A 64,832-nucleotide genomic window follows, 5' to 3' on the forward strand; every position below is an offset into this window, starting at 1 on the left:
CAGTACAACATATACCTTATATCACTGCATGGCTCCAATTTACTACCAATCATGTTGGCCTCTGTGTTATCACATTCCACTTAAATAATACAAGGGGATTGATTGTAACATTGTAATTAAAATGGAACCAAACTAGGGATTACCCTTACCCTTATTTTGAAATCATGTTGGCCTCTCATTACATGTATGTCATTTTGATATTGACATTTAATTAATTGAGCAGAAGCTTGCCAACATGATCAAGTGCAAGTTGCACTACATTATGAAATGAAGAGTGATAAACGGCCGGTAACACACTATGCAATACATTTTCTCACAATATTTATTATGAATTAAAATTTATTAAAAATATAAGATTACAGGTGAAACTCATTTAATAAAAAATAAAATTTTGTAATTTCTACTTAGTTTTAATCAACAATAGAAACACATTAAAAGTAGTGTAAAAAGCGTGTTACTAAATGAATATATTATAAGCGCCATCCAAATTAAAATTCGAATAATATACTCTATTAATCCAAAGCACTGATTTCTCTTTGGTTTCCCTACATCATTCCTTTAAATTATTTTATTTCCCACTTCTATTTTTTTTAATTTTATGAAATTTGGCATGCAAAGACCATGTGCCCAGGATTTATATAAAATCAAATCAAAGAAAACAAAAGCCTTGTTCTATATTTCTGCAAAAAAAAAAAAAAAAATCCTCACTAATAATCCGTGGAATGCTATTTGTCCAAAAACAAATCCGGTATAAAAATAGCAAAGGAGACAATTTTGTCAGCACACAAAAAGACAATTGCTCCATTTAGTTTTGAGTTTCCAAAGAACTATATTGTTATTACTAAAAGCTAAAATTACAAGTTGAGAATCAAATTTGAGCCAAAGATTTGACCACCTCATAGTTTTTGATATATATATATATATATATATATATATATATATATATATATATATATATATATATATATATATATAAAGTCTTGCAAAAGAAGATCAAAATAAAATCAATAGAATTTTCAGAATAAAGAAACAAATGAATGTAGTAAACTACCAAACATAACAGAATATTAATATTGATTTTCAACAAATATAATAATTCACACTATCTAAAATTGCATTGTAGTAATAATAATAATTATTGCATGTAAACCAAACAACCAACTACATTTTTTTTTATCGAGAGCACCATAACAATTATTATGAAAATTAAATGCATGTTATTATTCTAAAACCCCAAATACTTTGTTTCTTAATTCTAAAGCCTCTCATGCAAGCTTCAACTAATTAAAATTAAATTGGGCCCAAAAAAATAGGCCTAAAGTTTTTTTACAATATCACACTTAAAAATTATCTTGGATAAGACATTTTAAATAATTATTACATAAGGTTAATAATCTTTTATATATATATATAAAATTTATAATTGAACATAGTATATCATTATGATACGTTAGTGTGTATTCTGATCCCATTATGATAATAGGTCCCAATAAGGAAACATGATGATTTGGAGTGACTAGTGGGGAATCTTCTATGTTAAAAAAAACACCTGATCTTGTTTGTGATCCTGACAAGAGAAAGCAGAAGCAGGGAAGAAGAAATGAAGTTAAGTTAACTCACATTGATGCAGGCAAACGGTGTCGAGCTTCAACGGCATGAGGAGAATTACCCATTGACATTGTTCCTCTCATTTTAACTAACTATTCACCTACGGGGGCATGCAACCATCCGATGACCACCTGCATTGGTTTACTCAACTAATGAAAAAACCAAATTATAAATCTCAAAAACCATATTTTTCTGAATTGGTTTTCAATGTATGTAGATAAAAGAAGTGATGAAGAAGAGTTGATGGAATCATAAAAAGTGTCAAAAGTAGGAAATGACAAGGCCTACATATAGATGGTAAATTTACTCCAGCAGGCAAAAACACGACATATACTATATATTAATCGTGAGAAGGTCAAAACGCATAGGAGATATAAGGTATGAGTTACATGGTTAAAGAAGAAGGAAAGGAAAAAAAAGGTATGTAGCAGCCTTAAGGAACATAAGTATGTCTCTGATCACATGCATAGATAGAAAAATAAATAAAATGGAACAAATCCAAGCAAAAACCAAACTAGTGAAATGAGAATCAAATAGGTGCATTTAGAACAACAACATCATGAGAATGTTTTTTCTAAATCCTATGTATATCATCAGCATACCTCACGAGTAAAACTCATGTGTCAGAGGAATTATTACAATTAAAATCAGACACATCTCACAATTTGTTTTCAGAGACTCTGTCACAGATTCACCAGGTGCCGCTACTGTAGCTGAACCATCATTAGACTCCACCTAATTCAAAACCCACATGACAAAATCAACAAGCAGTTCCTCATGACATAAAATTCTGCATTCATACATCCCCAATTGAATCCAAATTATATACTTGCTTATTTCCATTATCACTTAACCCCCAACTCCAAAAACAAAAAACCGAGGGAGACCCATATTAATCCATAAGAAGACACGATAAAAGGTTGCAAAAAGATACAAAAAAAATCTCACCTGGGCACTAACAGAAAAGGAGCTTCTTTTATGGAACTAAAAAAAGGGAGTCATATTAGCATCGGGGTGCAGCAAAAACCAGCACAAGATAGCTAGCTACTCAGAAAAACACATGCGCAGTCCTTTGAAAAAACTCCTTGGAGATCATGAAATGCAATCAGTAGGAATCAGACACTTGGAAATGAAACCCAACATTTTTTTCTGCACATGAAACAAAGTGAAAGATAAAAAAAAAGAAATAAATGGAAAGTGTTATTATGTTAGCTGGTGATGAACCCGCTTAGTTGTGCGAAGTAGCTCTGGTGGGATCTAAAAAAAAAGTTATGACATTCTCACACATCAACAATATGTGGGAATAACTTTAAACAAACATGGAAATGTTACACTCCATGCGTATATTTTCCGGAATAGACTTTTAATCCGTGAAACAAATGTGGTTTAAGTAAACAAACTTACCATTACCATACACGTTAGTCTGTAATTAAATGTTAATGTAAAATCTTTACCGGTGCATATACTATTCAGCAGAGTATACATAAATTTGAAGCAATTATGTAGTAGGCAGAGTATAGAAACGAGTTGAATATCATTGAAATGAATTAGTCAAAGAGTTAGCTTTATCGAATATCGATTATTCCTCATGGTTTGCTTGTTTTGTGAAGGAAGGAGTTGAGCTACACAAAATGAAATGAGGCATGTGAATAAGTAAGTACCTGGGATGTTCGCATCCTAAAGTCCGCAACTTCCTACAAATTTCACGAGGTAAGAAATACGGTGTGACGAGGGTTCCCAAACAAATCATGGCTTCGTTCAAATTAGGCAAACCCTGAATTCTAACAAGGGTAACCTCTTTCTTTCTCAGGTCATACCAACACAGCCTCTTCCGGTCGTGTTTCAATAGAACCTTATTCCCATTGCTCGAGTATCCCAAGGGCCTCACGCACTTGAACGATCTCAACTCACGCGACTCCTCCAGCGTGAACAGCTTGCACCAGCTGTCACCACGGTTATACTTTCTCATCACCCAAACATCGATTTTTGAATTGTGAAAATTCACAGTCATGCAGAGTAGACATGGCAAGAAAATTCGTACCCGTGGGTACCCGCCCGAATCCGTCCCGACTTTAACGGGTAATACCCGAGTTGACCGGGTATGGGTACGGGTTCGGGTTTTCCCCGATAACCAAAAGTCGGATACGGGTACAGGTATGGGATTACTAGACCCGTCCCGACCCCGAACCCGAACCCGCCCCGTCACTTAAAATCTTTAGAATTTTTGCATAATTTAATCAAAAGGCATATAATTTTTATTACTAGTTAATTTTATTTTAAAATTTTTACATAATTTAATATTATTTTCTTAACTATTTATGTAGACACACGCGTTATAATAAATTTATTGATATATAAGTAGTTAAAAATAAATGTTTAACAATCAATTTATTTTTTTCTAAAATCAAATTTTTAATATTTTTATACAAAAAAAAAATATTTTTCTAAATGGTGTGTGGAATGGGGTTGGGGATACCCGATACCCGACGGGTACGGGGATGGGACAATAAACTCAAACCCGTCGGGTATCGGGTACGGGTATGGGGATATGTTGAGGAGTCGGGGTAAGGGATTGGGGAGACAATACCCGTACCCGACCCGCCCCATTGCCATGTCTAATGCAGAGGGAATCGCCTAATAGTGCCACGTCGATCTCGAACCCTCCGCTGATTCCTCCGGTGTCGAGAAGGGGGATCTCCGTGAAGATCTCGTGGGTTAGATCGAAGACGATGATGAGATCGGGTTGATTGGGTTTGAGTTTGCGTGTGACAACCCAGTGAGAATGGAAGAGTCAAGGTCGCCGTTATCGCAGAGGTCATTTTGCAGTGAGTGGAATGGGTCATTTTGCGGAGTTATCACGGAGTGGAAGAGTCAAGGTCGACGATGACGATGGCACAGGAGCTATCGCGGAGTTCATTTTGCGGTGAGTGGAATGGGTCGTCGTGATCAAAAAGCGGGGAGGAACATGAAGAGGCGAGTGGGGCGGCAATGAGAATGGAAGAATCAGGGTATAAAAAAAGTAAGATATAGGGTTTCTAAGTTGACCCAATTATAACGTGCCACGTCAATATAGAGGGTGAAAAACACATGTTTTCAAAAACGATTTTTTAAATCCGTTGTTGTAAAGCATTTTTTAAGCCGGTTTTAAGGTACCCGTCTTTAAAAAGTTACACTTATTTACGAAAATGCCACTGCTTTACTTACTACATCGATTTTCATATAACCGGTGTAAAATCAACGTTGTAAAAAGCACTTTTTCTAGCAGTGTTCCTTAAACTTTACTTACTACATCGGTTTTCATACAACCGGTGTAAAATCAACGTTGTAAAAGACACTTTTTCTAGCAGTGTTCCTTAAAAAGTAAGCAATTGATAAACTACCAGCTTAAAACTAGGAAATTAGTGTATGAACTTGAAGTATAGGGGGTAATCTATTGCTGAAGAATATTATTTATAAATCTCAATATACATAACTGAATCCAAGACAAATGATTATATTGAACTGCCAAGGTACCTCATAAGAATATTAGTATGATTTCTGTATCCCAGAGCTATGTTATGGCCCAAAAACAACATATTGAAGGAGCCACTCACAGTTGTCTCCTCAATCTCAATTTTGTGAGTAAAATATTGGAAATAAAATTAAATCAGACTCCGAGAAAGGAAAAAATGCATTAAAAAGTGTGTATATTAAATAAAAATAAAAAAGTGGACCAAAAGGGCAAAATTAATATGCATGATTTAAAAATTTAATATACATGATCAATAAAACACTTCATCAATATTTTGAATTTTATAAGTAAATTCTATATGATGTTTTCATTTACTACATAGTTAAGAAATGCAATTAATATTTTAAATTTTATAAAAAAAATATTCTGTAACTTATAAATATATTTCTCTAATTAAGTAAATTTTTGTCTCATTTATTCAGTAATTACTTATTTGGTAAAAAAAATAAAATAAACCCTCGTATTCCATAAAAATTTGAATGGAGAGACTATATCATAACTCATAAGATATATATAATTATTAACCCGTTAGTTGAAGTTGGTCTAATGATAAAAATTTGATTAGTTTACATCAAATCTTAAGTTTTAATTTTGTTATTGTCAAAAAAAGTTATTGTTATTATTATTATTTTGGGACCGTGAAGATTTGTGACGTTTATTATTGTGAATGAATTTCCTTTACAAAGTGCTGCACTTCGAAAAATACTTGATCCTAGGCATTTCTTGGTTTTGCGTAACTGCTTTTTGGATTGATTTGCTTCCTCTGCATATCTTTCTTAATGGACCATAAAGAAAGTTTTGGAATGCACACAATCCTCCCTTTTATCACATTAGTATTATTTTTATCCAACCTGCTTGCATACACCATTAGCAAATATACAAAACTGGGGTAAGTTTTTTAAAAAATTATAGATACGAGTAAGACTTCAAATAAAAAAAATCATATTTTAAAACACAACTTTAGAATTTTAATTTTTTATAAAAAAATATTGAAATCATGATTCAAAATACAACTTCAAATATTTATATTTTAAAAAAATTACTGAAATCGTCATCAAAACACGACTTCGGTATTTTAGAACAAAATTACGATTTTCAAAAGTTGTGTTTTAAAACACAATTTATCCAAACCCTTAATATTTTCAAAATCTATCCATTTTTCTGTTATTTTTTTAAAAAATTATCCCAATTTTATAAATTTGCCCCACTAACTATGTGTACCAAAATATAGTACTGTATGTCAATTTTTGCTTTAATTGCAGCAATAAATATCTTAATATATTTTTCATCTTTGATTCCCTAGCTTGATTACGCTTCTATAGGGGTATTAGAATAAGTAAAGGTTACTCATACAAATAGACTAGTTAATAAAATTTGTAGAATAGCAATAAAATAATAGATTTTTACTCACATGTTATTTTACCCAAAATATAAAAAGACAAATAATGTGATTAAGAAAAAGTAACACCCAAATCCCAACTAGAATCCACCATGTGGGGCCAGCAACAAAACTCGTACAGATTCCAGCACCAAGGCATTCAAATTAGATACTGGACAAAAAAATTTACTAAGAAATAGGGTGATTTCTGCTCCAAGTTCTAGCACTTTTCCTAATACAAACACTATCACCTTTCCTAGTTCAAATTCTAACACCTTTCCTAAAGGCTATAGGGGTATTAGAATTAGAATTAGAATAAGGGGGTTCAATATTATCTGGAACAATTTCAGGAGAGATTACAAAATCTATTTGTTCTAGTGCCGGGATGATAGGTTGTACTTTCTTCTATTGTAGTTTCCTTCGTGTATAAACATGTTCCACCATATTTGATAGTGGTTTTTCTCCCCTTGCCTGAGAACTATCTAATGATGCCATTCCATCTTAAGCAATTATTTCAACTGGAGCAATAGAATACAAATATGAATTAAGTACTGTCCACAATTTTTTTATAGGAACCTTACGTGGAAGGAATATGTTTCAAACTATCCACAAATTTTTTTATGTTTAATTTTTTATTGTAGAATCAAATATAAAAACACTGTACAATAATAATTAATGTTAAAATTTATGAAATTTATTAAAATAATTATTATTTTCATAAATTTAATCATAAAAATTTATGTACATAATTATTTTTCCTAGTGATAATTTTTTTTACATATATCATTGGAGTCAATCGTGTGATGGCTAAGGCAATGCCATTAAAATTTAAAATAACTTAGATAAATAATAAGCAATTGAAATTCTTAATTTATGAAAAAGAAAACTACACTAGCTTTATGGTTGAGCTGAGGACTGAAAAAGTTTCAATTCCATCAACCATAACGTTTGGTTTTAAAATTATATCTTATATTTACTACTATTAAGTTATGGTTACAACTAGAGTTTAACTTGCTTCAATGTGTTGGATTACTTTTTTTTTTCAATTTGCTGGACTGTAATACTTTATTATTATAAAATTTGAATAATTTTTTATTGGATATCAAAATGATAATTTGTTAGATCTTCTTGATGTAAGGTTTTGATGTGCCTCACACTTATATAAGTGGTGGCTTCATTGATGTAATAGTATGTCTCTTGTGTGTTTGTATGAACACACTCCATTGAATACTACCAAATCATTTCATTTCATGATTATATTTTCTTACTTCTTGACGTTTCTTAATGGAGATTTGTTGTTGGTAGTTTGTATCAATGGAGATTCCTGAGAACCGAAGGTGGATGTATCAGAGGTTGGATGCTAATAAACCTTGGGCAAATGAGTTTAGAGAAGGAGTGTTTGAGTTTGTACAGTTTGTTACTAGTCAGGACATGTTTCAAATGCAAGGAGAACAAACAAGGTGTCCTTGCAAGAAATGAAAATGTAATTTTTCAAGTTTGTGGATGATGTGATAAGGGATCTTTATGAGGAAGGGTTCATGCCAAATTATTATTGGTGGACAAACCACGGTGAAGAGTTACCACAATTTCCTTCAATAATGTTGCAAGGTTCATACTACGAAAGTGGTGGGCAAAGGAAAGAATTGAATCCTTATGAGCAAATGATCATGGATAATGCTGGACCATCAATTGGCCAATACATAGAACAAAAGGGTGTAATTGAGACAAAATACATGGAGGAAAATCCTAATCCTAAAGCTCAAAAGTTCTTTGATATGCTTGCAATTGCGTAAGCACCATTGTGGGAAGGATGCGAGCATCATTTAGAATTGTCAGCTTCTTTGGCCTGTCTTAGCTTGAAATCTGATTATAATATGTCATAAGGGTGTTTTAATCTTATAGTTCAACTTATGGGTGACACCATGCCAAAAAACAATAGTATGGTTAGTAATTTTTATTAAGCTAAGAGGTTAGTGCAAAAATTAGGTCTCAGTTGTTTGAAAATTGATTGTTTCCCGAATGGATGCATGTTGTGTTACAAAGCAAATTCAGATAAGAGTATAACTAATTACTTTTTTTTTGTAAAAGTGATCGGTACTTGACAGTTAATAGAAGAGGGATTGAAAAGAAGTTTCTTGTTAAAAAATGTGGTACTTTCCACTCATTCCAAGACTAAAAAGATTGTACTCTTTAATGGCCACTCCATCTCACATGAGATGGCATAGTGAGAATTAGAGGGACCCGAATGTCATGTGTCATCCATCTAATGGTGAAGCGTGGAAGCATTTTGATAGAATGCATCCAGAATTTAGTCAAGACCCCAGGAATGTCAGATTAGGATTATGTTTAGATGGGTTTAGTCCTTTTCGTCAATTTGGGAAGACTTACTCTTGTTGGCCGATTATCTTAACTCCTTATAATCTTCCTCCTGGCATGTGCATGAAGAGAGAATTTATGTTTTAAACTGTCTATATTCCAGGTCCATCAAATCCGAGGCACAAGATTGATGTGTACTTGTAACCACTCATAGATGACTTCTGCACCTTGTGGAATGATGGCATACCAACTTTTGATGTGTCATTCAAGCAGAATTTTTTGATGAAGGCTGCTTTGATGTGGACAATCAATGAATTCCCGGTGTCAGACCTTAAATTCATCCGGGTATGATGTTTTATCATTCACCTGTGATGTTTTGATCATTGCTAGTCGAATTATGGTGTTTGACACCTGTTACAAGAAAACAAAAAGATACAAGGGAAAGGGGGAAAATGGTCATTTTATGGATTTTTTTGGACCCAAGCTCACCCAGGCTAGCATTTGGCTCGCCTGAGCCATGAAATGCCTTTAGGGCTAAGCAACCAGCTCGCCTGGGTGAGCTAATTCCTTTAGCCATAAGTAACTGGCTCGCCTGGGCGAGCTGCCCCTGCCCCAAATGCCTTTTCCTATAAATAGCCATGCTGGGGGAGGGGTTGAGAAAATCTGTGGAGGAAGGAAAAACAAAGGAAGAAAAAAAAAACGAAGCCGAGGCGCTACCAAATCGCAACTGTGGATCATTCCCTACACCGTTTCTCTTACTAGCCTTGTACCTTATGCAACAGTCGATTAGTTTTTTTTTTCTTCTTTTCTTTTCTTAGGTTTTGAATATAATCCATGTGCCCTTATGGGTCCTCTCTGACATTATATATGTATTCATTTTCTCTCCTTCTTTGTTGGCAATTTCATTTTGTTTGTAAGGCTTAATTCTAGCTGATCACCAGTGCCGTGAAATCATTTTCTTTTCTTTTGTGAGGATAGAAATTAATGAACACAAATAAATGAAAGGGAAATCAATTCAAACCTAAACTTCTTCATCAAATATCACTTGAGATCGTTTCAAGGTCCAACGCCTTAACGATTCTCTCTGCTTTTCAAAATTTAAAACGTCGTTTTAAGGTCGAACGCCTTAACGACTCTTTGTTCGCAATTAAGATAAATCTTTAAAAAAAAACATAAAATCAATTCAACATGCAAAGATTCAGACTTAAAGAACTATGTATGTCTTATTTCCTTATTGCACCTAGGGATACGTAGGAGCAAGGGCAACACCTTTGTCGATTCAAAAAATAAATAATAATAAAAAATAAAAGAGGGAAAATAAATAATATTGAAGTCATGTTGTGCACACTCAATTAAAGGTTGCCGTCCCTTGTGACTGGCGTGTGTGGTGCTAATACCTTCCTTATGCGTAAACAACTCTCGAAACCTTATTTTCAAAATTTGCAGATCTCTTTTCGGTTTTTCTAACATTTTCCTTAAATAAAAGTTGGTGGTGACTTCCACTCATTTTCTTTTTTAGAAGACGCCTCTTTTATTTTCTTTTGCCGTCCCATCGTGAGGTAGGTTGCGACACCCGACTTATGGGATGTTGTTAGGTTGGACAACTACTAGCAGACTTGGTTGTCCCATATGTATGGAATGATCAAAGGCATTCACAACTTTAAATTTTCACATGGTCTGCTATTTTGATTGTCATCACCAATTTCTTCCACTTAATCATGCATATAGGAGGAATAAAAAGTCATTCAAGAAGGGTCGGGTTGAGACCTCACCCCCTCCTCCACGTTTTTCTAGTCTTGACGTTTGGAATAAAAGTTGCACATTTACCGCTCTGCCTTGAGTCGCAAGAAGAAAAATATTTTCCTGGTTATGGTGTTGAACATAATAGGAAGAAACAAAGTATATTTTAGTTGTTACCGTATTGGAAAACACAACTTTTGTGTCATAACATTGATGTCATGCACACAGAGAGAAATGTGTTTATGAATGTCTTTAACATTGTGATGGACATCAATGGCAAAAGTAAGGATACACACAATAATCGAATAGATTTAGCAGAAATATGTAAGCAGAAGGAGCTTGAGTTGGTAGATGTTGGTCATGGCAAGTTCTTTAAACCAAAGGAAGCTTATGCAATGACCAAATCCGAGAGACTCACTGTTCTTAAATGGGTCAAAGAACTAAAGTTACCAGATGACTATGCCTCCAATTTAGGTCGGTGTGTGGATCTTAACAAGGGAAAAATTCATGGAATGAACAGTCATAATTGTCATGTTTTCATGCAACGGTTGCTTCCAATTGCATTTGACTCACTACCAAAACCTATTTGGAAGCCACTTGTTGAACTTAGCCAATTTTTCAGAGAACTAACTTTGACAACATTAAATGTTGAACAACTAAGAGTTATGGAAAATAACATACCTAAGTTGTTGTGTAAGTTAGAACAAATATTCCCACCAAGCTTCTTCGATTCAATAGAGCATCTTCCAACTCATTTACCTTATGAGGCAAGACTTGGTGGTCCAGTCCAATATCGTTGGATGTATCCTTTCGAGGGGTATAAAATGAGTAATCATTTATACACCATTGTATTATATATATAGTCATTTTTTAAAAATACTTATTCATATTAATTTTAGGTTTTTACACTCCCTCAAAAATAAAGTCAAGAATTAGGCTAGAGTTGAGGGATCGATTTGTGAAGCGTACTAGTGGAGGAGACATCTACCTTTGCCTCGTTTTACTATCCTAATCAAATTGCGACGAGAAGCACTAGGATGCCTTGGAATGTTGATGCAAATGAAGGTTCTTCATCTTCTCCTCTTATATCAATTTTCAATTACCCAGGAAGAGCGAGTGGTAAATCCTTGTATTTGGCAATTCTACCATTTTTTATTGTTAGAGGGTGCATTGAAGAGGGGTGTTTCTTTTTCCTTCACAGTGGGTGTGTGTTGTACACGCGCATTACATTAACACATGCGCTACTCTGTGAGTGGGCATGCCTCAGGGACGTGCTACGTGGGTTGGTTGGATCACATCGTGGCACGGATTCTCAGGGTGTCATTTTGATAGAGGACTATCCAAAGAGCATAAGGACCTAGAACCACTTCATGAGTTGAAGGGTCCAATGACAAGGTCTAGAGCCAAGCTTCTACAAGAAGAGATGGCCAAGAGGAATCAAGGATGGACTACTCATCAAAGGAAAGGAATGAGTAAATCACAAGGAGCTGAATTGGAGCATGTTGAAGATTGTTGAACAACTCGCTTAGCAACACCAGCTCACTAAGCACATTTCCAGCAATTAGGCTTAGCACGAGTGTTTGGCTTAGCGCAATTCCAACCCGAGGAGAAATTGGGCTTAGCGCGAGATGTTTAGCTTATCGCAAGAATTGGGCTTAGCGCGAGATGTCTGGCTTAGCGCAATTCTAGCTCGAGGAGAATCGGGATTAGCATAAACCTTGAGCGTGAATTTACAAAAATTCTTAATTCTTGTTTATTTGTGTAATGGGCTTGAGCTTGATGTAAATATGCCTTATTAGTTGCTTAGTTATCTTCTTAAGCCTAGTTCTATAAATACTCAAAAGCTCTTAATTGTAGAAACTTTTTGACATAATTGAAATTAAGCTTGTGCTTAGAGAGAGCTTAGTCTCTTCTTTGGTTTTTGACTAAAAACCAAATTGATTCTTATCAAGGAAGCTATTCCTTTGTGAAGAATCCTTCTTTGGCCTATCAATTTTTCACGGATTGTGGCGTCGTTTTGTTCATCTTCTTCATCTTATCCATCTTTTATTGTTTTTCTGTTCTTGTGTTCTTTGAAGGTCAACAATGGTGTTCTTGAATTTGCATCCGAAATGATTTGAACCAAGCGTTCTGGCTTGGATTGCATCACATGGTATCAGAGCTTGAATCCGGAGAGTAGTTCGAATTATATCCATCAATTAGGTGTAGTTTTTAGCATTTTGGTTTTTCAATTTTTCCAAAAAATAAGAAGCTAATTTTCGTTTGATTCTTGTTTGTTTGTGTTTAATTGTATGATTCTTGTATGTTTTTGAGTTAATCTTGCACGTGCCTTCGATTTTCCTATCTTTTTGTTGATTTTGGAGTTGATTTGGTCATAATTTGAGTTTGGGTTGTTCTTCATGTTCTTCATGAAATTCATAGAACTATTGGAAAAATTGTGAGTTTGATCCAAAAAAAAATTATGTTGGTGAGTGTTGGGGCATTTGTGCAAATATAAAAAGAATTGGTGCTAAAAGAGAAAAATTCAAGGGCCAAAGTGCAAAAAGCAAAATATTTGAGATCAAAATGAAAATATAAAAAATCTGAGGACCCAGTGTTAAAAAAAAGTTAACAAAATTACAATCAAAATTTAATATCCCTCTCTCCTAGTGTGTGCTTATTGTTGCTTTTTAATACTTTCATTTGTTTTGCATAATTACGGTGGTTTATACTTAGCCAATTATTTTTTTTACAACATTGGAGAAGAAAATTTTGTAATTCTTATATCTTCTTATTTGTTTTTCTTTAGCATTCTTTTTTGAGCTTTTACTACTTGTCTTCTAAACTTCCAAGGTTTTGTCTTGGAGTTTTCTTTCTTCTTTGATCTCTTACGTCAAGTTTGGATTTGTTTTATCTTTTACTTTGGATACTCCATAAATTGAAATCTTTGGTTGATCTCAAGGGCTGAAGAAGAGTTAAAGAGTGGAAAAAGACAAGAGTGAACATTATAGAAAAGTCTTATAAGTGTGAAACACGAGTGTTGAAGATTGTAAACACTTAGTGAATGGCAAGATCCAATTTTTTTTTTTACTAACATTTTTCTTGTAGCAATGGTTTCTGAAAGTGATAGTGATCCACTTTCCCCTAGATCCACTAAGCTAATGGCTTCATTGGCTAAGCAAATGGATAAGTTGCAAAGAATTGTTGAGAAGAGGATGAGAGAGAGATTTGATGAGATACAAAGAAGCACTCAAGAGTTGAGTGGGATAATGGAGGATATAGAGATGAGGAGGCATCATAGGTCACCTTATTCTTCTCAAGGAAGTGATGATGGCTATGAAGAAGGTAGAAGGCATAGGCATAGGAGGAATATGGATGGAATGGATGATGTGAAGGTCAAAATTCCTAAGTTCCTAGGTATTTATGATCCGGAGGCTTACCTTGATTGGGAGATGAAAGTGGACCAAATTTTCAATTGCCACAATTTTAGTGAAGAAAAGAAAATGCAGTTGGCTAGCTTAAAATTTGAAGGATATGCATTTGTGTGGTGTAATCAAATCCAAGTGGATAGAGAGATATTGAGAAGACATAGAGTGGACACTTGGGTGGTCATAAAGAGAATCATGAGGGAGAGATTTGTCCCACCTCACTACTATGTAGGGGAAATGCATAACAAATTACAAAGGCTCTATCAAGGAAGTAAAAGTGTTGATGATTATTACAAGGAGATGGAGATTTCTTTGATAAGATCAAACATTGAAGAGACTAACGAGGCTACAATGGCTAGATTTATGAATGGCTTGAATAGGGACATTCAAGATGTTGTAGAGCTTCAAAGCTACAACAACATGGATGAACTTATACATAGGGCTGTGAAAGTGGAGCAAAATTTGAAGAGGAAACAAACCTACAAGAAGACTTGATACGCTTATTCATCTTGGAAGGATAAAGACACTTCCAAGAAGGAGGGTTCTTCTTCACAACATCTTGAAATGAAGTCTTCAAGAGGTAATCCTACTTCTTCTACTCAACCCCCTCCCAATAAAACTAGTTCCATTAAATGCTTTAAGTGTTTGGGAAAGGTTATATTGCATCCTAATGTCCTAACAAAAGGACCATGATTATGTTGGAGAATGGAGAGGTGGATAGTGAGTCATCTAAGAGTTCTCATAGTTCCTCTAGTGAAGGGGAGGATGATGGTTTTCTTCCATCAGAAGAGGGAGATCTTTTGATAGTAAGGAGACTCATGGGAAGCTTGTGCAAAGATTGAGATGATACACAAAAAGAAAACATTTTTCATTCTAGATGCTTGGTGAATGGAAAGGTTAGTTCTCTAATCATTGATGGTGGAAGTTGTGCCAATGTTGCAAGCACTAGATTAGTGGAGAAGCTTGGTTTAAAAACCACACCTCACCTTAAGCCTTATAAGTTGTAATGGTTGAGTGACAATGGTGAGTTGGTTGTGGATAAGCAAGTGTTACTTACATTCTCCATAGCAAAGTATGTTGATGATGTGAATTGTGATATGGTTCCCATGGAAGTTGGACATATGTTGCTTGGAAGACCTTGGCAATATGATAGAGGTGTTGTCCACAATGGGGTCACGAATCGATATTAGTTCTTGCATAAAGGTAAAAAGGTAGTTCTCTCACCTTTGTCTCCAAGTGAGGTGTGTGAGGATCAAATAAAAATGAGATTAAAAAGAGAAAGAGAAAAGAAAATCAAAGAAGGAAAAAGTCCTTTGAGAGAGAAAAGCAAAAAAGAAAAAGAAGGAAAAAAGAGTGACAAGAAAAAACAAAAGAAAAGAGAAAAAAAGAGTGAAAAACAATTGGTGTTAAAAGGGAGTTTGTTCATAAAACCTAAGGAGGTAAAAAGAGTGATGCTAGCTAGACAACCAATGTATTTACTCATTCCAAATTACATATGTTTGTCTTCTAGTGCCCTTGAGTTGCCTTAAGGTTTTGATACACTCTTAAAGGAGTTTGAGGATGTCTTCCCATAGGACATTCCCTATGGCTTGCCTCCTTTAAGAGGAATTGAGCATCAAATAGAGCTTCACTTCTTAATAGGGCAGCCTATAGGAGTAATCCGGAAGAGACAAAGGAGATCCAAAAAGCAATTTGAAGGGCTGATGCAAAGAGGATGGGTGAAAAAAAGCTTGAGCCCATGTGCAATGCCGGTCATCCTAGACCCCAAGAAAGATGGTACTTGAAGGATGTGCACGGATTGTAGACCCATCAACAACATCACTGTTAGGTATAGACATCTTATCCCTAGACTTGATGATATGTTGGATGAACTTCATGGTTCTTGTGTTTTCTCCAAAATAGATTTGAAAAGTGGTTACCATCAAATTAGAATGAGAGAACTTGATGAATAGAAAACTGCTTTCAAAACTAAGTTTGGACTTTATGAGTGGTTGGTCATGCCTTTTGGCTTAACCAATGCACCAAGCACTTTCATGCAACTCATGAACCATGTTTTAAGGCACTTTGTTGGCAAATTTGTGGTTGTTTACTTTGATGATATCTTGATTTATAGCTTAACTATGGATGACCACTTATACCATGTTAGGAGTGTCTTGGAAGTGCTTAGACATGAAAAGTTGTTTGCTAATAAGGATAAATGCACATTTTGCACTAATCACGTAGTGCTTCTAGGATTTGTTGTGAGTGCCAAGGGATTCCAAGTGGATGATGAGAAAATTAAAGCTATTAGAGATTGGCCCATACCAAAAAATGTGAGTGTTGTGAGGAGTTTCCATGGGTTGGCTAGTTTTTATAGGAGATTTGTCAAAGATTTTAGCACCGTAGCATCTCCATTGAATGATATTGTTAATAAAAATGTGGAATTTAAGTAGGAGAAAGTCCATGGTATTTGAACCCGGAGATTGGGTTTGGGTATATCTAAGGAAGGATAGGTTTCCTTCACAGAGGAAATCTAAACTCCAACCTAGGGGTGATCGACCTTTCAAGGTCCTTGAGAGGATTAATGACAATGCCTACAAGATTGACTTGCCAGGTGAGTATGGCGTGAGTTCTACTTTCAATGTCACTCATCTTTCTTCTTGTGATGTAGGTGTTTTGGATGCACATCCGCAGACGGATTCATCTTAAGAAAGAGGGGATGATAGGGGTTATCCTAAGAGCATAATATGAGGATGGATTCTTTTCAGGAAGAAAGGGATGATAGAGGGCTATCCAAAGAGCATAAGGATCTAGAAGCACTTCATGAGTTGAAGGGTCCAATGGCAAGGTCTAAAGTCAAGCTCCTATAATAATAGATGGCCAAGAGGATCAAGGATGGAGTACTCATCAAAGGCAAGCAATGAGAAAATCACAAGGAGCTGAATTGGAGCATGTTGAAGATTGTTGAATAACTCGCTTAGCCGCACCAGCTCGCTAAGCGCATTTTCAGCAATTGGACTTAGCACGAATGTCTAGCTTAGTGCAATTCCAACCGGAGGAGAAATTGGGCTTAGCATGAGATGTCTAGCTTAGCGTAATTCCAACTCGAGGAGAATTGGGCTTAGTGCGAGATGTCTGGCTTAGTGCAATTCTAGCCCGAGCAGAACTGGGCTTAGCGCGAAGTGTCTGGCTTAGCACAATTCCAGCCCGAGGAGAATTGGGCTTAGCGCGAAGTGTCTGGCTGAGCACAAACCTTCAGTGTGAATTTATGAAAATTCTTAATTCTTGTTTATTTGTGTAATGAGTTTGAGCTTGATGTAAATAGGCCCTATTAAAGGCTTAGTTATATTCTTAAGCCTAGTTCTATAAATACTCATAAAATCTAAGTTGTAGGAACTTTTTGACATAATTGAAATTAAGCTTGTGATTAGAGAGAGCTTAGCCTCTTCTTTGGTTTTTGACTGAAAACCAAATTGATTCTTATCAAGGAAGCTATTCCTTTGTGGTGAATCCTCCTTTGGCTTATTGATTCTCCGTGGACCGTGACATCGTTCTATTCATCTTCTTCATCTTATCCATCTTTTTCTATTTTTCTATTCTTGTGTTCTTTGAAGGTCAACAATGTTGTTCTTGAATTTGCATCCGGAATGATCCAAATCAAGGGTCCATGGCTTGGATTGCATTACATTTCAAGTCCCGCTAGTTATCGGAGAGTTGCATCTCCACTTAAATGAGGTGTGCATTAAGTTTTGGCCACCACCATTTTTGAGTTTTTGCTTCATCTTTTATAATCTCCCTGCATCTTGTTCGCGGCCCTTGTGATTTCCTCTTCTCCTTGGATTGTCTTCCTCACTTCAAGGTACATCCTCCTTCCACCATGTCTTTTGTTTCTGATTCTGCCATGGGTATGAGTGGAAGTGATTCTGGGGGTTTCTATTCAGTTACCCTTGGTGGAACAAGAGGTCATTCCAATCGATGATTCCTCAATAGAGGAAGCACGCCATAAGGCTTCTAACAATGGGTCTTCCTCTTTTGAGAGGTTGTTGGACCCACGCCATATTGATGAAGGTAGTTCTTAGGTCTGTTAGAGGGTTTCACCCTCTGTTGCTCCTTTGGAGGGGGAGCCCATCCCTATCATGAAAATCATTCCTTCTTCTCCTTCGACGGCTATAGGAAAGGGTGACAGTGGTATCGTTATGGTTTCGCCTCGGAGTAGGCGTAGCCGCAGTGTTGGGATGTCCTCACCTCCTCCCTTCGTTGCTAGCTACGAATGGGTAAGGGACGATGTCCTGAAATACCACTCCTCCATAACTTCTACTGCGAATGTCGCTGCTTTAGAGTGTTAACAGAAGTTGCCTAACCCAGAAGGCTCCTGCAACATAACTGTGCAGGCTTGCAAAAGTGATTATTTTCCCTTTTTAAGGGTGGCATTAGGTCCATCCTTCTTCTACACGTATCGTTGTCTTTTTGAAGTCTTGGGTCTGGTCTTTCCACTGAACTCCTTTCAATGCACCCTACTGGAGTGTTTAAATATGGCACCCTCCAAGCTTTATCCCAACAGTCGGGCGATGGTGAAGGTCTTCGAGGTCATGTGTCCATTTTTCAACATTTGGCCTAGCATGTCCGTGTTTCTTTATTTCTTTCAAATGAAGTTGACGGGGAAGATAGGTTGGATGTCCCTTAACAGTGTGTCCAAGAAGCTATTTGAGTTTGACTTGAACATTTTTCATTGATTTAAGGATCGTTTCTTCAAGGTTCTGGCAACTGATGTTATGATTGATGGGTTGCCACTAATGTTTAACTGGGATGAGGAACCTCGTTTCCCTTTTTGCTGGCAGTCAGATCCTTTGATAAGGATCTGCTGACCCTGGTGGAGAGGATTGACAAAACCATCTTGGAGCAATTGCTGGCTTCATTAGATGCTTGGGCCGTCTTGTCCCTTCCTTTAGCAAGCAACCCTCTCTTTGCCTTAGATAGTAAAATGTTTTTCCTTCTCTTTTTCGTGTTTGATGTGGTTTGCGGCTTGAATCAACCTTTTTTTCACTTTTGCTTGTTGTGGCAACCTACCCTTCGGTGGAAGGGCGATGTGTGACTCGCGGGTGCGTGTTCCAAGAAAGGAATGCGCGCGGAGTCGCCACCAACGTTTATTTGAGGAAAACGTCGGAAAAACCGGAAAAGACGTGATCTACGAACTTTTAAGTGAAAGGTTCGGGAGTTGTATTTACGTACGGGGAAGGTATTAGCACCCCACGCGTCCGTCACAAGAGACAACAGCCTTTAATCAAATGTGCAAACATGACTTCAATTTTTATATTCCCTTTTACGTCTTTATTTCTTTTTGTACTTTTTATATTTTTTTTATCTTTTTGCGGTCGATGAGGGTGTTTCCCTTGCTCCTACGTATTCCTTAATTACGATAAGGAAATCAGACCTACGTAGTTCTTTGTGAACAAAGCGTTTTGGTTAAGTTATTTTTTTATCCTTTTTTGCAAGATATGTTTTTATTGAATGAAAGGTCATTTAAGGCGTTGGACCATTAGACAATCTTTCGATTCTTTTGAAAAGTGAGAAAACATTAAGGCATTGGACCATTAATGATTTCTTTATTTTTGAAAGAGGTAACAAAGTTACATATTGATTTTAGGCCTTTTAGAAATCTACATTTAACCAATAAAAGCGGAAAAGACCATTTCAAGGCGTTGGACCTTTGAAAATGGCTTTTTTAGGCGATGACAAAAGTTTGATTTATGAGTTGATTTTAGCCTTAGTTTCACTATGGTTATAAGTCGATTCGATTAAGAAAGAAAAATCCCAAAGAGAAACGTCCGATTGATTTTTTTGTTTTATTTTACTAAAAGATATTTTTATATTATTATTTTACCCCTTTTTGGTTTCCAACGTGGTTACGGCATGACCGAACGGTGGGATTTCATTTTAACAGAAACTAACGGATATTGCAATTCAAATGATCGGTGGAAATTTATTTTATTTTTTAATTAGATGAGAAAATGACATAAGCAAATGACTAAAGCACGCCAAAAGGGGGTACGGAAAGTAAATGAAATGAAAATAAAAGCACGTAAAAACAAATGAGGACCACTAAGGGTACATAGAATGAATTGAAAAGTTCGATTTCGAGAACTTACCGGTTGAAGACCGCAGAACGAATGAAGAACGTCGAAGAACGGTTGAAAATCTTCGCGAAATCACCCACGGAAACGTTACAGAAGCGCCTCAGCTTGGATTTTCTTCGCGGAACCAATTTTTTTCACTAATTTCAAGTGATTCTCGAATTACTAGGAGGGCTAAACAATTTTCCTCTTCACTTCTCCCCCTATTTATAGGAAGATGGGGGAGATGCTTGCCACCCAGCTCGCCCTGGCGAGCTAGGTTGCTTCCCCCAGAAGCAACCGCCTTCTGGAGGAATTTTCTGGAAGGCCCAAGTGGGCCTGGTTGCTATTTGCACCCCCATTTTTACTAAATACACCCCCTTGGTCTTTTCTAGTGATTCTTTTTCCGTAACGTTACGAAACTTTACGAATTTCGTAACGATGCTTGTTTTCTTTCCGTAATGTTACGAAACCTTATGGACTACGTAATCAACCCCTTTTTGGTTTTCGGGATGTCACAGAACTTTATGGATTGCGCACTAACACTTCCTTTTAATTTCCGGCATGTCACGGAACTTCACGGATTGTGCTACAATGCTTTCTTTTGACTTCCGGCACGTCACGGAACTTCACGAATTGCCTAACGATGGGTGCCAAGTACTTCGAAGTAGTCAAACGAGGGTCGCATCCCAACAACGGATGGTCCCCGGACGAAATTAGGGTATGACACTTGTTTTGCAGATATAATGGACGATTTCGCATGGAGGCCCTTGGTGAAGTAGGTTGGACTTGCTGGTGATGACGTGCCTCATTTTGCTATCGAGCCTCCTATAGGAGAAGAGGGTCAACATGTTACTAGGGTTGGCCTTAATGATGGTGAAGTTGTTGAGGTCACTCCTAACGTGCCTCCTTTTGTCCTGTCTAAGAGGAATCATGATAACGGGGTTGGGGTGTCCTATCATAAGAAGTCAAGGGCCTTCTTAAGTCTCTGATCCCTTAAACAGGCGACAAGGTTGATGTCTAGGCCAACCTATCCTTCTATTCCTAGCACTCAGGGTCCACCTTCCGTTTCCTTAGCCGCCTAGGCTACTACTATTGTTGCTCCTGCTCCTCCGACACCTCCTTCCTTGCCTGCTCAGGAGGTATTTATCTCCCTATCTACTGTGGTTGCTGCACAAGTCCCTTTGGTCGCTCCTATCATGGCTCTTCCATCTATCATTGTTATGCCTTTGCTTTGTGCTAGTGTGGCGACTGCTATTACTTCGGTGGTCCCACATTCTTTTTCTTTAGCTTCACCAGTTCCAACTCCAGCTTTCTTGTTGTCAGTGTTGCCTTCCTCCTCTTCTTGCTCCAGTGTCTCCCTAGATCACATTTATACTTCTCGTGATAGTGATTCGATGTGAAGCATGGGATATAGAGCGGAGCGGAGAACTCCAACTAACTTTGTGTCTTCTTTTGACCAAAACCTCATTCGGTCAGTTGGGGTTCAGAACTCAATTGATTCTATGAAGGTCTTCCTTCAGAGGAGTTTTGTGATTCTGGAGGAGAATGGATAGAGGTATCAGGAAGCTTTAAGCAAGGTTGCCTCTTTGGAGACTGAGGTTTCAAAGTGGAGGGCCACTGCTCAGACAATGTGGAGAGTGAAGGATCCCAAGGTGGTCAATGCTACTATTGTCTTTGTTGAGGCACTTGGTCTAACCACTGGTTGTCATCCAGGGTCGGCAATGCTTTTGCTAAGTTGTTGCGCACTAGATTGGACAGTGACGAGATGTTTGGGCACTGTAAGGACTTGCCAAGAGAGAAAAATGACTTGGCTGACAAGGTGGAGATACTGTTGCAGAGAAGGAAGAGCTTGCTATTGAGTCTGCTAAAGTGATTTTCGACCTCCAGGCCCGATTGAAGGAGTCAGAGTCCAAGCTAGAGGAATCTGAGCTTAAGGCGTTGAAGGAGTAGGAGGTTAGTATAGAGCTTGAAGAGGAGTTGTTGACGTTCAAGAAGGAAGCTATGGAGCGGCACGAGAAGGGCTTTTATAAGGACGTTAGGAAGCTCGAGTTCTTCACCAAAGGTCTTGAGTTAGGTCTTTTTGACCCATTTAAGGACGTGAAGGACAATAAACTTCTTGATGAGGAATAAATAGCTGCCACAGAGGAGGACATCAGCGAGGAGCAAGATGATGGGGCTAATGTTTAGGCTACTCTTTCTTTCTTTGTTTTTTCCTTATTGGATTTTGGGTGGTAGTGGCTTTGTAACCTTGATAATATTTCTTCTTGTTATAATGAACCTGCTTTACTTTTCTATTGGAATTTTGCCTTGTCTTGCATGTTGTTGCACCTTGTTTATACAATGCTTTGTTGCTTGTAGTAGTAAGGATATGTTTCCTATCTTGATTAGAATAAGATCTTGGTGGCATAGGAAGCGAGACCTTGGTGGATTTGTATGAAATAGAGAATTAGATGACATAAGATCATCTTGGGTTTGATTTCAACTTGGTTAAAGGTCTTGCCAATCAACTTGGTGATGTTCCCTTTCACTTTGTAGAGCTTCTCACCTGAGGCCTATGAGGACTTATTTTAATTTCAACCTGGTTGAAGGCATTGCAGTCAATCTAGTGATGCTCCCTTTTCTCTTTGCAGGGCTACTTACTTGAGGGCAGAAGGCTCACCAAGGATAGACCTTGGGTTTTTCGAGCCTTGAAGATTTGTCAAGGCTTACCAAAGGAGGACCTTGGGTTTGTTGAGCTTTGGAGATTTGTTGAGGCTCACCAAGGAAGGACCTTGGGTTTGTCGAGCCTTGGAGATTTGTCGAGGCTCACCAAGGATGGACCTTGGGTTTGATATGCCTTTAGAGATTCGACCAGGGATGCGTTTGTCTTGGGTTTGACGAGACTCACCAAGGGAAGACCTTGGGTTTGATGAGCCTTTGAAGATTCAATCGAGGATAGTTCATCATGGGTTTGGCGAGACTCACCAAGGGAAGACCTTGGGTTTGACAAGCCTTGGTAGGGTTGACACAAGAAAGTTATAAAAACTAAATGGAGATAGAACTTTATTCAATTTGGTCACTTTAGTACAAATTCCATTGATTCCCCGGGTGTGCCTCGTTAAAACTCTCAAGCTAAAACCCTAATTTTTCTATTTTGGGACAAAAGACTTGAGTAAGAAAATGAGTATAACACCTGGTCTTGTTGTAGGTCAAGTAAAATAAAACTTTAGATGGGTAGCATTCCATGTTCTTGGAATTGCTTTGCCATCTAGTTCCTGTAGCCTATAGGCTCCATTGTCTAAGTTTGCCATGACCCTGAATAGGCTTTCCTAGTTAGGCTGAATCTTGGTATCGTATCTTTTTATTGCTTGAAGCTTAGTGGCCTCCTCCTTGATTCTGGCCATCTCTTAGACTTCGTCCTTTATCTCTTATTCCACCCTCATGTTTTCTTTGTTCTGCGGTTCTTGGAAAAATAACCTCATTGTTGATGGTTCCCCGACTTTGACGGGGATCATGATGTCTATGCCATATGTAAGGCAGAAAGTAGTTTCATTGGTTGTTGTCTAAGGTGAATAATGATAAGCCCAAAGTATGCTAGGGAGTTCCTCCTTCCATAAACCCCTAGACTTGTTAAGTCTTGTGCGCAGGATAACCTTGTTTGCTACCTCTGCCTGATTGTTAGTCTGGGGTGTTCAACAGAAGTCACGAGGTGCTTGACACCTAGCCTCATCAAGAATTCTTCATAAGCTTAAGCTTTGAATTGAGTGCCATTACCAGTGATGATGGCATAAGGGAGACCATATCTGTAGATGAGGTGTTTCCAGGTGAACTTTTCTACCTCCCTAACTGAGATTTCTTGTAATGGCCTTGCCTCGATCCACTTAGTGAAATAGTCGATGGTGACCAATAAGAACTTGACCATTCCTAGGGCTTTTGGCAATGGTTTCAATATGTCCATGCCCCATATGGCGATAGGCCAAGTGGAACTCAAGCTATGGTGGTTGTTGGGAGGGGTGCGTGGAACATCTGTGAATTCTTACCTCCTTGTAAAGTTGAGGGTGTCAGCCCTAAGTGTCAGCCAATAATATCCGATACACAACACTTTGGTTGCTAGGGAACGACCTCCGATATGGAGGCCACATATTCTTTCATGTAGTTATCGCATGACATAGTCTGCTTGTTGGTTGTTCAAGCATTTGAGTAAGGGTGTTGTCAACCTTACTTTCAATAGTTCATCGTCAAAGATGACATAGTAACTATCCTTCCTTTTTAGGTCCCGGGCTTCATTTTCATCTGGTGGTAACAACCTTTCGATTAAGAAGTTTTTATAGGGGGCCATCCAGTCTGACTCCTCCTCTTCTCCTTCCATGACCTCATTGGTGTCTATGGTTAGTGCTTGGATTGTCTCCTGGATGATGGTCTTGAGGTGTCTAGTCCTTTTCATGCTGACCAACTTGGAGAGCAAGTATGCTCTCGTGTTGCTTTCCCTTGGTATGTGATACATCTCGAAATAATCAAAATCATCAACAAGGGCTTTGACGGCAAGATAATACCTGAGTAGCACTGCCTCCTTGGCTTGATATTTGTTAGTGACCTATCCCTTGACAAGTTGTGAGTCACTGTAGCACCTGAGTTTCCTTGCTCCAACTTCTTTTGCGAGCTTTAGGCCTACTATAAGTGCTTCATATTCGACCTGGTTGTTTGACGCCTTGAAATTGAATTTGAGGGCCTGTTCCAAGGTAACATCAATGGGCCCTTCTAGGATAATTCCTGACCCATTTACTTTTTCATTGGATATGCCATCTAGGTACAAGTTCCACCAGTCTGGGGTAGGTCGGACGTCCCAGTAAATTCTGCTAGAAAGTCTGCCATGAACTAGGTTTTCACGGGGCTGTGGGGCTCATATTTGAGGTCAAACTCTAACAGTTCTACAGACCATGCTACCATCCTTCTTGCCAACTCAGGCTTTTGCAACACCTGCCTGATGGGGTGTTCCGTCTTTACTACAACTTGGTGACTTAGGAAATACAGACTGAGGTGTCGGGCCGAGGTTGAGTGCCAATGCTACCTTCTCTATCTGGTATCATTTCTCAGCATCATGAAGGATTCGACTAATGAATCAAATGGGAATTTGGTGTTTTCGCTCTTCCTAGACAAAGGCATAACTGATGGCCTCTTACGCAACTGAGAGGTAAAGGTGCAAGGGTACTCCTGACTTTGGTCGACTCAAGATCAGTGGTGTCGCGATAGTTTTCTTAAGAAGGCTTGCTCGCAAGCTTTGTCCCACAGGAACGGCTCGGTTTTCTGGAGTAGCTTGTAGAATGGCTTCGCCTTCTCCGTGAGCTAAGGGAGGAACCTGGACAGAGACGCCAGTCAACCGTTCAACTTTTGCACTTCCCCGACATTAGTAGGACTATGCATTTCTAGTATCGTTGTGCACTTGTCAGGTTTTGCTTCTATTTCGCGGTGGGTGATCATGAAGCCCAAAAACTTCCCACCACCAACCCCAAAGGTTCATTTTCAAGGTTGAGACGTATGTCATACTTGTGAATCTCTCTGAACACCTCTTCCAAGTCTACCACGTGTTAGGCCACGCTGTGAGACTTGACGACCAAGTCGTCCACGTAAACCTCAAAATCTCATCCTCTCTGTTGTTTGAAGACTCGGTCTATGAGCCTTTGGTACATGGCCCCTTCATTTTTCAATCCGAAGGGCATGACCCTGTAGCAAAAATTGACGTCTTCAGTGATGAAGGCTATTTTTTCCTGTCTGGAGGGTGCACCCTGATCTAGTTATACCCTGAATAGGTGTCCAGGAAGCTCAACAATTGGAACCTAGATGCACAATCGACCAGCTTATCAATGCTTGGCAAGGGATATGCGTCTTTAGGGCATGCTTTATTAAGGTCAGTGTAGTCAGTGCACATACGCCATTTCAACTGGTCTTTTTTACCAAGACAACATTGGCCAGCCAGGTCAAATATCTTACCTCTCTGATAAAGTAGGCTTTGAGTAACTTTTCAACCTCTTCTCTAACTGCCTTTTGTCAATCTTCTCCCATCTTTCTTTTCTTCTATGAGTCCGGTTTAGCCTAAAGGCATATGGCCAGTTTATGGCATATAATGCTAGGGTGGATACCAGTCATGTCAGATGGTTTCGATGCAAATAAGTCTGTGTTCTTTCACAGGACTTCTGCTATGTGTTTGTACTTGTGGCTGGTGAGGTCCCTGCTGAGCTGAGTGCACTGCCCAGATTCTGGTCTGTAGACAAAGGATCAAGCTGAATGTTTTGATGATGCCAAAGGATTACATGAATCACATGCTTCTCAAAGATTTATTCAAGAAAAAGATATTCAAGATGAATGATCAAGACAGTCTCTAGAGTCTTAGGAGGGTATATTAAATAGGAAGGGAATTCCAATTGAAGTCGCAAAAGGTTTGGCCAAGAAATCTAAGTTAAAAAGTTTTTTTTTCAACAGATTTACTCTCTGGTAATCGATTACCAGAGGATGTAATCGATTACCAGTGGCCAAAAATGATTTACAACAGCTATTAAATTTGAATTCAAAATTTGTACTGTGTAATCGATTACACATATATGGTAATCGATTACCAGCAGTTATTGAACGTTTTTAATTCAAATTTTAAAGCTTGTAATCGATTACACACATACTGTAATCGATTACCAGAGAAGTTTTTCAGAAAATATTCTCAACAGTCACATCTTTTTACTTGATTCTTGAATGGCTGTCAAAGGCCTATATATGTGTGACTTGGGACACGAATTTGCTAAGAGATTTTCAGAACAAAAAGGTCTTATCCTCTTAAAAAGCAAAATCGTTTTATCCTCTTACAAATTCCTTGGCTAAAACACTTGTGATTCAATAAGGAATTATTTGAGTGCTCAAATTGTTCAATCTATCTCTTTCAAGAGAGATTTCTTCTTTTCTTCTTCTTCATTCTGAAAAGGGATTAAGAGACCGAGGGTCTCTTGTTGTGAAAGAATTCTAAACACAAAGGAAGGGTTTTCCTTGTGTGTTTAGAACTTGTAAAAGGAATTTACAAGATAGTGGAACTCTCAAGCGGGTTGCTTGGGGACTGGACGTAGGCACAAGGGTGTGGCCGAACCAGTATAAATCTGAGTTTGCATTTTCTCTTCCCTTAAACTCCTTTATTTATTATTGTTTTATATTCATATTCAAATTGTTCTATTTGAATCAATATTCAAGAAAGTCATTATTAAGGGAAATTATAACTTGAATAGAAAGTGAGATAGAATTTTTAATTGGGGAAATAAGTTGTAATATCTTAATTCAACCCCCCCTTCTTAAGATATCTGAGGCCACTTATCCAACATGATCCAAGTTGTAACTTGACAAGTTCTTCGATTGGTATTTTGCCTTTGTTGGCAGTGTTGCCGTACAAATCTACATCAAATACATCATCTTGATCTCTCCTAGTTGCTTTGTAGACGACTAAGGTCCTTATTGAAGATTCTTCATCCATGTTCATGACTTGACTGCTACCACCAGATGTGGGATGAGGCTTGCCCGACTCTCTAGTGGAAGGATGAGGAGCCACCTTTAAGCTTTCATCATAGCATTGTCGGGCCTGCTTCTGGTCTGCCTTGACAGTTACGATTTCTCCCGTCAAGGTTGGAAATTTCATCTTAAGATGTGGTGTAGAGACGATGGCTCCAAGCTCGCTTAACATTTTCCAACTAATCAATGCAAAATAGAACGTATCTGCATCAACATTTAAAAACCTGACGGTGAAGCTCCTCGAGAGCCTGCCTTGATCGAAGGTGGTCATTAGGTCTACGCAACCTCTAGTTTCTACTCTTTCTCCTGCAATTCCGAGAAGTGGTCCATAGTGTGGTTGGACTGTATCTGGTGAGGCTTTGAGGGGTGTTGTGACCTTTAAGTTCTTTGAGTTCCTCGACTTTGTCTTTGAGGGCCCAATAGTTTTTAGTGTTGTGACCATGACTATGGTGGTATTGGTAGTGCTCGGTTCTGTATAACTCGCGTCTGGGAGGAGGTACTGGAGGTATTTGTATGGTATCTCTACATTGAAGGCTTCTTCGAGGATGGTGGCTCGATTTGTTGTCAAGGGTGTCTAACACTCATACCTTGGTCCCCTTGGAAGTGGCTGGCATTTGTCCGACTTCTGCCTTTTGTCTGACTTGTATGAGTCGATCCTAGTGCCCCCTCTCTTCTATTGGGTTTTTGTCCAGCCTGCCAAACTTCCTTTTTAAACCTCGACATTTCTTCCATTTGAATATAGCATTTGGCTCATTCGCACAACCTGTCCAAGCTATTAGGAAGAGTTTTACATAAGTTGTCTGTGAACTTGTCAGATCACAGGGCGAGCAGCATGGAGTGCAATGCCACTTCGGGATTTAGGTTATTGATTTGGAAAACAATTCGACCGAACCTGTCCATGAACTTACGGAGTGATTCATCATCCGCCTATCGCAGACTGGCTAGAGCAGCAGACGTAAGGCGATGTGACTGACTTATTGCATACTAGGAGCTGAAACGTTTGACAAGAGTGTCGAAGTTATCAACTGATTTCGGAGGGAGTGTACCATGTCAATGTTGCCCCCTTAAGGGACGTAGGGAAGACCTGACACAGGATTGCATCATCATTGGTGTAGAGATTAGCCTGGGTGAGGAACACGTCTAGCTATTCATCTGGGTCAATAATTTCGTCACTACGCTCTAGGTTGAGCAGTTTCCAACCTAAGGGCAAGTTGGCCTCCATAATTCAATCGACAAAAGGATGTCGACGATTTGTCTTTCCCTCATAGTGATGCGCACACGACGTATCTTGGTCATCCTGGGTGTTGATGGTCTGTTAGGGGTGCGATTCCTCCTGAGTACATTTGTGAATTATGTGGGTGGAGTGCTCGTCACCCAAGGGGGCATCTCACACTAGCCTCCAACTAGTCATGGTCAGCCTTCAGCTTTCTGAGTTCTTCCTCATGGCGTCACTCCATCAACATAATACATGTTTGGAGTTATTGGAGAGTGTCATTGTTTGTCATGGTTTTTGGGGGAGAATTAGAGCTCTCTAGGGATATCTCGCGTCTAAGGCCAGACCGCGTGCTAACCGTTGGTGAAAAGAGGCCGCGGGGGAAGTTTAACTGCGGCCCGACGGTGGGCACCAAATGTACTTACCAAAACCTGGAATTGACTGACGTCATAGGAGACGTAGCTTGGATGGGCTCCACGATTTCACACATCAAACTGTAGGTACTCTCTGTTAGGAGAACACGAGGGGGGACTTGCAAAACAAAGGACTCTGACGCTCAAGTAAGTACGTGAGTGAGTTGAGAATGGAATGAAAAGGGTGAGATAGAACCTGGTATGAATAGCATGGGATAAGAGCTTCTAGTCCTTAATTGTAGGAGCTTTTACAGTGGTGTAACAACTCTTGTAGATAATTCCTAGCTTTTACATAATAGCTAGTAGATAAATCATAGCTTATAGATAATTCGTCTCTTATAAATAATTAAGTACCTATATCTTGATAAAGGAATTGTAACATTATCATTAATATTCAAATGTTGAGGTATTTAGTGATAACCTGTCGGTCTAGTAGCCCAACTGCTAAGGGCGATGTGTCCATGCTCCTGTGACAGGGCTGACATGAAAGACTAACATGCATATTTAAGTGCCACACCACTGGCCATGTCAACTTTGTGGACCCCGGGCAGTACAACTTATAACATTAACTACTTATAAAAAGAAAATGGATCAAAGTCATTATGAGGCCTCATCACATCAAATTCAATGCAAATAAATAAATAGAAGAAAATGAATATAAAAAACTTTCTCTATACCACTTAATTCCAAGCTAGTACAAATTTCTTAGTGAGCAAAACTTTGACGTGCAGTAGTGTACAGAGAGGGCAAAACACATTGAAGAATGTAAATGATTGTTGAAAAAATATGTGAATACTGGTTCGAACACTAAATCAGATGAGCTGAGTCTTCGGTTTACCAATTTTATGACTGAGTTGATGATGTCATCACGGGTGAATGACATGACCGATCTGAAGACATTATGGTCTTAATTCAATTTTAATGTTACATCCATCCATATTCTTAACCTTCAACTTTAATATGTTATGTAATAATTATTGTCAAATTTTGTTCTTTGTCTTTTTGTATGCTAATTCAAGAATATAAGATGAGATAATATTCAAGAAAGTCATTTAATAAAATCATTTTTTTGTTTAAAGTAATTTAAGATATTATTTTACACATCTAACTTTTATCATTCTAAATGTAAAAAATATTATATATATATATATATATATATATATATATATATATACACACACACATACATACTTTTTATTTAATATATATTTTAGAAAGGCAAAAATAAAATTATAATATCTTTATATTAAAGTTATAATTAAATTTTTATAATTAATAATTAGTTAATATAGTGTATTAGTATATGAAGGCTTGTCTTATTAAATTCAACATTATTTTGCACACATTTATAATTTTATTTTTAAATACAAATTTATGACTACAAATTTACTAAAATAGACACTTAAAAAAGGCAGAAATTTGATTTTACAAATATGTCACCACTTTTATTTTATATAATATTGAGATTAAGATAACAATATGACCTCGACACTTGCTGCCTAGTTTTCTAAGTGAGAGTGTTATGTGTACATGCTTAGGCTATTTTTTGACGAATGGTACCACATTACATTTGAGAGTTGAGGCAGGTGCATGCATCATTCTGAGCATAATTAATTTGAATTGTGGGAAAGGTTGATGACTAGTTTGTTAAGTGTAAGTTGAACTGATGGATTATTGAGAATGCTTGTGATTATTGTTATTGTTTTCTTGCTAATAATTGTCATTTGGTGTTTGTTGATATTTTATAATAAACTCACCCTTGCAATTTTTTATCATGTAGTTGGTACCTGTGATGATCACGAACCTTCGTTCGTGGGAGCAGATGAGCAGCAGTAGGTGTCTTTGGAGGGAAGTTCTTTGTTGGAGATGCCAAACCGACGTGATAATGTTGGAGTTTATTTTGGGATAGAGTTGTGTTTAGTGATCAACTCTTCCTTATTTGGTTCCCTTATTCTTTTGATTGGGCATGTAAAGCCTAGGTTTAGATACGTGTAAAAACTAAATTATGTGAATGATGTATAATGGTTTAATATATATGTATTTATTCACATATTTGTGTGTTGTTTGGTAAATGTATATCACAAAAATTTACCACTATTTTCATAATCAAATTAATGGAGCTTTCACTTAAAATTGAAATGTTGCATTTTAAAGTTAGTGATATCATAGCGGCGAGGCGGGTCATTACAATAGTGGTATCAGAGTAGGTCGAACCCTTCGGCCAACGAGTTATGAGTCTACTATGTTTATCTGTGTTTTCTTTGTTGGATGTTTGAGTGCCTGATTGTTTCATGGTTGCTTGGGTTTGAAATTTAATCTCATTGTTGTTTTACATGGGTTATGGAGATTTGTTGTTGTTGTTGTTGTCAAAACATGTTTGTATTCCTGATGTCTATTATACCATGAGTTCCAATGCCTTGTTACGAGTTATCAGACTGGCCATCTGGATAATTTGTGAAGTGCAATAAGACATTATGGCAAGTGGACAGGAAGACAAAGGGTGGAGAATGAGCATTAATGTCTCGAGAGAGAACTATTGTAGAGGAGTGATTCCTCGAGGCATCAACTCTTAAGAGTAACTTAAGTAGGGACTTGAGATAAGTATGAAATTGTCTTATTCTCTTTCTTGTGTGTATTCCTTCCATGTTCTCACTTCCTGGTGTGCATAGGAAGTGATGGCTGGACGGAATGATCATTCGATAGCTGATGTTCTCCAAGCCTTAGCCCAGGCTATGGGAAATCAGAATAGAGGAGAAACTTAAACTTTATTTGTCTTCTTTGAATGATAACCTTGTGGTAGATACCCTGACTAGTGGTTTCGTGTTAACTTATGTGTGTTTGAATTGTCCTGTAAAGATTTATGGTAGAAAATTCTGGATTGATTTGATTTGATTACCTATAAGCCAAATTGATGTTACCTGCAAAACAAGCAACAATAACACAACAAGTATTAGTCTAGGCCGACACCTACCTCAAATGCAAAAGAGGACAAGGTAAGGAACTTTACCATCTAAGGCAACGAGAGGGTCGTCCGCTGAAAGAAGAGACAAAATGGCCTGCACATCCATTGAGGCCGACAGTTGCTCCAATATAGATTTGTCGACCTTCTCCCCAAGGGTCAACAAATCCTCATCAAAAGACTTGAAGCTGATGGGGTCAGATTGCCAGTAGAATGGGAAGCGAGGCTCTCCATCCTAGTTGAACATCAGTGGCAAGCCATTAGCTACGACGTTAGTGGCCAGGACCTTGACGAAACTGTCCTTGAAATGGAGAAATACGTTGAGTCAAACTCGAATAGCTTCTTGGACACGTTGTTCAAGGAAATCCAACCAATCTTTCTCATCAATTTCATTTGAGAAAGTACAAAAACACTAACACACTAGGTCAGATGTTGAAAAAAGGTCACAAAATCTCAAAGGCCCTCACCATGGCCCAACTATTAGGGTGGAGTTGAGAAGGGACTATGTTCAAGTGCTCAAGCATAGCACACTTGTACTTACCAAAATCCAGAGTTGTCCTATGTCAGGGTGGACATGGCTAAGGTAGGCTCCAAGATCTCGCACGTCAAACTAAGAGTGGCCTTTGTTAAAAGCACAAGAGAGGGGGGGGGGGCTTGCAAAACAAAAGGACTACAACGCTCAAGTAACTACGAGAGTTATGAGAGTATGAGTAAGTATGAAAAGAGTGAGATGAAACTTGATATTTATAGAGTAGAGTGGGAGCTGGGAGTTCAGGTTTGTAGGGGCTGTTACAGTGTCGTAACAGCCCTTAGAGATAGTTACCGGCTTATAGATAATAGCTAATAGATAACTGTGGCTTATAGATAATGTGTAGCTTAGAGATAATTGAACACCTTCCATGTTATAAGGGGATTGCAATATATTCAAATAATAAAGTGGTTAGAGATATCCTGTCAGTTGAGAGCCCGACTGCTAAGGGCATGAGCTCTATGCTCTTATGCTAAGGCTGATGTGTGTCTCAAAATTCCAGATAGCTTGCCACGTGTATCTTGTGGACCTTAGACGGTACAAAACTGGAATGCTTTCAAGGGGAGAACCAGACCTAGAACGTCAAAAAGACATTTGTACATGAAAAAAAAGAGTAGACTGCCCGACGCCACCTTTAGAAAAGGGAAATCATCACTCCCACAAGCCTGGACAACTAGCTTGCAGGAATCCTCCGGATTGACCAATTTCACTTGGCGCTACAAAGCGGTGACACTCACCGCAGAAGTAAGGAAGGGCCGATATTTCAGAACATCGTCCCTCACCTATTCAAAACCAGCAACGGTAGCAGGGATGATGACGACCTAGCACTATGGCTACACCGCGCACGAGGGGACGCTCTAACGCCCCCGCCACCACTCTTCCTTGCTCCCCCAAAAATATAAGAGGGAAGAATCATGGTGATCGGAACAAGTTCCTCGATCGGAGAAGTAGCGGAAGGTTGCGCCTTCCCACGGGGGTGAGAAGTGCCACTAGCACGGCACGAGACCGTCAACCACTCCAAGGAAGGTGACTCACTATCAGAAGCCCCATGACGAGCCTCCTCCTTCGAGGAACCATTGATGGAGATGACCTTTTGGTCCACCAAAGGTTGCTGAATCAAACTCCCAGAATCACTATCGCCTATACCTATGGCGAAGTTAGATATGAAAGAAGACAATGTCGAAGAGAATACCTTGAAAAGTGAAGAAGACAAATGAAGGAGAAGGTGAATCACAAATCACAAGCAGAGAACATAGAAATTTTGAGAGAGAGAAAGCAGAAATTCAAAAATGGTAACTAGCGGGAGACACGACTCTTCGGTAACTGGCGGAAGCTAAAATGATGCCCTAAAATTTTACACCATGACGCAACTCCACTCACCCACGTTCCACGTCTCCAGTATGTGCCCACTCCATGAGTGACATGTATGCAAGAGCAACGCGGTGCACTGCATTCGTCTACAACAAAAAGACAAACAAAACTTTTGTCTTCAATGCACTCTCCAACAATTAGGAAAAGGACAAAATCATCAGATACAGGGACATCCCTCACCTGACACACCTGATTTCGCCTGCAAAACCAAAAACATGTCCACCTCGGACAACTAGACAGAAGTAGCCCGAACAACACTTGTCTAGGTTGGGGGGCTCGACAAGCCTCACCGACCTGCAACTCTTGCATTTGTCAAGGTTACCACTCTCAACACAGAACAACTCTTGTCTATGCTTGGGGCTCGATATACTCGTGACCCTCATATTTGTTAAGGCCTCGACACATGGCAATCTCCCTAGAAATTGGGCAACCTCTCTCGCTCGCAAGGTAGCTTAGAGCTTGGGGGGCTTATGTACCATCCAAGGTCCACAAGATACATGTGGCAAGATATCTGACACTCCGAGACACACGTCAGCCCTGACACAGGAACACAGATTTCATACCCTTATCAATCAAGCTCTCAACTGATAGGTTATCTCTAATCACTTTATTATTTGAATATATTGCAATCCCCTTATCACGTGGTAGGTATTCAATTATCTCTAAGCTACACATTATCTATAAGTCACAATTATGTATTGGCTATTATCTACAAGCTGGTAATTATCTACAAGGGTTGTTATAACACAGTAACAACCTCTATAAACAAAGACCCACACTCTCACTCTACTCTATAAGTACCAGGTTTCATCTCACTCTTTCCATTCTTACTCATACTCTCCTAACTCACATACTTACTTAAGCATCAAAATCCTTTGTTTTGCATGTCTTCCTTTTTGTCCTCTTAACAAAGGTCACTCTCAGTCCGACGTGTGAGATCTTGGAGCCTACCTTAGTCACGTCCACCCTGACGTGAGTCAGCTCCAGATTTTGGTAAGTACATTTTGTGATTTGGAAAACTAAATTCTAATTGTGTTAAGAAAGTTTTAAGCATTGTAATTAAAAGTGGACTGATTATTGAGTCTGGGAAGAGATTGGACTTTTAGTATGCGTTAGTTTTCTGCTGGTTAAATTTGTAGCAGAGTTGGAGTTAGTTTTGACAGGTGGATGAGAGACTGAATTTCAGAAGATGAAGTTTTGAGAAAATAAGTGGAAATGTATATTCTATGGTCTTATTTATTGAAATTTACTATCTTTTTAAGAAACAAAATAAAATAGTTAAATATAAGAAATCTGTTTATTTTACCACCAGCCTCAAAAATACATTTGAAACGAATAAATCAATGACAATAGTAAACAGGTCCCAAATCAACTTTCTGCTCTATATATATATTGGGCAGAGTGTAGGTCTATGTCACAAATTGATAGCAACAATTGACATATTTAAGGTCGCCGATTGAACTTAGAAAAATCAGGGCGTCTACGTTGCAAATATGCAGTCTTCCCCTCTTTAGCTTCTTCAGTGCCATAGTATATCAGTGTTGCATTTCCACCAATTTCCTATAAATTAGGTTACAGAAATACAAATAAGTATCCATGCAGATGCACCAAGAAACGGGTATATAACATCACAAAACATTGGTACATTCAGTATAAAAAATTTTCCTGTTTAGAAATTATATATTATTTAGCACAGAATATTGATAGATGAAATGAAATCATGAATCATGATATACCTGAAGTCCCGAATGGCCATCATCCACTGCATTAAGAGCTGACTTGAGCACCCGAATAGCAGTTGGACTGTTCCTCAGTATCTCCCGACACCATTTTATCGTTTCTTTCTCCAAATTCTCAAGCTAGACCAAACCAAAACATAGAATTCACTGTAATTACGAGGTTGATGTTGGAGAATGTGTTTCTGCTATTTGCTTTAAGTCTATTTCTTAAGTGATTCGTTGAAAGTTTTTTAATTACTTTTCCAATTTGTATATAAATACTTAAATAGTGAAGAAAGATTTTATATTGTTTTCAACACAAGGAGAAATTGGAATTAGTGTCAAGAATTCTTCAGACGGAAAAGAACTTACTGGTACAACAGTGTTGACAAGACCCATTTTCTCTGCTTCAACGGCATCATAGAACCTTGTGAGAAACCACATTTCACGTGCTTTTTTTGGACCTACCTGTATATAAATAAGGCTGGTTTTTATCTTTGGATTGAAAATATCAGCAAACAAAATCCATCACCACCTAGAATAGCACAATAGTGGAGTGAATTATTAGAAAAATAAGCAGTATTTGTTTCTTACCAAACGAGACATGATAGAACTTCCAAAACCAGCATCAAAGCTTCCTACCTTCCATAGGTACAAAGACAGAAGGAATTACAAAAGAGGGAGAGTGAGAGCAATATAATTTTGATTAGTATGAGTTTTGTATGAAAAGGAAAAGGGTTCAAGAACCTTGGGACCAGTTTGGCCAAAGATAGCATTATCTGCTGCAATAGTTAGATCACAGACCATATGTAATACATGCCCTCCTCCAACAGCATAACCTGCTACCTGTTTTAACGTTAGAAAAATAGTTTGCATATAACAAGAATAGGAAAGAACAAAAAAAAAACCATGGTATCATTATTCATTAATTGGAATTTTGTGGCCTAGTCCTAGAGTAATAGATGTTGAAATAACGAGCAGGGGAGTTTATTAAATTTTCCAATTTTCCAAAAATTGAAATGCATGTTATATTACCCACGAGTAAAATTTACAGTAATACTATTTGTGGTGGGCATTATTTGTTTTGCATGCAAAAGTGTTAGGAAAATGAAAGGGAGAGGGTTATTGGTATTATTTTTACTTTTCTGCTGTGGATTTAATGAGTAATAAAGTTATAGTTTTGTAGTGTCCCTCGAGTTGTTTTGGTCCAATACTAATACTACTTTAAAAATCAAACAGAATGCACTTTTTTTAATCCTGCCATGTCCCTTATCTTTTAGCATATCAAATCGACCCTAAGAACAAAGGTTAAAAAGGTACAGCGGGTACCATTGCAATCACTGGTTTAGGGAGGCGGCGTATCTGCACCTGCAAAAGGAGAAGATAAGGAATAAAAAGTAGAGTAAGAAAGGGGCATGGTTTTTTCCAATAACAAGCATTAACAACTGTCTCATTACAAATCATAGAAACAACACAATCACTTGAGAACTTGAAGATTCACGGTCCATTGAGATGAATGCCTCAAAACCTTTAATTCAAGTAATGGGGATCACTTCTATAATTCTATTCACCAAATTAGAAAAATCTGAAATCAATTAATACCTGCAAGTCTAACACATTGAGGCTACTGAAACTTCCATTATCAGAATAGCCATTGTCAGTCCTCAAAGCCTGGTCACCACCACTACAAAATGCCTCGGTTCCCTGCAACATCGATATGGCATCAGCATCAATTCCACACTGGTTTACACAGAATGTGAACATTGCCATCAATTCCACACTGGTTTACACAGAATGTGAACATTGCATATTTGGATTCATGGGGTTCAGTTGTACCAAATTGACAACAGCATGGTCAAACATATTTTTTCAGAGGAACCGGAAGCAACATGATTAAGAAATATATTACACTGACCCATAATCGTTATATTATTTTGCAAAAGCCAAAACTGAATATTATTAAGAAACAAACTAAACATAAGGTATGTTTAGTCAGACACATAATGAAGTACAAAAGGAGTGCCTACTATACAGTAGCACATAAACCACAATTGAATCATCCCACCCTAACAATTGCACCCATAACACAAATCAACGAGCAGCTCTAAATCCACCCATGAAGCCAAAGAGATGTGAAACCTTACAAGCCAAATCAAAACATAAGGAAATAAAACATATATCTACAAAGCTTCAGTAGCTCTAAAATAATAGATTTTTCACTACTTTTAAGATCATCACCTTCTACTTATTGCAATCTGACACACTGTTATACTGCAGAGTACAGTTTCAGCCCTATCTCACCAAAGTGTCTTGAATATATGACCCTCCAACTGTTCGAGAATATACCCAACACAATATACATCAATCCCAATTACCTTTCCTACTTACACCAAGATCTTCCCATGCACCACCCCCAAACTTTTGAGATCATTAAACTTGCTACACACCAGAAATCACGCCAAAACAAAACACCCTCACAAATATCATCCATGTTCATTTTTGACATAATGTAACCCCCTCCTCCCTCCACCTGCTCCAAAATCCACTCTCCAAACTTTCCAACGAATAACAGCATAGGCCATATTTTATATATAATCACCCGTCCAATATGGCTAAACTGGACCAACCATATATCTGCATTTCAAAAAACCAGAGACCTGCTTATCACATATGCGTGTGAGGGATTAATCCCATAATGCAGCACGAGAACCCATTATCATTATACAAGTATTAACATCCCCTATTACCCAAAAGACACATTAGATTGTGAACATTACAAAAAAGAGAATCACGTTCATTCTCAAGAAACTTTAGGAAATGATAATGTAACTTTCTCTAAATATTTTAACAATTAATCAATTAAAAACACCTTGAATATGAGATTTAAAATGATTATTACAAAATTCAAACAATCTTCAATTAGATTCCATTAATTGAATGATCAGAGTAAGTATACTCCAGTTAAATTCATTTAAACTTACACTAATTCTAATAAAACACATAATAACATGCTGCCTAAAGTGGTATTCTTAAAGAATTTCCAAGAAATAATAATACTAATAAATAAATAAAAAAATTGGCATAACTTGTGAAGAAACCTGGTGCCTTGTGATAGAGAAGAAGATGCTGTACTCATAGCGTAAGGATATCGGGTTATGCAGAGAAAGATAAAGACTCAGTTCTGGAAAGTCAGAAAATGTGCTTGTTACTTTCATTATGTAGGTTCTTCAATATATGTACATGAATGATTCTCAGATTAGTTGTAACTGATTATTCTAACTAACCTAACGGCCTTAACTACTTTTTATCAGATGCTGTTAATATCCCCCCCTCAAGCTGGGAATGGATATTTAACATTCCCAGCTTGTTACAAAGAGGCTGAAAGACAGTGGAAGGTAGAGCTTTGGTAAAAATATCCGCGAGTTGCAAGGATGAGGATACTGGGAGCAGTTTGAGATGACCCGAGGTGATCTTTTGACGTACGACATGGCAATCGATCTCGATATGCTTTGTTCGTTCGTGAAAGACGGGATTGGTGGCAATCCGAATCGCTGAATGATTATCACAGTAAATGGTAGCTGGTTCAACAAATGTCATCCGAAAGTCGCGAAGAAGGTAAGTTAGCCACTGAAGTTCACATGTGGTGGAGGCTAGGGCTCGATATTCAGCTTCCGACGAGCTTCGGGAAACGGTGGACTGCTTCTTAGACTGCCATGAGATAAGAGAAGAACCGAAATAAACAACGAAACCAGTGGTTGAACGTCTGGAATCCTGGCATCCGGCCCAGTCCGAGTCATTGAAAGCTCGGAGTTGAGGAGTTCCGGTGGCGGAAAGAAAAACTCCGGAGCCTGGTGTGCCCTTGAGATAGCGTAATATGCGGTAGGCTGCTTGAAGATGGGCATTCGTGGGGCTAGACATGTATTGGCTAAGTTGTTGTACGGCGTACGCGATGTCGGGACGGGTGTTAGTGAGATATATGAGCCGGCCAATGAGTCTCCGGTAAGAGGAAGAAGCTTCGGTTGATAACGGAGTTCCCGTCGCAGCTTGAAGCTTTGTAGAGGAGTCCATCGGAGTTGCGTTTGGTCGACATCCCAGCATACCCGAGTCAGATAATATGTCCAAAGTATACTTTCTTTGGGACAAATGGATTCCCTCAGAGGAACGCGCGATTTCAAGACCAAGAAAGTACTTTAAGTCTCCAAGATCCTTGATCCTAAAAGCTTGGTCAAGTAATGTGAGCATCTCCTGTATTTCAGTGTTGCTGTTGCCTGTTAGGATAATGTCGTCCACATATACTAAGAGTATCGTGGTGACTGAACCATTAAAGCGGAGAAAAAGAGAATGGTCTGAATGAGACTGTTGAAACCCATGCATAGTTAGGAAACCCGATAACTTAACGAACCATTGACGGCTCGCCTGCTTGAGCCCATAGAGTGAACGTTGCAAACGACATACCAGATTCGGATTTGGAACGGTTAAGCCAGGTGGAACCTGCATATAGACCTCTTCCTCTAGCTCGCCATGCAAGAAGGCGTTATTAACATCTAATTGTCTCAGGTGCCAATGATTCATGGCAGCAACAGCAAGGAGGAGACGCACGGTGGTTAGCTTCGCCACTGGAGAGAACGTGTCAAGATAATCAAGCCCTTCCATTTGTGTGTAGCCTTTCGCTACGAGACGTGCTTTGTATCTTTCTATGGAGCCATCTGCTTTATGCTTAACCTTGTATACCCATCTGCACCCAATGGCGGTCTTATAAGGAGGAAGAGGAGTGAGTTTCCAAGTCTCGTTCAATTGCAGAGCTTGCAATTCAGCTTTCATTGCGTTAAGCCAGCAGTCATGTTTAGAAGCTTCGGCGTAGGAGGAAGGTTCAACTATGGATGTAATGGACATGACGAAGTGCTTGTGTGTAGGTGATAATCGTGAATAAGAAAGAACTGAGCTCAGGGGGTAACGAACCTTCGTTAAAGCATTGGTATCCGGTGAAGAGAGCTCACGGTGGTAGTCTTGTAAGTACGTTGGTGCTTGTTTGGGTCGTGTTGAGCGTCTGGGTTGTGAGGGAATGGGTTCCACTGTTTGTGTAATGGTTACGGGTTCATGTATTGGCGGTAGTATTGATGAGGTCTCTATATTTGAGTCATGTTGGGTAATGGAGAAGGGTTCTGGGAGTAATGTGCTAGGTTTTATATCTGAGGGTTGTGAGTTAATGATTTGCGGAAAGTAATTTTCATAGAACACAACGTTTCGTGATGTAGTGATGCTATGTGAATGTAAATCATAAGTCAAATATCCTTTTGTGTTTGGTTTAAATCCGATAAAAATGCAAGGATGTGCTCTAGGATCTAATTTCTTTCGGTTTGCTTTGAGTGTGCTAGCATAGCATAGGCAACCGAAGATGCGGAGATGAGATATATCTGGAATATGTCCATGCAGTTTCTCATAGGGAGATGTGTTTTGTAGAAAGGGAGTAGGAATGCAGTTCACTAAGTATGCTGCGTGCAATAATGCATAACACCAAAAACTCGAAGGCAAGCTAGCTTGAAATAAGAGTGCACGTGTTACGTTAAGCAAGTGTTGGTGCTTGCGTTCAGCAATGCCATTCTGTTCGGGGGTCTCTACACATGTTGTTTGATGCATGATTCCTTTTGATGCATAGAAACTAGGCATGAGGAACTCAGACCCGTTGTCACTTCTAATGGTTTTGACTTTCTTATTATATTGAGTTTCAATGAATGCAATGAAGCTTATGATGATGTTTCGTGTTTCAGCTTTAGTATTCATAAGATGTATCCATGTAAATCGTGAGTGATCATCAACAATAGTTAGGAAATACTTATGCCCATGCATAGACATTTTTGAACATGGACCCCATATATCCATATGAAGCAAATCAAAAGTATGTGATGCATGTGAAATGCTCGAGGAAAAGGGAAGCTTTTTATGTTTGGCATAGTGACATGTATTACACACAAAATCTTTATCATTTCTTAGAATAGGATAATAAGACTTCATACATTGTAGCCTTTCTGTGGATAGATGGCCCATTCGAAAATGCCAAAGATCTATTGGTATTATATTGCACTTAGGATGAACAATGGTTGAGCAAATGGCTTTGTCGTTTTGGTCTGGTATAAGGTGATAGAGGCCATGTCTCTCTTCAACTATACCAATCCTCATACGAAGATTCGTGTCCTGTAGCATACATGAAGTGGAAGAAAAAATCAAGGCACAGTTAGTGGAAGAGACAAGTTTCGAAATAGAAATAAGATTAAAGGTAAATGTGGGTATGTATAAAACGTTGAACAAAGTTATGGTTTTTGAAAGGTGCACAGTGCCAGAATGGGTAGCGTGAACGTGATTACCGTTAGGTAGCTTTACTGTAACTGGGTTAATCGATTCGTATGAATGAAGATTGTTTAGGGAACATGTTACGTGGTTCGTGGCTCCTGAATCTAGTATCCAGGAGTTCATGATAGGTTGAGACATACCTGGGTTAGGAAGCTTATCAGTGGTACAAGACGATATTGAAGCAACTTGTTTAGTTTGCTCCGACGCCGTGCTTCCGATTGATGGCCGCTGGATTAAAGCAAGTAAGGCTATATATTGCTCTGGGGAAAATTGAACGAGATCCTAGGATTCATGATGCTGAGTCTGATTATCCGGGCTTTTGTTATCCATCGTCACCATGTTATTGACTGTGGATCTCCCATTAAAGGGTTTATATCCCGGCGGGTATCCGTGCTTCCGGTAACACACGTCAACAGTGTGTCCTATCTTTCCACAGTGTGTACAAGTCTTCCTTCCTCCGTTACCTCTGTTTCTCGTCTCGTGATTCGGGGGCATACCATGTTTCTTATAGCACACACTTTCAGTGTGCCCCACTCGACCACAATAATCACAAATGGACTTCGTAGCATTAATGGAGATTTCCTTAGATTCGAAATTAAAATTGGGAGAAGAAGAAGTACCTAGCAGTTGCCGTTCTTGTTGTGCCACATACGAAAAAATCTTTGATATGGCTGGTATGGGATCCATAAGTAATACGTGGGACCTGATGTTTGTGTATTGTTCATTCAAGCCACGCAAGAATTGCATAGCTCGGTCCTCAAGCTTTCTCTGCGCAATAATGGTGAAAGCTGAGCAAGAACACCTGCTGTTACAGGTGCAAGCCGGATCAGGTCTGAAGTTCTCAATCTCATCCCAAATTACGCGCAACTTAGTGAAGTATTCTGTCACAGAGAGGGCTCCTTGCTTCAATGTCGATGCTTCTTGTTGCAAGTCGGAGATTCTTAAAAGATCTCCCTGCGAATATCTCGACTTCAAGTCTCTCCAGATGTCTTCGGCCTTGTCCATCCAGAGCACGCTTTGTCTTATGGAAGCAGCAACTGAGTGTACTATCCAGGATACCACCATATTATTGCATCGTCGCCAAGCTCCGTATGTTCTGTCCGTTTTAAGTGGTTCCGGCGCGCTTCCGTCCACAAACTCTAGCTTGTTTTTGGCACTAAGTGCAGTGATCATGGAGCGACTCCATGAATGGTAGTTGGTTGAGTCCAGCACTGGGGAGACAAGAGCAGCAACTGGATTTTCACTTGGATGAAGGTACAAGTAACTCTCAACATTGTTGAATGCAGCTTCGTTCATGATGAACAACGAACGTTTGAAAGAAAGAAGGATAGTGAGTGCGCAGCAGAGCTCCTCATTTGAAGAGCTCTGATACCATGTGAAGAAACCTGGTGCCTTGTGATAGAGAAGAAGATGCTGTACTCATAGCGTAAGGATATCGGGTTATGCAGAGAAAGATAAAGACTCAGTTCTGGAAAGTCAGAAAATGTGCTTGTTACTTTCATTACGTAGGTTCTTCAATATATGTACATGAATGATTCTCAGATTAGTTGTAACTGATTATTCTAACTAACCTAACGGCCTTAACTACTTTTTATCAGATGCTGTTAATATAACTGCACAAGTACCTTGCCAGTGAGAATGACGACCCCAATAGAGCTATCTTCCCTGGCATCAGTGAAAGCACGCATAAGCTCCTTCACCGTGTGGGGGCGGAACGCATTCCTTCTCTCTGGCCTATTAATACTTATCTGCACGAGCACAACACAGTACGGTGTATCTTAATATTTTGAATAATAAAAAAACAAAAACAACAATAACCTGAAAAACCATGGTTGAAAAAGAGACAACGGGTGAGTAGTTCTAAGATTAGTTCTATGGCCAGCCAAAAGGATCGTAGAAAGCTTGTAAATACCTCAGGGTCCCACGAAGAGCCAAATGTTCCAATTACGATGGTTACATAAAAATAAAAAAAGGAGACCAATAAATGAAGGCAGTAAAATTTTTCGACCAAGCTTAATTATTAGCGAAGTCCGTAAATAGTACTTGATACTGGTATTATGGTGTCAAAAAGAAAAAGAAAAGAGAATTGAGAAAGTGAACCTTGGCTATTCCTTCCCCGACGGCCTTCTCGTAGACAATGTCGGTGAAGTCCTTGCCGGAGTTGTCGTGGTCGGAGGCGATGATCCTCCAAACGACGTCGTGGGAGGGGACGTGGCCCTGGACGCGGTGGAAGCTGTCGCTCCTACCGGAAGTGCGGCACAGGGCGAGTTCGCCGGGTGCGTTGTGAGAAGAAGTGAGGTGGTTGGTCACAGAGGCGAGCCTTCTGATGGCGGTTCGGAAATGGTGGTGGTTGTTGTTCTCTGCCATTGGATTGGATGTTTCTAAGAGCTATCGGAAGTGATCACCAATGGCGAGCGTGCAAGAAAGATTGTGAAGCTGTTAGTTTGTTTTATACATACATTCATTCATTGACATTCAAGAGAGGTCGCAAGTGTCATGGCGGGTGGGGATAAGATAAGGTCGTTGAAATGAAGCTGGGTAAAGGGGGAAAGGAAAATGTCAGCAAATCCAGTCCAGTCTCTTTAATTATTATATGTACTACCTGTTGAAATTTATTCAAAACTAGTATCAAAATTTAATTGCAAACACCTTTTATTTAATGACTTTTATTACACCCAAAATAAATTTTAGTAGTTAATAAAAAATAAATTAAAAAAGAGTATTAGTAGTTATTAAAAAGTGTGATGCATTTCTCTTTTCTACCAAGAATAAAAAACAATAGGGATGAGTAAAACCAACATGATTAGTAGTTAAACACAGTTCTAATTCTTATGAATAAAAATAAAATAAATACTATCCTCTATTATTGGATTGGACAATTTTTTATTTTGATTATAATGAACAAATTAATAGTAGAATAAATTGGGTTATTAATCTATTTGGTAAGGACTCTTTTTAGGTATGTATTGACTTTGGTGAGTATTAAAATCCAATTCAACTCAATTTTTCTTTACAATAAAAGAACAACTTACATTATTTTGAGTTTTTTTTAAAAAAAATTTCCTTTGATACTCCTTTTTTTTTAATTCTTTTACACTAACTTTCTTTAATCGTTTAAAAAAATAATATACTTATACGTACGATTTCAAGAAGTTTTAGAAAGAATTAATAAAATTTTCTCTTGAAAATAATATATTAATTTATTAAAGTATTTATAAACTATTTAATAAAAATGACTCAATTTATTTATTGATATTTTTTATATATCACCATCTAATTTATTTATAAATTATTTTTAAAATATATTTTTTCTCTTATTTCCTCTCCTGGTTATCGTGAAAGACTTATATTTGACTTAGCACGAAGACCATTGGTTAGTTGACAATTGTGTTCAGTTATGAAAGGCCACATTTAAAAATATTAATTTACAACTACTAACATTTAACTTGGGCTTCCTCTAAAAACAAAAAAGATAAAACATTTAACAATATTAATTTACTACTACATGATACTATCATATTTTGGCTTATTCTTCCTATACCGTACTATTGTATTTTGGTTTATGTGAAATAGTAAAATTTTCCTTCACTTAAAATTTACAAACAATTTTCCTCCTCCCTACACCCATCTCGTGCCTGCTGTCTTTTGTTCTCTCTCCCTTGCGCTGGCCCGCCCGTCTCTGTTGTGTCCTCCATTCACCTTCACATTGGTGGTGTCACCTCCCACTGTGGTCGCCTCACCCTCAGTCACCTTCTCTTAGTTTTTTTTTTTTTTTTTTTTTTTTTGTGTTTGTGTAAAATGGGAATGCGTAAGAACACACAGAATGATAATTTTTATGATCCATACAATTTAATTATATGGATTTTCAATTCTTATAATTGTTTATTTATTATTAAATAAATTATTAAAAATTAATTTTGAATTTTTTACTTTATTTTATAAAAACTATTGTTATTTAGTTTCAAAATTTATTTATTTAATTAGCTATATTTGTTTATTTAAGTTGTTTTTAATAATTAATTTATTTATGAATTTTGTTTATTTAAAAATCAATGTATAAATTTTGTTTTTATTTAATTATTTTTGAAATAACTATTTTTATTAATTAATATATTTAAAATAGTTATTTATAAAATTGTTAAACAACAAAAATTTAAATTTTTTATAACATATATATTGTAGAATTTTGTTAAACAAGAAAATGTAATATTGTATATCACATATGTTTTTTATTAATATACTCCTATTAATATTATTACACTAATAGTTAAATATTTATATAAATAGTGTTTTGAGGTATAAAAATAATGAATTTCTTAATTTATTTATAAATATTAAAAAGTATAAAAATAATGAAGTAGTCATTTATTAAAAATAAAAATAAAAATTGTAATTATATTTTGATCATATAAAAGTTTTAAAAAAGAATTTCTATATTGATTTATGAATATATAAAAATATTAAAATAGTTATTTAAAAATAATAAAATATTTATATATGAATTATTAAATAGTAATTTATAAAATATTTTAAATTAAATTGTAGTTTGATTTTGATGATATATTTTAGTGTGTTACATTAATTATTTAATGTTAATTTAAATGTTGTTATTACCTTTGTTAAAATATACTACATTTTATAATACAATAGGGTTTTAGAATATTTATTACTAAATTTGTTAGTTAGTTTTTGATTAATAGAATGACAAAAATTTTGTACCAGATATATGAAAGTAAACTATTATTTGAACAATGACAGTAATTGTTGTTACTATTTAAATTTGTATATTACGATTAGAATCAGAGAATTTGTGTCGGGCTTTAGACAGAATTTTAGGAAGAGCCTTAGGGAGATAGGTTAGTGGTGATGCGAAAGAAGCCCATCGGCGTCGAAGGGCAACAACATTTGCTCATAGACAATGGGCAGCTACAGTTGTTGCAGGATATATCACATTGTTACAGGTAATTATAATTTCTTTTACCTCTAATTATTAATTTTATACTTTATATTTGTTATTGATTAGAATTTTATTTGTTTTTTTAGATATGTGCAATGTTGGATCTACGAGCATTTTCCTACAATTGCTTCCATTGTTGCTGATTAGGATTATCATGAGAGGAAACCACGTGATTGTCAATGGAAGTCTGGGAAGGCATTATTAGTGTTGATGTATCATAAGTGCTTGGATAAATTGATGCCAGATGTTGTCTATTGGATTCCTTTTGCATGATAATGACAATGCGTTGACCATAACAAAGTTGTTGGCGGCAAAGGACAACCGCCTCTTAGAAATACCTATTACATAGGTCTATACACATTCAAATGGTCACAACACATTTTATAATAAAAGATTAACAAACAAGATGATCACTATTTTACCTGAACAAAATGATTGTCATACACATGACCAATACATATAGCGCGATGTACAAAACTATCTCTCGGTGGTTGACTTTTAAGAGGTTAAAAATGTCATGCTTTGTTGGAGAGAAAGAGAAACAAGGATGATATTATACCTTGATGCAATCACATAACCCACATTGGTTATATTCATCCACTTATCTATTGTAACCTGCATATAACAATTTTAATTAGTATTATTTATAGAAAATTAATCCATGAAAATGTAACAAAAAACTTATATACCATGAATAATCCATCAGCAAGTAGTGACCGCTTTAACTCCTCATATATGTTTATGCCACCAAGCAGGTCCATATGCTCATTAGACCATTTTGCAAGTTCTTTCAGTAAATGGTTACGAACCAAAGATCATAAATCTTCACCCATACCTAATAAGGCAGCAATTGCACAATATCCATAATTACCATTAGCTTTGACATCGACAATGTTTTCAATGAAATCATGAATGCAAGGATGAAATTGATCCAACATGGGCTTCTTCCTCTTTGGTTTTGGTTGTTCAGATGATGATGCAGCCCACTTCAATGAAGAATTTCTATTTTGCACATAATGTAATGCATCCACATACTCTTAGTAAGACGAATCACTCTTCATTGGTCTTTGATGTTTTGTCATCTGTGTTTTTTAGCACTTTTTGTTTTTACATTTTCTAGAAGAGCACACACAAAATTTAGATTAGGGTAGGCAATTTCCCGAAGTTTACTCTTCAGAGTCACTTTACCACATACATCAGGCTCTTTAAACTGCTTGGATATGGTTTCCATCTCTTCGGTTATGGTGACTTCGGGCTCAAATAAACCTTGGCTTGAAAATCTTAGCCTCCGCCAAAAGATATGGATTGTGTCAAGTGGTATACTACCAACAACATATCTAGCTAGCTCACATGCCCATGGAAGACCATGAGTAGTTCTCATTATACATTCATAATGAGAACTATCAATGCTAACATAATTTACATGCTCAAACTCAGTAGCAATATGGTTTAATGCATACCTTGATACCATGCCAAATAGTTTCTTGTATAAGGTAACTTTAAAAATATGTCCAACTACATGCATACATGTCTCAAAAGAAGCCTTAATTTTAGTGTGTTGTAGAGTCATCATGTTGTTCATGGCTTCCCAGACACTATATAGGTCTCCAAGGCTATTTTGTAATAGTCTCTTTAAGGCCCAATGTGCAGACTCAACCCTGCATTTGAAAAACACAAACAATTAAACAAAAACAATTATTTTTATCCATTTATGTCTAAACCCTAACAACAATATATATTTACAATTTTCATACATGTTAGTTATTGTGTTTCCTAAATGCATCACCTTATTCATCAAGGCTTTAACAAATCTTTCTTTATAGGGAATCAACCATGTTTGCTTTACATAGTCAACAAACATTGGCCATGGTGAGCAAGAAATTTCAAACTTCAGAAGGCAGTCATCGAACTCTTGCTCAAAAGGACAATCCATCAGACTCCCATATGTTTCCATGACATAATCCCATGTATTTTTTTGACCCACAAGGGTTTTACATTTTGTCTTCACATTCTTATCAATGTAAAACCGACACAATAAGTTGGTTGCCTCAGGGAAAATAGTTTTCACTGCATTCATGAATGTTGAATCTTTGTCGGTAATAATAACTTGATGGATTGCATCACATCTCAGAAAAATACCTCGAAACTGTTCCCAAGCCCAAACAACATTGTTTATAGGTTCTCCCTCCAAATAGGAAAATGCAACTAAAAATGTCATCCCAGTTGGTGTCACACCAACAATGTCAAGTAAATGCAACCTGTATAAACGTTTTGTAGGTACTATCTATGAGAAATACCAAATTACAAACATCGGTTAATTTCACTGCATCAAGATGACTTCAGAATATATCACATACAACATCTTTATTCTTCAGTCTATGCCAATGAATATACTGATCTCATTCAAGAAGCTTCATTAGTTGTTGCATTTCAGTATTATTGTCTCTTATAGAAGAACGGTATGCATATCTTGCATTATATACTTGCTTCATTGTTGTAGAACTGTTGGCATTGTGTTCCTTCAATGTTAGAAGAATATTTTTTGGTTTGACCATTGACTTTGTCATATCACCAATAATAATATTCTCATCCTTAGTCAATCGATCAACATATGGATGTCCAACTAATAACTTAGCCAATGCATGATTATGACTCCCACATATTAACTTCACCATTCATCCTTCACCTCCCAACACTAGTTTCCCTCGCAGCTTAAACAGACACCCATATTTTCTATTGCCAATAATTGTTCGTACTAAATCTTTCCTATATGCCCTATATTTTCCACTCATTTCACAACCAATTAAAACATATGTGGTTCTTCCTCTATTTCCAGTATATGTGTCTGACCTCATAATCACCAACACAAAACCAATATCATATGCAACAAAGCGAGCCCAATGCAAAATATCATCACGGATAACAATCACCTACAAAAGGGATAATACATGTTTAGTCTTCAAGGGACATTCATTTACTTACGTTAACAAAATACAAAATCATGTCAATACCTAAGAAGTATTGAAGGCATAAGAACAATCAATATTTTCAAACACTCTAGGTTCCTCTCCATTTTCTTCATTCATATTAACTTCTTTAGACATTATGTTGTCATATATCCATTGATCTTTGTCCATCTTAACAAAACATAAAAAAATTCAATAACATGGAAGTTTTTTAAAATAAATAGATTTATTTATAAATAATTAGAATTATGTAGTGTAGAAGGCATAAAATTGTGTCGTTAGGGGTCGTTAGTATGTAATTCTAATTATTTATAAACAAATCTATTTATTTTAAAAAACTTCCATGTTAAATTTTTTTATGCCTTCAACACTACATAAGTATGTTGATATATCAATGAATATGTTTTTTTAACATATACTATCACACAATTTTATTTATTTATTTATTTTTACTGCATTTAACAATATAATACATTGAAATTGATAAGCATATATATTAAAATTTAGACTTGCATAAACTAATATATGACACAATTTTATTATTTTTTCCCCAGCATAAAGTAGTTAACATAATAATATTTACACAAATATTATAAAGGTTTGATTACTCATCCGATCCTTGCTACAAAAAAAAATATCAACTTTTTTTATTACCTTTTAGTCCTTACTACAAATATATATAAACAAATATATATATATATATATGCTACAAATTAGTTATAAATTATGAAATCTTTTTTTATGACAAATTATCTTGCAGTAAATTACTTACTAATTGCTTTCTAATATTTTTGTAATAAACTATAGGATTAGAAAGATCACTTCCAAACTACAAGGACTAAAAGATAATTAAAACACAAATTATAAGGACTAAAATAACCAAATTTAAACTAAAAAGGATTAAAAGATAATTAAAATGTAAATTATAGGGACAACAAATGCCACTTTCAAACTATAATGACTAAAAGGTACAAATTATGAAACTATAGGGAGCAAATGGGTAATTAAACAAAAAATATAACTAAATTTATAAAAAAAATTAAAAATATTTTTTTAAAATATTTTTAGGTTATATGGATTGACAATCTGTATAAGTTATACGATTGACAATACGTAAGATTCATATGAATTGTCAATCCATATGTTTATTAATACAGACAAATTGAAGTTGTAGAAAAAAAACATACCTCCGTCGTTACACACAACACTAACCACCACGACAACAAAAAATTGCCAATGAACCATCGTAACAATGAACCTTGGCCAAACCAGACACAAAAACGAAGGAGGAGCTCACAAAATGAATGCTTTATGAAAAAAACAATGAATGGTGTATGAAGAAGAAAAAGGAAGAAGTTAATAGGGTTACTGATGTGGCTCCATATGGAGCTTGTAGGCCTTGGATCTTCTTCATCAATGGATTTCTTTGCTTCTTGAGGTCTGATCGCAGCAGAATAGAGAAGGAGAAAGATGAATGGAGACGCCACTTCAAGTAGAAGATGAGTCTAGAAGAAGCTCACCACCATAGGAAGCCATGCATAAGAGCTTGAAGGTAGAAGAAGATGAATGAAGGAAGAGGAAGAGAAGAGCATGAAATTTAGTGCCTCTAAAGAAGTCTGAACTTTAAAGTTTAATTCTCAAATGATCAAAGTTGAAAAAATGCACACACATGACCTCTATTTATAGCCTAAGTGTCACACAAAATTGGAGGGAAATTTGAATTTCAATTCAAATTTCACTTGAATTTGAAATTGAATTTGTGGAGCCAAATTTTGGAGCCAAAATTTTACTAATTATGATTAGTGAATTTCAGTTATGATTCAAGCCACTAATCCAAGATCAATTCCAAGATTCTCAACTAAGTGTGCTTAGGTGTCATGAGGCATGTAAAGCATGAAGGACATGCACAAGGTGTAACTATATGATGTGGCAATGGGGTGTAGTAAGCAAATGCTCAACTCCCCCTCTAAAATTTAATTGGATTGGGCTTCTACCAATTCAATTATATTTATTTGCCAACACACACATCAAATATTCACTTAGTGCATGTGAAATTACAAAACTACCCCTAATACAAAAACTAGTCTAGGAACCCCAAAATACAAGGGTTGAAAAATCCTATATTTCTAGGGTACCCTACCTACCTTATGGAGCCCTAAATACAAAGACCAATTGTCGCAACGTGCCCTTCGCGGGCGAGGCTCACAGGTGCGCTTTCCAAAGGAGGAAAGATGCGCGGAGTCGCCACCAACGTTTATTTGTGGGAAACGTCGGAAAAACCGAAGGAAACCGGTCAAAATGAAAATTCTAAGTTCGGGAGTTGTATTTACGCTTGAGGAAGGTATTAGCACCTCTCACGTTTGTCTCAAAGGACAACAGCCTATTTTCAGAATTGTGGAAATTGCGTCATCTTAACTTTTAGTTCTTTTTATTTTTTTTGAGGTCGACAAAAGCGGGACTTTTGCTCCTACGTACCCTCTATCAAAGAGGAAATCAGACCTACGTAGTTCTTTCTTAAGCGTGAATCAAGCGATTCTTTTTACTTGAGAGGTGATCATTTTAAGGCGTTGGACCCTAAAAATGATCCATTTTACTTGGTAAGAAACTGAAATGATAAACTTTCAAAACCCTATTTTTGTGGACGAGCTTGACTAGGCGAGTTGATTTTAGCCTTAGTTTCACTTTAGTTATTTAGTCAATTCAATTAAGAATGAGAAATCCCAAAGAGAAAACGTCCGATTGATCTTTCGCTTTTATTTTACTAAAAGGTATTTTTTGATTATTATATTATTATTTTACCTCTTTTTTGATTTCCAACGTGGTTACGGCACGACCGAACGGTCGGAATTCATTTTAACCAAAATTAACGGATGATACAATTCAAACGATCGGTGGAAATTTATTTTATTTTTAGATTAAGCGAGAAATGACTTAAATAAATGGCTTAAACACGTCAAAAGGGGGTATAAAAAGCAAATGAAAATGAGAATAAAAATACATGAAACAAAATGTGGACCACCACGGGTACATAGAATGAATTGAAAAGCTTGGTTTGAGGTACTTACCCGTTGAAGACTGAAGAAAACGAAGAACGAATGATGAATCTTGAAGAACGGTCGAGAATCAACGCGTAATTACTCACGGAAACGTTACGGAAGCGCCTCAGCTTGGATTTTCTCCACGGAACTAATTTTTCTCAACAATTTCGAGAGAGAGAGAAGTGCCTAAGGGGCTAAACCCTTTTCTTCTTCACTTCTCCCCCTATTTATAGCAAAATAGGGGAGAAGCTTGCCGCCCAGCTCGCCCAGGCGAGCTCAGCTAGCCCAGGCGAGCAAGGTTGCTTCCTCCAGAAGCAACAGCCTTCTGGAGGAAGGATTTGGAAGGCCCAAGTGGGCCAGATTGCTATTTGCACCCCCCTTTTTACTAAGTGCACCCCCTTCTATTTTTTTGGTAATTCTTTTTCCGTAACGTTATGAAACTTTACGAATTTCGTAACGATACTTATTTTCCTTCCGCAAGGTTACAAATCCTTACGGATTATCTATTTACTCTTTTTTTAGCTTTCGAAGAAGTTACGGAAACTTACGGATTGCGCAAAAACACCTCTTTTCGATTTCTGAGATGTCTCGGGACTTCATTTATTGTGCAACAAGGGACGCCAAGTATCTCAAAGCGGCTAACCAAAGGTTGCATGTCATCAAGTAATAATCCCCGGACGAAATTAGGGTATGACAGTTGCCCCTCTTTATTTACCTCTCATCGGAGATAAGAGGAAAGCAAAGATAGGACACTGATTTCCTCCGTCCTGCCCTATCTGTGATGACGACACTCGTCTCTACTCCTTCTTTTTTCTTCTGCACAAAACAAAATACAAACAACAACAAGAACAACGAACATAATATACATATACACATATTTGGCGAAGGAACCGATCCGGAAAACAACAGACTAACGTGTTTCCCAGTCACCAGAGGCTTCGCGCTTGATAATGGGGGACACAATAGCGCTAGGCAATGACATTCATGGAGCTCCGAAAAAGGGTGGAGAATGGAGGATTGCCTTGAGGGTCCGCACTTAGGCAATCATGAAACACAACTCCAAACTCGAAAGTGGAGGACACATGAACAGCCCTAGGCAATAACATTCATGTGGCTCCAAAAAAGGGGGAGAATGGAGGATTGCCTTGAGGGTCCGCACTTAAGCAATCATGAAACTCAGCTCCAAACTCGAAAGTGGAGGACACATGAACAGCGCTAGGCAATAACATTCATGGGGCTCCGAAAAAGGGTGAGAATGGAGGATTGCCTTGAGGGTCCTCACTTAGGCAATCATGAAACTCAGCTCCAAACTCGAAAATGGAGGACACATGAACAACCCTATGCAATAACATTCATGTGTCTCCGGAAAAGGATGAGAATGGAGGATTGCCTTGAGGGTCCTCACTTAGGCAATCATGAAACTCAGCTCCAAACTCGAAAATGGAGGACACATGAATAGCCCTAAGCAATAACATTCATGTGGCTCTGAAAAAGGGTGAGAATGGAGGATTGCCTTGAGGGTCCTCCCTTAGGCAATCATGAAACACAACTCCACACTCGAAAGTGGAGGACACATGAACAACCCTAAGCAATAACATTCATGTGGCTCCGGAAAAGGATGAGAATGGAGGATTGCCTTGAGGGTCCTCACTTAGACAATCATGAAACACAGCTCCAAACTCGAAAGTGGAGGACACATGAACAGCCCTAAGCAATAACATTCATGTGGCTCCGGAAAAGGATGAGAATGGAGGATTGCCTTGAGGGTCCTCACTTAGGCAATCATGAAACACAGCTCCAAACTCGAAAGTGGAGGACACATGAACAACCCTAAGCAATAACATTCATGTGGCTCCGGAAAAGGATGAGAATGGAGGATTGCCTTGAGGGTCCTCACTTAGGCAATCATGAAACACAGCTCCAAACTCGAAAGTGGAGGACACATGAACAGCCCTAAGCAATAACATTCATGTGGCTCCGGAAAAGGATGAGAATGGAGGATTGCCTTGAGGGTCCTCACTTACGCAATCATGAAACTCAGCTCCAAACTCGAAAATGGAGGACACATGAACAACCCTAAGCAATAACATTCATGTGGCTCCGAAAAAGGATGAGAATCGAGGATTTCCTTGAGGGTCCTCACTTAGGCAATCATGAAACTCAGCTCCAAACTCGAAAATGGAGGACACATGAACAGCCCTAAGCAATAACATTCATGTGGCTCCGAAAAAGGGTGAGAGTGGAGGATTGCCTTGAGGGTCCTCACTTAGGCAATCATGAAACACAGCTCCACACTCGAAAGTGGAGGACACATGAACAGCCCTAAGGAATAACATTCATGTGGCTCTGGAAAAGGATGAGAATGGAGGATTGCCTTGAGAGTCCTCACTTAGGCAATCATGAAACACAGCTCCAAACTCGAAAGTGGAGGACACATGAACAGCCCTAGGCAATAACATTAATGTGGCTCCAAAAAAGGGGGAGAATGGAGGATTGCCTTGAGGGTCCGCACTTAGGCAATCATGAAACTTAGCTCCAAACTCGAAAATGGAGGACACATGAACAACCCTAAGCAATAACATTCATGTGGCTCCGAAAAAGGGTGAGAATGGAGGATTGCCTTGAGGGTCTTCACTTAGGCAATCATGAAACACAGCTCCAAACTCAAAAATGGAGGACACATGAACAGCCCTAAGCAATAACATTCATGTGGCTCCGAAAAAGGGTGAGAATGGAGGATTGCCTTGAGGGTCCTCACTTAGGCAATCATGAAACACAACTCCAAACTCGAAAATAGAGGACACATGAACAACCCTAAGCAATAACATTCATGTGGCTCTGAAAAAGGGTGAGAATGGAGGATTGCCTTGAGGGTCCTCACTTAGGCAATCATGAAACACAGCTCCAAACTCGAAAATGGAGGACACATGAACAACCCTAAGCAATAACATTCATGTGGCTCTGAAAAAGGGTGAGAATGGAGAATTGCACTAAGCAATCACTACGCATGACTCCAAACTCGAAGGTGGAGGACGCATGAACGAAAACGCAATTCATGGGGCTCCGAAAAAGATTGGCAGGACCGAACGGTCCACCGGGTTTTTCCACCTAAAAGGAAAACATGCTTTTTGCAAAGAAAAATAAATCATTCGCGAGAGCACCACATCTTTGAGAAACAATATACTTGTGCCAAGGGTAATCTTCCTTGTAACCGAGAATGAAGGGTAGGATGTCAACTTCTAGCTTTCAAATGAACACGCAGGGGAAACATCGAGCTAAGCTGAAAATAAATCACTCATAGTGTGTAAAACTCATAAGGCAAGTGTTTTATCCTATTCCAAACCATAACTGCACCATGACTCTATTTTGCACGCGACTTCCTATCGAATCAAAGATCAACCGTACGATCACGGACCAATAGGATTTTCTCGAGGTCAGCGTTTTTGGAGAGGAAGCTGGGTGTTTCGGTCTTTTCCTCTTTGTTCATGTGGGGTGGGATATTGCCAGTCAAAAATGATTCTGAGTGGCAATCTGGCTTTGAAGAATTTCTGTCCTCTTTCTTTCATTGATCGAGAATTGCCCCTTTTCCCTTTTCACTTCCTTTCGATCTTTGATCGGGAATCCTTCCTTCCTTTCTTCTGTTCTTTTCTTTATTTTCATTTTTTCTTTTTTCTTTCTTTCCATTTCTTCCTTTTCTTTCTTTTCACTTTTCCTTCCCCCATCCCTTTCTTTGGGAAATCGGGTTTAGCATTCTATTTGCTCTCCCTTGAGGAGATTCCGCTGTCCTTTGCTTCGGGGGAAAGAATGAGGATTCCTTTTTTACAGGCCAAGGTTCAAAAAGGTCTAAGGTTGTGTTTCAATGGGGTCTTTTACTGTGGGAACCCAATCTTGATATCTGGGGCGAAACAAATTTGGGTGTCAAGGTGTCGGTCTCGGGCTGAACTTCCATATTATTCCATAAGGCACGCGTGACAATGATGATTTGAAAATAACGTGCAAAATTAGTCATGGCTACAGCCAGGTGGGCACTTAAGCATCCTGTTTATGGCATTGTGATACTACGGTTGGGAATTTACACAGACAGACCCAAAGTTTCCAAGTTATGTTCTTTTATCAGTTCAATGAATTCGTCCATCCTTATCTCGGTTCATTCCGGAAAATAAACTCTTAGCATCAGTCCCTTGTTTCCAGAAGATGCGCTTGCTCTTTACGAATGATTTATACTTCTTAACTATAACATGTCGACCTTCGCGGTCTTTCTTTCTCTTTACTTTTTTTTGTTTTATTTTATATACGTTCACTAAACTATACACCCGTGGTCCTTTATGAGGAAAATCTTTCTTTGTACATCTATATTTTTATACATGACAAACTGTTTCTGTACACGCATTAGAACTCTTCTCTTTACGTCACATAGTCTATATACAAACCCTATTCACATTCAAAGATTTTTCATTTTTCCCAACACGCACTTATGGTTCCCACAAAAGTTTCTTCATATACACTCGTTGCTCACACACACAAGGATTCCTTTCCACGCATCATTTACACACAAAGACCTTCTATACACATTTTCCTTTTACATACATGTATAGATAAAAACCTTTTTCTTTTCTTTATGAACATGACTTTTATTCACAACGCTTCTTTCTTTTTATTAGGATTTTTGGTTCATTTTATTTTTAGGACGACGTTCCTAAATGAAAAACTCTACACGGTTTCGGAATTTCAACAAACACTATTGACAACAATGAAATAAGTACCGACGTAACAACTCAAACGATATGTATGTACAAAAAAAAGTCAAAATATGAAACAAACGTTAGTCCCTTAAGTCATGTAAATGATAAAGGATGAAACATAAAAGAACATGAATCTGGGGATCCCACGGTCATGTGGCTCCGCATGCCACCAGTCTCTTGGGACACGGTAACAAAAAGTAGGGTGGTCGACAAAAGCAGGGCTTTTGCTCCTACGTATCCTCAATTTGTGATGAGGAACTCAGACCTACGTAGTTCTTGGTAACTGTGAGACTAAAAATAGTCTCGGTGTTTTCTTCACCAAAATGCGAACATGCTTTAGTAAAGAGACAAAACTTCCAACTGATCAGAGCAACATATGCTTTTGGATGAAAACAAAGTGTCTATTGGGGAAGGAGAGTATGCTGATGAAATCTTCTCATAACCGTAAATGAGATTTTGGATGTTAGCATTTCGTTTCTAAACGACCATTTAGAGGAAACACTGGGTCCAACAAAGATAGGAGAAAATCACTCAAAGTGTATCAATCTCACACAGGTAAGTGTTTTATCCTAATTCCGAACCATAGATATGTCATGACTTGATTTTGCAAATCATTTCCTATCAAATCAAAGATTACATGCGTGATCATGGATCAATAGGACTTATTTTGGGAATGGTTTTTAGGTGGGGAATTTGGCTTTGAGTGCTTTTGCCTTTTTCTTTTTTGTTTTTGTTCAGTGTGGGGCGAGAAAGTCGCTAGTGCACAGGATTTTGATTGGCAATCAAAGGGAGAGGACCACTTTAGGTCGTGGTTTTCTTGTTATTTTTTTAGTTTATTTGGTGACAATTCTGTATTGTTTAGATATTGTTTGGTCTAAAGACCTTTCTGCATGTTTCTTCTGTTTTCTTCCGATCCTTGATCGAGAATTTTTCTTTCTTTTTTTTTGTTGCTTTCTTTGATTGGGAATTTTCCTTCTCTTTGTGTCTTCTCCCTTTCTTGGATTGGGAATTCTCTCTTCTTTTTTTGTGTCTTCTCCCTTTCTTGGATTGGGAATTTCCTTCTCTTTGTGTTTTCTTCCGAGGGTAAGGATTATGGTGAGTTAGGATTTTGGCTCAAGGCTTGTAGAACGGCTGGTCATGATACATGTCAGGATTTGGCCAGCGGTTCAGGGATAAAGGGGATGTCCTACATTATTTCCATGACACACATGCAACAATGATGATTAGGAAATTTTATGCAAAACTGGTCATGCATGCACCCATGTGGACACTCAAGCATCAAGTTTTATGGTCATGTGACACTAGGGCTCAGGATTTATTTTCCCTATTTTAAGTCAACCCAGTGTTTCCAAAATACGTTCTTTTATTAATTTGTGCATTCATTCGAGTCCATTTTGGGTGTTCGAAAAAACTTTTCACAGCATTTACCCTTCAAATGTGTACACACATTTTTTCAAAAACTGGTTAAGATTAGTAAAATCTTTCAAAGGAAAGTTGGAAATTATCTCTTTTCACAAACATGTTGTTTTTTAGCTAGACAACTTATTATTATTATTATTATTATTATTATTATTATTATTATTATTTTATTATTTTTCTTTCTATTTTTTTCTTATTCTTTTCTTGCTCGCTCTCTTTTTTTTTCATGAGGTATTTTGCTACCTAAACATACATATATTTTTGTGAGGTATTTTGCTATATACATGCGTGTCCAAGGTATCCTTCTACCTAAACATACATATATATATTTTGTGAAGTATTTTTTGCTATATACATGCTTATCCAAGGTATCTTTCTACCTAAACATACATATATATATTTTGTGAAGTATTTTTTTGCTACATACATGCATATCCAAGGTATCTTTCTACCTAAACATACATATATATATTTTGTGAAGTATTTTTGTTTACATACATGCATATCTTAGGTATTTTCACTACCTAATCATACATATATATATTTTGTGAGGTATGACTACCTTCCGAGCTTGTGCTTGTTTTATTTAAATTCCTAGGATCATGAGCAACTAGGTGTGTCCTACTATGACTTGAGAAACAAAAGTGATCAAATAACAAGCAGAGATTTAAAAGTTACTAGGTTGCCTCCTAGTAGCACTTCTTTAACGTCTTGAGCTGGACACATGATGGCTTGTCGGTCACGGACCTAGTACTTTCCTTACCTTTGACTTTGGACTTGGTCGCCTATTGGTCGGCCATGGGTCGTAAGCAACGCTCTAACCTTTTTGTGGATGAGCTGAGGTGAACTCTAGAGGTGATGGCGGTGCATCTGTTGCCCGCTGCCGGCCATCCCCAGACTGCTATGGTGTTTCGCCCTGTGCCTGCCTAGAGCCGCAGTACTTCTTGATGAAAGCTTGATTAGTAGGGGGTCTGATGCCCTTGCTGGAGGTGACAGGTACTCTGTAGAACTATGATGACGTGACCTTGCCGGGGGGAACGGGCACCCTGTAGGACTACAGAGGCCCGTAACCAGAGCTGGAAACCCCAGGGCCCTGTTGGACTTCTTCGGGTCCACTGGGTGTCTTTGTGGGTGCGATTCCTGCAAACAAATAGATGGTATCAAAAATCAGTTGAACCATCTGTATACTTACCTATGTCACGATGGCATGACCTCGCTGGGGGAACGGGCACCCTGTAGGACTACAGAGGCCCGTAACCAGAGCTGGAAACCCCGGGGCCCTGTTGGACTCCTCCGGGTCCACTGAGTGTCTTTGTGGGTGCGATTCCTGCAAACAATAGATGGTATCAGAAATCAGTTGAACCATATGTATACTTACCTATGTCATGATGGCATGACCTCGCTGGGGGAACGGGCACCCTGTAGGACTGACAGAGGCCTGTAACTAGAGCTGGAAACCCTAGGGCCCTGTTGGACTTCTTCGGGTCCATTGGGCGTCTTGTGGGCGCGATCCCTGCAAACAATAGATGACATCAGAAATCAATTGAACCATGTGCATACTTACCTATGTCATGACGGCACAGACCAACCGATACATCTGCAGGGGGAGATTGGCATTGTGGTCGCCGGGCAGAATGTTACTAAATAACAACGTCATCCATATCCATGTAAAAGTGGTCATGTTGGTGTGCATGATCCACACTCGTTTTTTTGCAGCGGCACGGGTGAAATCTTGCCCCGGTATGCATAGTAGATGCATGATAGCCTCCCTCTCTGGATGTGCTCGCACAGTTGGTTGCCCTCTAATATCAGGGGGTGGCCCAGGAACTGATAAAAGGAAACTACTGGCCCCTTAACCGGGAGCGCAAGTCTCGGTTAAGCATCTAAGGGCAAAGGACCTTATATTCTCCTAAGGTGTGAATATGGAGCACACTGAAAATGAGGATGCGTAGCCCTCTAAAGGCGAGGGCGTGCAACCCTCTGCAGGCGAGGATGTGCAGTCCTCTGATGGCGAGGACATATAGTCCTTTAAAGGTGATAGGTACTAGTACCCAAGGGTCCACCTTTATGAGAAAGCAAGAGATCGACTCATCGAGGGGGCCGGTCATCCAACAAGATTGGATATGAGATGTAGGAAATCTATGCAGTTAACATGTTTTTTAGGGATGCAGACGCATGCAACCTTTGTCGTGAAATTTGGTAATGCTGACCTCATATGAAACAATGCAATGCAATGGAAAGTTGTACAATGTTCATGACATTCTTTCCCTACTTTGTGATTTTGATTTTGATTAAAATTTTTTTTTGGAAAACACAGATTGACTGTCCTTTTGAAAAAGGTGATAATTCATGCAACCTTATCCTATCTTTTGCAAATCTCTCAAGGAACTCCCTTAGAGTGTATGTTCTGTTTGATTTAGTCACTTGATCATTTTGGAGTGACGGCAATGGAGCTGTTTGACGTTAAATCAATCTATTGAAATTCCAGGGTTTGTCTCCCCCTCCCCCTTTTTCTCTGTTAAAAAAACATCGATGGGTGAGAACTTTTGATCTGCCCCTATGTTCACTTGAGGCTCATGCACGATGCCCCTCATTGCCCTAGTGTAAGGCTTTGAGGTACCAATTGTTATCTTTTGTCATGACCTTGTAGCTGGGAACCTATTGGGTGAAAACTTCTAATCTGCCCCTAGGTTCGCTTGAGGTTTTTGCATGGTGCCTTTCATTGCCCCAGTGTAGGGCTTTGAGGTACAATCGTTGTCTTTCGTCATGACCTTGTAGCAAGGAACCTATTGGGTGAGAACTTCTAATCTGCCCCTAGGTTCATTTGAGGTTTATGCATGGGGCCTTTCATTGCCCCAGTGTAGGGCTTAGAGGTACCAATTGTTGTCTTGTTTTCACAACCTCGCAGTGAGGAAGAATGAAAGATGCAGTTGATTCTTGCAAAAAGAATTTTCCAAGGACGAGAAATAGTTGAAGGATCTTTCAGTTGATGGATTAAGTCAAATGACTCCTATGTAGAAGCAAGATGTTTTGATGTCTTGATGATGCTAAAGGATCAAGTGCTTCTAAGTTTTATTCAAGACAAGAATCCAAGAAAATCAAGATATATGATCAAGTTGATCTCTAGAATCTTTACGAAGAAGTTTCCAAATTGAAAAAACAAAAGGTTTGACCAAAGAATTCTATCATTTCAAATTGAGATTTTCTTTCCGGTAATCGATTACCAGCAGCTGAAAATGTTTATCACAGTCACTAGAAATTTGAATTCAAAATTTATAATGTGTAATTGATTACACATGGATGGTAATTGATTACCAGCAGTTTATTGAACGTTTTAATTCAAATTTTTAAAACCTGTAATCGATTACCTAAGTCTTGTAATCGATTACCAGAGGGGATTTTCAGAAAATAATTTCCAAGAGTCACATCTATCAAATGTTTTATGAATGGCCATCAAAGGTGACTTGGAAACACGAACTTAAAGGGAGTTTTCATTGCCCAAAAATTTTATCCTCTCAAAAGATTAAGAGTTTTTTCTGAACTGAACTGTTTTATCCTCTCAAAAAGATTCCTTGGTCAACCACTTGCATATTCAATAAGGAATTTTGGTTGATCTTCATTGTACAATCTATCTTTTTTAAGAGAGATTTCTTCTTCTCTTCTTCTTATTTTTGAAAAGGGATTAAGAGACCGTGTGTCTCTTGTTGTAGAGGATTCCTGAACACAATGGAATGGTTGTCCCTGTGTGCATTGTTAATCCGAAAAGAGAGAGTGAAAGTTTAATTGGGGAATAATCTTCGTATCTTAATTCAACCCCCCTTTTTCTTAAGGTAACTAAGGCCATTTATCCAACATCCTATTCTTGATAACTCACTTCTCTCTAAAAAGACAAACTTTCCGAAATGATAAAATGAGGTCACATGAATGTCTTGAAAACACAGTCAATCAAATGCTTTTTTTTTTCTTTTTGAACTCCCTTTTTTATTTTTATTTTGAAACTTATTTGTTTTGAACTTTACTTGTTGATTTACGGCACCCCCACCAATGTGCAAGACGAGTAATCTCTGATTGAACGGTCTTGGAAGTCCAAACTCAGGAGCACAGGTCGCTTGAGCAAACAGACCAATGGCTTGCACCCATATTCCGGTGAAAGTTGAATAAGCAAAGATGCGTTTGCGAGAGGATGAGGGACAAAGATATCAACTTTATCCATTTCTTTTAACATTGTAACTGTGGTTTACAATAATGGTACAAACTTGAAAATCCTGATGGGTCATTAGAGACATCTAACAACAGCTTTCAAAAGTGCCCCATGTGTGGCATCTCTTGTCAATGTCAGGATTTACACGCGATGCTCCTCAAATTTCAGCCAGCCCGCATCAATTAGACCTTGCACCTTACGCTTCAGGCCCCTACAATGCTCAATGGAATGCCCCGGGGCTTCTCCATGACAAGCACACGTTGCGTTCGAGTCGTATTCTCGGAGAAATGGAGGTTGATGAACCTTGGTTGGGGTTATGGCTACCATTGAATTATCAAGTAGATATGGGAGCAAGTCAGCATAGGACACTGGAATTGGGGTGAATTCTACAGGCTTTCTCGCTGCAAAATTCATTTCTTGGTTGGTGTTTTGGTTTATGCTAAAGGTGGTGTTTGTCATTGGAAGTGCGGTAGGTAGACTTTGTGGTTGTTTTAGGGATGGCCTTTGTGGATAACTGGGCGGTGGGTAAGGAGAAGGTTGGTTATTGGCTGAGTAATGACATTGTTGGGTTGGTGGGAAACTTGGCTGTATAGGAATGGCAGTCACAGCACGGGCTTCTCCTTCATCCTCACCCTCTTCATTTGCCCTAGTTTTCTCATTCGTCCAAGCAGGATGACTAAATTTGCCTCTTTCAGACCCACATCGATCCTTTCGGTGGTGAAGACCATATCATCAAAGCTTGAAGGTGTGTAGCCCACCATCTTTTCATAGTAGAATACTGGTAACATGTCTACTATCATTGTCATCATTTTTTTTTCCGTCATTGAGGTGTCACTTGAGCTGCCAGGTCTCTCCACCTTTGGGCATATTCTTTGGAAAGATCCATGCCCCCCCTTTTTGCACATGTTCTGTAATTGCATCCTATCCGAAGACATTATACTGACACTGCCTAACGAAGGCAACCACTAGGTCCTTCCAAGAATGGACTCGGGAAGATTCCAAGTTAGTGTACCAGGTAACAGCTACCCCAGTAAGACTTTCTTGGAAGAAATGTATCAACAATTCCTCATCTTTTGCGTATGCCTCCATCTTCCGATAATACATCTTTAGATGGTTCTTGGGGCAAGTAGTCCCCTTGTACTCGTCAAAGTCCAGCACCTTGAACTTGGGAGGGGTGATGATATTGGGTACTAGGAACAACTCTTCTAGGTTAGCAAAGGCATAATCTTCACCTCCTCCAATGGCCCTGAGCCTTTCCTCTAGATGATCCAACTTTCCCATTTTTGTCATTGCATGAGGGTTTTTACTTGTTATGGAATGCAAGAGGCGTAGTTGTGGGTTATACTGAGGGCCTTCCGAAGTGTTTTCAAGGGGTATACCACCAACTG

General features: G+C 38.0%; 1 protein-coding gene across 1 annotated transcript; it reads right to left on the reverse strand.

Annotated features, from left to right (window-relative positions):
* Positions 1–35,261: 35,261 nt before the first annotated feature.
* LOC114395324 (1,4-dihydroxy-2-naphthoyl-CoA synthase, peroxisomal-like) lies at positions 35,262–44,683 on the reverse strand. Its single transcript, XM_028357070.1, has 9 exons — positions 44,222–44,683; positions 43,747–43,869; positions 37,376–37,477; positions 37,103–37,141; positions 36,521–36,619; positions 36,368–36,415; positions 36,146–36,241; positions 35,792–35,914; positions 35,262–35,615 (listed from the first exon to the last, which is right to left on the reverse strand). The coding sequence occupies exons 1-9, from the start codon at positions 44,486–44,488 to the stop codon at positions 35,499–35,501; spliced, it is 1,014 nt and encodes a 337-aa protein (XP_028212871.1). The 5' UTR covers positions 44,489–44,683; the 3' UTR covers positions 35,262–35,498.
* Between the last annotated feature and the right edge of the window lie 20,149 nt (positions 44,684–64,832).

Source organism: Glycine soja, chromosome 18 (genome assembly GCF_004193775.1).
Source record: "Glycine soja cultivar W05 chromosome 18, ASM419377v2, whole genome shotgun sequence".
In the NCBI taxonomy this organism is placed as follows: Eukaryota; Viridiplantae; Streptophyta; class Magnoliopsida; order Fabales; family Fabaceae; genus Glycine; species Glycine soja.

What these genes read in the sequence shown, in the direction of transcription:
- LOC114395324 (XM_028357070.1), bottom strand. Translation starts at nt 44,488, where the DNA reads ATGGCAGAGAACAACAACCACCACCATTTCCGAACCGCCATCAGAAGG. An exon ending in TCGGGGAAGGAATAGCCAAG is followed by an intron (nt 43,870 to 44,221) that starts GTTCACTTTCTC and finishes GTGCTCGTGCAG; the next exon opens with ATAAGTATTAATAGGCCAGA. An exon ending in ATGGCCATTCGGGACTTCAG is followed by an intron (nt 35,616 to 35,791) that starts GTATATCATGAT and finishes CCTAATTTATAG; the next exon opens with GAAATTGGTGGAAATGCAAC.